This window comes from Schistocerca nitens, chromosome 9 (assembly GCF_023898315.1).
Source record: "Schistocerca nitens isolate TAMUIC-IGC-003100 chromosome 9, iqSchNite1.1, whole genome shotgun sequence".
Taxonomy (NCBI): domain Eukaryota; kingdom Metazoa; phylum Arthropoda; class Insecta; order Orthoptera; family Acrididae; genus Schistocerca; species Schistocerca nitens.
The window spans coordinates 208,095,915-208,168,003 of NC_064622.1; positions in this window are offsets into that span (position 1 = coordinate 208,095,915).

Consider the following 72,089-nt stretch of genomic DNA (forward strand, 5'->3'; position numbering starts at 1 on the left):
GGCGTGTTGCGACGTACCCGGTCATACTGCGAGAAGGCCGGGAAGGGCGGCGTGCGCGTGGAGGCGGCCGACCCCGCGGCGGCGCGCTGGTACAGGTACGGGTAGTAGGCCTGGTACACCACCTCCGGGCAGCTCATCGTCATCGGGCCGGGCGTCGCCGTTACGAGCGGGAGAGCGCGGGCATGGGCATGCCGGCCACGCAGCTACGCTACGCTACGCCACGCACTGGTGTCGGCGCCGAGCGCAGAACGCGCGTGTAAACAAATAGCCGAACAGCGGGCAAACGATCGGGCTGGCGGCCAGAGCCGGACTGGCGAGCGGCGCCGCGCCGCGCCCCTCCCGCCGTCGGCCACGCCCCCACCGAGCGGCGCCGCCTCGCGTCACGTGACGGCGGGGCACTGCCCACAGCGCCCCTCCGCCCCGCCCACCGGCAACCGGACTGCCCAATCGCGACGCGGCGCAGTCGCCGGAGTGGACCAATCGGAGAGCCGCCCGCGCGGCGATGAACTCTTGCCGCGGAAAGGGTTCAGAACAACTTCTCCTCCCTCCCTGCCGTCTCCTTCCTACTCTGGTAACTACTAACTAGGTGACCTCGGCTTTAAAATAAAGAGAGCGACCGATGCATTGTCAGTCCGCCGTTGGCATAATCTCCGCCGCCCCTTTCATCTGTCCATCCATTATTTACAGACCTCCGGACGGTACGCTTCGTTACATGATTTAGAGCTCATTTGTTCAATGGACGGAGCGTTTCTTTACCCTCGGCTATTTATGAGCCATTATCTTCTTCATGACGTATTAGTCTGCCTGCCTCGAGTCGGTGGAGAGATAATGCAAAAACGCATTCTCGTTTTTCGCTTATCCTCGTGTAAGTCGTTCCAGAGACTCTCCGCTAAGATCTACGCTGACGACTGCGGAGTGGCTTTGCTCGCCGCTGTATGCCCATTCCATTTAAGCCTTCGCAAGTTGTCAGCGACGGTCCTGCAAATGGATGTGATGCACTGTGTTCTATGGTTCTGCCGCCAATGCCTGTACTTGTACGATGCTTCCAAGCTGAGTAATTCACAATGAACCCTGCAGTTCCCTTGTGCATCTGTAGGCCATCCTTCAACAACTATTAGCGAATCCGGAAAGTAATGTCGTTTATGCCTGTGTCCATATTCGTTTGTCATTTAGCAGATCTTTGTGTACTTCAAAGTCGTGCCAAAGACATTTTAAAGACTAGTACATAATTAAGTCCTTTTCTTTCAATTTGCGGTTAGACTAAGTGGTCAGTCAAATATTAGAAGGGCATCGTATGCTTTTTGAGCTTCCCAACGGTAGTAACGCAACAGTTATTACCAAAACGTTCATTAGACATTCCTAAATTCAAAAGGTGGTTTCCAACGTCCAAATCCGGTAATTTATGCCTTTCCGACAACTTTACACAACGTCATTTCAAGGGCGGAAGTTTAAGCAAATCCGTGTCATTCACGGAGCCGCCAGACACTCTTAACTAACCTTGGCCGACCATCCGAGCACATCTGCAGCAGACTGGTAAAAACAAACACAGCTAACCGCGATACACCACATGTGATTTATTGCTTCCCGGTACAGTACAGAAGCGTTTTTTGATCGCCTGATCACTGGAGCTCAAAAATTGGCCCCCTACGATAATCCAAAACTCATAAAGACTCGACACCAAGTTGCTGCAACAAAGCCAGGTTTACTCCTCAAAAAGGCGCTTTTGCTTCTTTGGTGGAGTACTCGTGGGGTCGTTTATTTTGAATTGTTGGAACCTGGAACGCAGACCTTTGCTGTGAACGTTGGATGGAGCAAATCAGTCTTTAATTGAACAGACTGCCTAACGAGACTGCCTACACTACGCTTGTCCGTCCTCTTTTAGAATACTGCTGCGCGGTGTGGGATCCTTACCAGATAGGACTGACGGAGTACATCGAAAAAGTTGAAAGAAAGGCAGCACGTTTTGTATTATCGTGAAATATTGGAGAAAGTTTCACAGAAATGATACAGGATTTGGGCTGCAAATCATTAAAAGAAAGGCGTTTTTCGTAGCGACGGAATCTTCTCACGAAATTCCGATCACCAACTTTCTCCACCGAATGCAAAAATATTTTGTTGACACCGACCTACTTAGGCAGGAACGATCACCATGATGTAATAAGGGAAATCAGAGCTCGTACGGAAAGATATAGGTGTTCATTCTTTCTGCGCGCTATACGAGATTGGAATAATAGAGAATTGTCCAGCGATTGTCGACATGGAAGGCTTTATTTCGCAACACGATAACGGAAGACCGCAGTGCGCAAAAAAAAAAACTCTGGAACGAAATCAATTAACTGGAGTGGGAGGTATTGCCTCATCCACCGAACTCGCTCGATATCGGATTTCCATTTATCTCGACCGCCACAATATTTTCTAAGTGGCAAAATGAGAAAATGTGGATTATGTTCAAGAAACCATCTTCAGATATTTTTGCCCAAAAATCTATTGATTTTTATCGATCGGCCACTGAACATTTGCACACTCTATGGCAAAAGGTTGTTAATAACGACGGTGACTACATCACTGACGTAGTCTTAACTTATTAACAATTTATCTTTTCTCATTGAATGTATCTTTCCGGTCCGCCTAATATTTGATGTTCCTCAAGGGTCTTTTTGCCACCGGTATTGTTACCCCAATGGATGAACTTGTATTCAGCTCGTGAACGTGGTGTGCTGCCGTTGTGCGCAAGTATCTTCATCTGCTTGCATTTGAAGCTGCTTATTATAGTCGTGCCTACACCTCCCTCTACAATTATCACACCTCAAACTTACGTCAATTATTCCTTGATGCGCCAGACGGTGCTGTGAAGATCTTTTCTCCCCGACTCGATTCAGTGCCCCCTCGTCGGTTGTCCTGTCTACACATCTTCTCTGATACCACACTTTAAAAGCTGTTATAGGCCTACTCTTCTCGTCTGCACTCTTTATCTTTCACATTTCACATCCATATAAGGCAACTACTTCTGCAAAAGACTTCCTAATACTTGAATTTATGTTCTGTATCAATTTTTCCTTGTTATTCAAAATATGGTGATTTTTACATATTACTTTGTTGTTTGCAACCCAGCGAACGGTATATAATGGAGTCTGCATATTTTCGCAGAATAATAACCCCCACCCCCACTCTCATTACTTTAACTTCTCTGCTCAGGGCCCAACCTCTCTAATTCTAGCCGTCTCAGAAGTTGAGGACGACAACTCACTCCTGAGCGGTGGCGCTCAATTCGGAGATAAGCCGGTTCGAATCCCGGTGGTGAGATGAAATTTTCACTGCTGTTATTAGGCCGGCAAGGGGGAGGAAAGTTGGTAGCACAGAGTTCCCGATCACTAGACTTCCCGCCAATGTCCTGTATTAAATTCTGAATGTTTCTGCAACGTCTCATGAAGCGCGGATATCCCCGTTGAAAGTGATCCGTCCGTCAGAAGGCTGTCGCACCGTCAGATCGCGACGTCAAGGCCAACAGTTCTCATGGTGCTAATCGAGAGGGGCAGGCTGTGCGCCGACAACGTATTTCAGCCTCTCCCTTCTCTCATCATTATCTTCATCCTACCATATAAGCAGAAAACAACTCTACACTCGCATCCATTAAGACGCGTAATCACCGGAAAACGAAGGCCAACAAACGACAGAAGCTGGATTGGACGGAACGTTGGTCGCCAGTGCATTGGCGTTCGGCTTCTCAGCCACACCAAATGAAGGACTTGCAGCCAAGGTATTCGCGCAGGTGGCATCACAGTTGGCTCTGATAACTTGACGACGTTGGTCTCGTTCTGTTATTGTCTCAAAGCAATGATTTTAATTGTAGTTTCACCGGCCGAGATTATGAGGGAAGAAGAGCACTAAGTAGTCGTTGCACATGCAGCATCTATTTTACTGCAAGAAACTGATCATCAGAAAAATAAGAAGAAACGACTCTGATGGACGACCTCTTTTAAAAAGTATGGAGCAGCGCGATGGGCAAAATTAATGTCTCCCTTAAAGTTGAACTGGAATATGGGCTATATTTCTTTTGCGAATGAAAGCTAGCCTATATGTTTCGAATTGTTATTGAATCGTGTGGGCTCCAAAATTTCCAAAGGCAACACCTCGTTTAGGAGAGCTGTACCTGCAGCAGAAAGTTAGTACTCACTCCCAGTTCTGTTTGTTTCCCTTTGTTGTTCACGGTGAAGAGATGTCAGAGTATCGCTTTCCGTTTCACATCGTACACATCACACTCTAATAGCTGAGTTATTTCGCTCCAAGTGTCTAGACTTTTGATTTTATAATCGCTGTTCTTGAAGGCCCATAAACATTCCTGTTCACGATAAAAGTATCAGCTTTAATGCTCTCTTCATATTCCACTCTATACTCCAGTATTTTTAAACACAATAAGTACACACCCTTAGCGAGAGCAAGTATTTGCCGCAGGGGAAACAGCGACTGTTGAAATTACGTTGTCGGCCGATGTGGCCGAGCGGTTTTAGGCGCTTCAGTCCGGAACCGCGCGACTGCTACGGTCGCAGGTTCGAATCCTGCCTCGGGCATGGATGTGTGTGATGTCTTTAGGTTAGTTAGGTTTAGGTAGTTCTAAGCCTAGGGGACTGATGACCTCAGATGGTAAGTCCCATTGTGCTTAGAGCCGTTTGAACAATTTTTGAAATTACATTCTTGAGGACAGCCACAAGTCGAACTCGGTAAGTTGTATTGACAGGTTTCGCTCTTTAATTTAATAGCCAACTGCTGTACTGTAAACTGTAAATTCCAGAGTTTCTGATGATGCTATTGTTAAATTAAAAGAGCGAAACCGGTCAATAAAACATACTGAGTGCGACTTGTGGCTAACCTGAGAAACTTAAATACACACCCGTTCTAGACAAGAAATCACTGCAGAACCAACACACATTTGATGTGGCGTCCACACTGGGAGGAGGATTCCAAAGCAGACCAACCGCCAACGCTTTGATGTTACCGCCGGCAGTCCAAACCGCAACCTGCTTCATGGCTCCGATTCTCCGATTTGCCCCCCCCCTCTGCACACTAAGCAAATATCGGCCAGCGAAGCGCTTGGCTGTCGTTAGTTGACCTTTCGCCTAGTGTGAACGCGCCTTTACATGACTCAACTCTCAAATATATGCAAGGAAAGGGGTGGTAAGTACACCGGAAGAAAACCCTTTCCGAATATGCGGCTGAATTTACCCTTTGAGGCCTCTCAGCCAACAATGTCATACGACTCTACTCTTTTCTTTAATTCTGCACAATCATCACATTCTTGACATAAGTGTTGGAGTACGATGCATGTTTTGTTCCTCATCTTGGCGCACTGGTTGTCATAGAGACTCTATAGGACTTTCTTTTAGCCTATCCCAATGGCATTTGATGAGCACTTATCTGACGATCTCAAGCTGATTCACACTCTGATTAAAATTTACGGAAAAAGAACTTAAAAGGAAATAATGATCATAGCCATTCAAAATAAAATGTGTGTTGGAAATAAGTCTAGTATGCAAGCAATAGTACGCTAGCTTACCCATGATGCAGTAACTTTTACGTCGGAGATAACTAAAATAGTCTACTTCTGAACTACGCTTCAGAGAGCTGTATCAGAGAATATCTTGATATGGTCACGGATTCAGAAAAACCGCAACCTGCTTTTCTCGTGCAGTCAAAATTATCTTTAGATGGACGCTACACAGAAGAACAACTTGTAACCTGAATAAAGCTGCACTCGCCATGTTCTTCACAAATGCTTCAGTCATCCCACATAATTCGTGCCCAACCAGGCTCGGATCCAGAGCTCAGTTTTGTGGTGGTGTTGGCGGGGTGGCGGGGGAAGGAGGAGGTAAATTTTCGTATTCTCTTGACCCGCCCCTAATATAATATTTAATTATCTCACTTTTAACGTACCGCTGTCAGTCTATCTAGACTTTAATGATAGAGGAAAGCGCCCAAACCGGATCCCCCGTTTTATTTTTGATTAAAGAACACAAGATAGTAAAAAATTATTGTTTTAAAAACATGTAATATTAACGTTATGATGCTATGTGCCATTTGCATTTTATTCTTAGAAAAAAATTAAAGTTATTATAAAGAAAAATTATTTTCAAAACCTTTCAATTAGCAAGTTTGAAAAATAGCTGCCAAAATCGGAGCCCTTGTAAAAATATCAAAATAACGCTAAACAAAATTAGAATAAGGTATTTTCTCAGAGAAAATGTAAGCTAGTTTCAAAGTAAGTACAACATAACATCTTCCAGAAGGTTATAGAAATTCCCTGTGTTTGCGTTGCCGAGCCCAAGAGCCCTCCTATATGATGTTCCTGTAGTCATTATTTCTGACAGTTTAAAAAAAAAAAGACTAACCTAGTTTTTTCCAGCAATTTCGTCTTTGAAAGTATGTTCAATGTCATTTCTCTCTGACAACTGCCCATTCTTCACGAGTCGTTACTAGTAAGTTACTAGAAGCTTCCTTAGCAATACAGTACTAGGCCAGCTCTTGTCCAAGATCTTTGCTCAAAATTGTAGTGCTCCTTCTCGTTTTGCTGCTTCCTCAGGTGTTATGTACTTCATGCTTGACAGCCTCATAAGAGTTGTTTTTTGGAACATTAAACTGTTCTTCCAGCCCATCCTCTTTTTGTGAAGTGCATCAGTACTTTAGTCATTTCCTTGATCAAGCTTCCCCATTATCGACTTGGAATCTGGAAGAGAATTCCAAGCCAATAAAAATGTCTGCAAGCGCAGCTAGACTTTAAAACTGAACAAGTAAGAAGTCCAGTTTAAGCAACTGAAGGGGTCTAGTTTAAGCGACTATAGCCTTTATTTTGTTAACAACAGAAACTTTTAACCAAACATCTTAATGAAACGATTTGATCATAAACATTAATCTTAAAACTTACAATTCGAGAACACGCACAGGCTGAAAGACTTACCGGCCAATATCTAGGAGAAATAACGATAGTTCTAGTACAGTATAAAAACTTTATCCAATGTCAAAACTTGTAATGCGACCATATGCGTAACATGCACCCTGCTACAGAGTGTTGGAAGCCTAAACTACTATTTGCACTTAATCCCACCAGAGACCGAGTGAGGTGGAGCAGTGGTTAGCACACTGGACTCGCATTCTGGAGGATAACGGTTCAAACCCTCGTCCGACCATCCTGATTTAGGTTTCCGTGATGCCCTAAATCGCTTCAGACAAATCCTGGGATGGTTTCTTTGAAAGGGCACGGACGACTTCTTTCCCCATCCTTCCCTAATCCGATGAGACTGATGATCTCGCTGTTTGGACCCCTCCCCCCAAACCAACCAATCATTCCCACTAGAGTTCAAGAGAATACAAAGCAAAGAGACCGGGGGTCGGCTTTGGGGGAGGGGGGTGGGGGGTGGGTACCTACTTTGGGACTCTTTCTGCTAATACCAATAAAATTAATTTTTGTGATATAATATTTCTTTGAGTATGGACCGTCTCCGGTCCACGCTGCTTCAGTTGCACTTTTCTTTTTCCTTTTCCTTGCACCTGGACAGTCACTTTGGCTCGGCACTCCCGCATTCGCTTCCTGTTTTTAGTTTAGACTTTTGTTGAACTGAATGCGTTTGTGGGTATCCTCCAGTATCATCCCCACTTCAGGCATGTCTCCTTTTTTTTTAACCTATGTGTACCACGTCTCCTTCGTTTTCTTGTTCAGAAAGTAAAGTAAGATCCGTCTGCTCAACCTTGCAGGACTCATACGGGCCTTGTGGCCTTAGAAAACCATTCTCCTCCTCTGTGAACTTCTCTACATATGTATAGCTGACTACAGAATAATTCTACTGCCGCCAACGTAGATTTCGCGTAAGGACCATGAAGACAGAATAGAGAAATTAGAACTTGCACGGAAGCTTTTACTTTGCTCCATTTGCGAGCGAAATAGGAAAACTAAATGACTATTCGTGGTATGTGGTACCCTCTCCCATTCACCATAAGGTGGCTAACGTAGTGTGAATGTAAATGTAGTTAGAGTTCATGATTGTGTCGTCTTCTGAAGTCACTACTTCATTTGATCGGGTCTAGGATTTTCCTCAACATCAGTATTTCTCTTATTTGTAATTTCTGGATCAGACCTTCTCTGTTCACAGCAAGTATAAATTACACGTGGTCGTGTTGGAAGTCAGATATGGAAGCCGGAGAGATCTGTAGAGATTGAATAAGATTCCCTAACCGTTCTTTCCACCAACCTGTCGTCTTCTAAAGCTGTGTCTCCAGCGCAGAAGACAGCTTGTCGGTCGTGGGATCTTCTTCGGCGGAAGCTGCTACGCTGTGATCTCGAATTTGAACATGTGTTTTTGCTTCTTTTTTTGTGGGATGCCACTTGCCCAGGTTAGTCTCTGTATCTACAGAGGGAAAGATCTGTGGTACTGACAATGATGGTAGGCGACACCTCTCATTAATGCATCCTGTTTGTTTATATTTTAAATAATCACTTTTTACACTGTCTTCTGGAACACTTGACACAGTACGGTAACTTTTCTGACAACTTCCGATACAGAGTACGACGTGTCCGTCCGAAACATACACGCCCGGCTCTGAAGAACACCCGAAACAGAGTGACTGGCGCAGTCGAAGTGCATAGTCACCCGGGCGCGCCAAAGCGACCCCAAGGTGTCCGACGCACTTCCGTTGCAATATCATTACTCTTATGTTTCTCAAAACCAGTGAAATTTAATAAACAAAAACGGTAGACTCGTAGGGTAGCCATGAGAGATTGTCATACTAAAAACAGGGTTAAATACAATGAAAAGTATATAAATAATTAATAAGAGAAGTTAAGCGTTTTGGTCCCTAACACTCGAATGCGCCGACCAATCAGAAGCAAGTTCAGTAAAATGGTTCAAATGGCTCTGAGCACTATGCGACTTAACTTCTGAGGTCATTAGTCGCCTAGAACTTAGAACTAATTAAACCTAACTAACCTAAGGACATCACACACATCCATGCCCGAGGCAGGATTCGAACCTGCGACCGTAGCGGTCGCTCGGCTCCAGACTGTAGCGCCTAGAACCGCACGGCCACTCCGGCCGGCTCAAGTTCAGTACAATTGGCGGACTCTCCCACGGGAATAGTAGATACTGTACCATCTGCTGCTTGTAACTCACTCCACTTTTGTACCATATGCTACTTCTAGCAAGATAAAATGCTTCCGGCAACAGCCAGGAATATCACAAAAACATTCTGCGACACTCAGGGTGCCCAAGGAGACATGGTCAGTATCCAGGAACATGACAGCAACGATAATTTGAAGCAAAAACTTCACATGGACAAATGCCCTATTCCGAGTGGTTTCTTAGATAGAAGACACTTGATGTACATTTATTTGTGGGACAGTGCTGCACACGTATGTGTCTTGCGCTCCCAGATTACTTGTAATTTTTGGAAAACTCGTCTGTTGAACACCTTGAGGACGTTTCTTTAGCCACACGGAGTGCAGTGTACTTCCAGATGACGGAGTCCCTCCACATTTTACCAGACTTATCTTATCGCCAGACCTTACGCCATTAGTCTTCTGTTTATGGATTTGGATGAAGTATGAAGTCTCAAACGAAAAGCGAATAAGCGAGATGAACTGGTTGGTCCCATCATGGACGCTGCTGCTCTCTATAGGGACCATGCAGATGCGCTCAGATAAGCAGCACAATATATTCTTCCCAGACTGCATAATGCATTGTGGTTGACAGTGGGAATATGGAACATATTTTGTGAACTGTACAACAGCTGTAATGTAAGGGTACGTTAATGCCTGGAGGCGTATGTACAGGGTTATTCTTAATGATGGACACACTACAAAAATTCGTATGTATTCAAGTACAAATCCAAAATGAACAAGCTTTATACCAAAGTAAAGAGGAAGTTTCAAAGTTTTTTCATAATGTCTGATATCATTTTAAAAAATATAATAATTTGTAATTATTTGTAATTAATTAGTTTTAATAATTATTTAATAGTTATAAATGTTATAAATGTTCAATGTGGGCATCGTTGGCTGCACAGCATACATCGACGCGATAACCAAACACGTTTCACACACGCGAAAGCGTGTCTGCTGTTACAGAGTGCACGGCAGCAGTGATCCGGTTCCGCAGACCGTGGCAGAGTGGTTGGTAGGGGCGGGACGTAAACAGCCTCCTTCACATAAACCCAGTCGCAGGGTGTGAGATCAGGAGATCTCGGTGGCCAGAAGTGCAGAGCCAGGTCCTCAAGTCCACTGCGACCGATCCAGCGCTGGGGAAGGGAGACATTCAAAAAGCCCCGTACATCACGGCGCCAATGGCCCGAAGCTTCGTCCTGCTGGAGAGTGAAGTTTCTGGGAATCTTCAATAACTTGAGGGAACAGCCGTTGTTCCAATATGTGTAGGTACACAGTTCTTTTCGCAAAAAAAACTTTGTACGGGATACGGCACAGAACACATTGGTCTTCGGTGAGTCTCTTCCGTGTTGCAGTGGTGAATGTGAGAACATAGTGTCTGTTGATTTTTCCACTAAGGTGGAAAGTCGCTTCATCGCTAAAAGTTACACGCTGTAGAAATGCGTCATCCTCCGTCTTTGCTAGCACATAACCACAAAATGCGAGACGCTTCTCTTTGTCATCGGGGTTGAGAGTCTGCACAAGTTGTAATCAGTATCGGTAGGGCTTGTACAGCAAACGCCGTCTCAGAACTTTCCATACCGTTGGTTGGGGTACTACAAGTTCTCCACTGGCTCTGTTGGTAGACTTACTGGCACTGCGCACAAAGCTCTCGTGAATCCGTCGGACATCATCTTCTGACGCACGCGGTCGGCCTGTTCTTTTTCCTTTGCACATACTCCCAGTCTGTTTAACTGCCTAAACCAACGGCTAATGCTTTTGCGAGTTGGTGGTTGAATACCGAATATGGTACGAAATGCCAACTTCACTGCAACTTGCGACTCAGTTTCCGCAGTTAGCACACTGGATTCGCATTCAGGAGGACGACGTTTCAATCCCACGTCCGGCCATCCTGATTTAGGTTTTCCGTGATTTCCCTATGTCACTTCAGGCAAATGCCGGGATGGTTCCTTTGAAAGGGCACGGCCGCTTTCCTTCCCCAATCCGAGCTACTGCTCCGTCTCTAATGACTTCGTTGACGACGGGACGTTAAACACTAATCTGCTCCTCCACCTCACGCTTCGCGAACTCAAGAACGCAGAAAACCTTGTGCTCCACAGTCGCCATCTCACTTACAACTGACAGTGAAACGGAATGACGACCCTATTGCCACGCGAACTCTACCGGCCGCTTCTGAAACCATCACCGTCCGCCCGCCGTCGCCTGCCAAAAACTTTGAAACTTCCTCTTTTCATTGGTATAAAGCTTGTCCATTTTGGATTAGTACTTGAATACATACGAATTTCTGAAAATGGGTGCACATTTAGAATAACCATGTTCTATAAATACGTATTTTCCAGCTGATACTTTGTAAAACACAAGTTATAATGTTACTGACTGTTGCACATGTAGAAATATGACAGTGTATTGAATAATATTGAAAATAAATAACAGTGCTCATAAAATATATTCTGTCTCGGAAGGCATTCGGGGTAGAGCACATGACCATACGAAGTTCTTTGCTTCGAATGATGATTCCCGTCATATCCCTGAATATTAACCATGCCTCCTGGGACACGCTATGTACGCCCACCGGTTGTGTTACTGTACAGTAATGTAATCTGGCATTAGTTGATACCGAATTCTTCCAGAAGACACTTTTCTAATAAAAAAATGTTCAAGTGTGTGTGAAATCTTATGGGACTTAACTGCTAAGGTCATCAGTCCCTAAGCTTACACACTACTTAACTTAAATTATCCTAAGGACAAACACACACACACACCCTTGCCCGAGGGAGGACTCGAACCTCCGCCGGGATCAGCCGCACAGCCCAATACTTTCCTAGATATTACGGTATATTGATAATTTTTATTTTATGGAGCGTCTGACAGCAACTGAATGAAACAGAATTTCATGCCATATGCGTTTCGCCTTTATTTTCTGCAAGGTATCTTCAGTGGCCTGGAATATGTACATATGTTTGCTATTTAGTTTATATTTTGGTCACTGTACCTATGGGTTATAAACAGTTCTGGAGTTTGCTTTTTGCTATCATGAAGAAATATTTTGGACTGTACTTACAGGTGTGGAATATGTGGGTAGAGGCGGCGACTGGATGCTATCGAGTACAGTGCATTTGCGCTAGGTGTTGGCAGCTGTACTACATTTACAAGCAATTTTAGAACACGGGAAGAGACGTATGCCATGGTTGCAGGGGTAGAAGTGACGTAAAAAATGGATATAACTGCGGAAAATACGTATAAATTCAGAGAAAATACACCGCAAGGAGGGAAATTGACGATGTACTTGTGTGTCTTCTTGTTGGTGCAGAAGAATTCTTGTACTTGGGAACGAGTATGCAACAGTAAGAGGAATACGAGAAAACGTTGACATGGAAGCATCGGGAAGCAGGGAAATCGTCATTTTTTTTCTTTTTTTTTCGTCGAGGTAGCACTCTACTGTAGGTCTGTTGAGGTACTAGTGATACACATGAGTTGAAAATGTTCAAATGTGTGTGAAATCTTATGGGACTTAACTACTAAGGTCATCAGTACCTAAGCTTACACACTACTTAACCTACAAACGCACACAACCATGCCCGAGGGAGGACTCGAACCTCCGCCGGGACCAGCCGCATACACATGAGTTGACTGCAGTCTTTGATGCTTTCCTGGAAAAACAGAGAACCATCTGCCTCTAAACTTACTTGCATCTGCTTTAAAGGATGACACAGACTGGATGGAGTGGTCAGTTGAGATGGAGTTATAACGAGGTATGATTTAATGGTAGAGTGATGATGCATTAAAGAGAGAGGAAAGGGAGAAGATGCTGCAGCTCATTTGATCATTTTCACCTGATGTTCTGTCAGGATGCATCAGTTGTATGACAAAGGCTGCGTTCAACTCGTATACAACTGCGTGTTCTGTGTGGGTCTTCGAGCAGTGTCTACTTGGAATCTTTAACAGTAAACCTCTCGGTCATCAGAGGACTTCATCTCATGCGTGATGAAACGTGACACATTCCTCTAAAAGAACGAAGATTTATGCGATGTACTCCATTTCGCTGTCGCATCTTGGGTATACAATCAAGACTTCAGTTTCATAACTAATGTGATTCTATGTTAGCAAGTTAGCGGTAGATGTTTGTGAGCCACTGCAATCCCTGTGTATACATTTGCTTCGCAGATGTCCTGTTTACAGAGTTAGTGGTGGCATGACGTGTAATTTCACATGTCAAACGCCGCTACTATGCGTTTATCTCTTTCCTTCTAAGAGGTATTCTCCGTCACTAACGATCGTTTTATATATATTATCATTAATGAACCGTGATCAGATGTGAACAGTGGACGCTATACATCTCTGGAAAGCAATATTGTGCACGTACAACACGGAATCGATATTTTAAGGAAGTAGTTTTTTCATTTTACGATTTGTTACCATAGTTTATTGTAGAGAAACCGGCAAGAACGATGTATGTCATGCGCTGGAAATATGTTTGTTACATTGGAAAATTAACAGCGTTACATTCCATATGATTAATAGGTCGGAAACTGGAGCGATCTAACATTATAGCCTATTATAAGTGCGGAATCTTGTAGCCTTAGGAGTGCGTGTGTTTATGCTCTCTTACCAATACCTTCCAGGTACTGATCCCAGACTCTAGAACAATACTTTGGAGTTGATAGCGTGGTTGATATACGTAAAAATGATTCGAATTTCATCTGTCTGGAGCTCCAACATGCACAAAAACCAGCCATTTCTTGTTCTTCTTAACTGTCTGATATTACATCACATCACTTTCAGATATGTTACAATTCCCCGATTAGGGGTGCTAACCACCTCGACAAGGGCGCATATGGAGAAATCTTGTATACTTGGATGGGCGAGGACTGGGCTAGCTCCATTCATTCACGAGAAGTGGAATGTAGCGGTCTACTTCTGGTCAGCTGCAGATTAAGTCGGTAACGGTGCTGCAGGGCACGCTGGTCAGACAGTGCAAGGGGGTCTTTCAGTCTCTAATTTTATCCTAAGACTGCGAGAATGCTCTGTGACTCCCATCCACATAGAGATAGATCGTAAATTATGCGCTATGCTCGAGGTGCTAGAAATATTTCGAGCGATATCTGGTATTGTTCGAGAATTAACAATGAATGAACGTACTGAACAGTCATCTACTTACATTCGCAATGACACTCGCAAAATATAGAAGGGGCGGTTTAGCTATGATAATGAAATTGGGAAACATGCTGTCGCATCATTGGTCGCTGTTGAAATAACTGTAAAGTTGCTAAAATTGTTTGCACTATCAACTATGATGCTTATTATTACAGTACGTCGACGGTGTCTTTTCTAGGCCATCCATCCACTGGTACGCTGTTGGTTACCACATAATGACTGACTGATATCGCTTGTCTGAGTTGGAGAAATGGTTTTGGTGGAGGGGCAACACCTTCTAGGGATAGCTAACACCGAAACAGTGATTGCGTACATGACTGCAATATGAGGAATCAATTGAAATGGAACGCAGAGCTATCAACTATTCCATCACTGTGAAGGATGAGTTTAAAAATAGAGGTCGTCAATTGCCTTCGGACTGCAGTTTGGAAACTCTCCACAACGCCACAAAACTCTTTCAGCTTCCTTATGTTGTAACTGCCTTTTATTTAAAATCATCCAGTTTGTGTCGTATGTTATGGTAGCAGCAGTAACAACATGACTTATACCGTGTGACATCTAGTTTTCTGTGGGAAGCAATAGATCAGAACGTGTTAACGTCAGTTTAGAACCTGACACAGACCTCGAAGTCGTATCGGAAAATGGCAGTGTACAGAGTGTTTTACAGCAGAAAAAAGCAATGTTTGAAACAACGACACAGGGTCATAGGGAGGGTCTCTTCGACTTACAGTATAGTTTGTGGGATATGGTCATTCTCCTACAGTACAGGCGATGAAACTTTACACTGGTCCGTGCAATGGATCAATACCTGTATATTTAATAGGATCGTCACATATGCTCGACGCCGCACGCAGACGGTATTTGTTTTCGGTATATTGGAGGAGAGAAATGCGATAAAAATATTATCGAGTTCTCTATAGGATGAAGTTAGTGGACCTTTTATAGTTCGTAATTTTTCTCTGTTGGATGGTACAGAATAACAAAGATAGCATGTTGGGATGATGGACGTGAATGGGCCCTGAGGGAGGCAGATCTGCTTTGGACAGCAGTACTTGTATGTAGTTTGGGGACGCATCACAATGCAGTAGCCAAATCCTCGTCCTTCCCCCAGTTCCCGTACTGTCTTTTGTACTACCTCGTGTTGCAGGAGCAAGCTTCATTTGGCACTGACCGTACCCATCATACACTGTTGGCGGAGCTATGAAAACATGTTCCCATTTCCACAGAATGGTCAAAACGTGGTCCTGTCACTCTGTTTCTACACAGGTTGCAGAAGGTGGTAGATGCAGCTCTCTGCGACTTCTGCTCAGTTCCTACTTAGGTTGGAACGATCATTAAAGGACTTCTACACAGGACGCATCACAGACATGTGGCTGATTGGAAAGACTTGAGTCTAATCCCAGACTTGATTCTATCGGCGAGTGTAAAACTAGACACCCAAAAAGCTAGTTTATATTTCTTACGACCTCAATCAGCACACCATCTACTGTTTGTAATCCATCTCAATCAACTATCACCTATAACCCAGGCGATGTATCATTGAACCTCTGACATGGCATCGAGAAAGAATGTGTTACAAATACTGGAGAAATATCTAGCGGCGGAGTGAGGGAGTTGCAAATACCGGCTTCATACCATGTTCCTTAGCCGAATCACTTTCTAAATTCAGTAATTTTAATATGAGGTTGCTCCATCGACGATGTGTAACCGCACTGCTGGTTTGATAATACAGACTCCGGCGATCACTGTCTATATTCAGTGTCACGGAATTTGTCTGGAAAAAAACCACTTCATTCAGAGGTAATGCCATACCTCGATTTAAAAAACAAGTATAGCTTTTAAAATGGGTACTTGTATGCACCTGCAGAATCAAGACCGCTTGTGACGGTAATATGGTCGTTTCGATCATGTTTTTTAACATCTGGCGGTTTGTAAAACGATTATGCCTCTCTTTCTAAGACACAGTGGTACTACTCGCAAGAAAAACTTATGAGATATGTCCATCCATCACTGGTTTTCGGTCAGTATTAATTCGTATTGCAGGCAATCAGTTATTGACCAAGTATTATACTTAGTAGTAGGGGATGTGTGATAGGTTCGCCTTAAGCATCAGGCTTGTAAAGAATGTGTTTGTGTTCTCACATGTGCAAAGGAAATGACTATGTCCAGTTGTAAGGAAGGTATGGATTTGACGTGTAATACTGTGACAGCAAAGGGAAGAGTATGTCAAGTCATAAGAATGGTACAGATATTTCTATTTCCAGAGCCACAGACGTCAGCAGGGTGTAATTCCGATACTTTGCTCATTGTCGAATGTCGTCCAATTGAGACCGCGTTCGTAATATTTAATTGTAAGCACAGTGATAAAATATGTATGTGGCCGGTTTCTCTAGGACGATTCTGTCTACGCATGCTGGGCGTGCAGCGCCAGTGACCTGTGGCGGGAATGATTTATGTTTCTGGCTAATAGTAGGAGCTGTCTGCATGGAGAGGTCTGCTGGGATGAAGGAATGTAGCTGGCTTAACCGTGTCGTCCTCTAGACGGCCGAATAGCGAACTAATACTTAGTATGTGTTGGATAGCTTTCGTGACCGCATGGAAATTTGAGAAGATTCAATATGGACGTGTTTGGATTACCTGACGCGTGACGTCAGATAGTGGAGTGAGGTGCTGACAACTAATGGTACAGCGAGTAAAGCTTTCATTAGAAATTGTGCCAACTTATTAGCCCTGTAATCTGACTGGTTGTCATGATATAAGATGGATGGATTACCCCCGGGTCAGCGCGCCAAAGCTCACATTTTCATATATATTTATCTTCAGTAAAGTGTAAGTCAGGTTTTGTCGACAATCGTAGGGGAAAATCGCTCAGTAATAAGCTACCACCCACTCAGACAAATTTACAATTTAAAATCAATTTTCAAGAAAATCTGAATAACAAATACAGCCGAATCAGTTCGTGTGTCAAGGGCTCCGACCAAAGTGATTCAAACTGCCCACTTCGATCTTAGTCGAAGGATCGTGCAGAACACTTGCTAGCTGCGCACCAAACAGTCATTAAGGAGGGGCCGAAGAGTACAATCAAATGGATGCTGATGCTTGAAAGAAATCGCGACCCTGCGAGCAAAATGGAGAGTAATTATTAGAGAGTAATGTGACATATCGTTCTGCGATGTTGTCTCATTCTCTGCCTCTATCCGAACAGCGGCAAACCATCCTGTCTCTTCCCATAATTATTCACCTTTTATAATTATTCAGTTAAATAATGAAACCAGGAAGTAGTAGATTACATGGTAACGGATATGAGATTAACCATTAGAAAGATTTATTTGCATACAGTGGTTGATGAAACCGATTTTCATCTTTCAGTGAACACTCCAAATAACTTGCTGCTGGTAACTTTTCCTTCTGAACCTAAAAGCGAGTCGTGAGCTTCGTGAGCAATGGGGAAGGGCTAACTGTACGGCTCAGAGCGGCTTGTGTCCCTTTGGGAATCGAGGCTCGGAGAGCTGGCCAGTGACCGAACTGGTCCAGGCACTGTGCATTGTGAACCGCGGCCACAGAACAGACTTCGCTTCTGGGAACGAAGTTGGTCGTCTGTGGTGTGTCGACTTTGCCCCTGTGGTAAGATCTGCCGACTGTGGGTATTCTTCCGAAAATAGCCAAAACAGAGTAAGATTGGGGGAAGTTCCGGGAGCATCAGGAACTAGCCTCTCGCAGACTAGGCTAGCTATTTGGCAGAAGGCACAGATTACTCAACGGCTCTGTGATGTCAAATGAAGGTTGAAAATTGTTTAACAGACGATGGGCTATCGCAGCTTTTGGGAGGGAAAGGAGTGGCAAGGCAGCTTTGAACAAGGAAGAATTCCAGGGCGCAAGACAGGGAAGGTCTACACGAGAAGTGCAACTAGGCAAACTGTACATGACTCGGTCGGTGCAGTGTGGTCCTCTTCCATCGACAGTCCTCAGTAGAAGATCATAGCAAGTTCTGTACTAGTTCACAGCCTGTCACCTTGAGTCTGCTCAACTCACACGGCAACATGACTGGAGCATCGGCGTGTTAGGAAGTCAGATATTAGTGTCCCATCAGCGGTTAGGGTGTACGCTTGCTGTTCATCAGCTGACAGTCAGATCCACAGCTCATTTAACACTTCGTCTAACCAACGATCAGCCACTGTAGGCAACTAAAAGGCGAGACAACTGCTCAGTGCTACGTTAAACAAACGATCAGCTAATTCCATCGTCCTCCTGTGCTTTGCCACGCAAAAGCTTCTGGTGAAACTTTTTATTCAGCATTTTAAAGCAACATTTCTAAATTATTAATAATCTGTGGTTAGTTAAGATCCCACAATTTTGCTTTTATGGCAATAAACCAGTTAGTTAAAACATCCATATGGCATTTATTCCATTAGCGAATAATTCCGTTATCATTTGCAATAAATTCAGTAGTAAAATTGTGACTCTCGCCTTGAGTTTCAGTGTTACGGCAGCGATCTTCTTTGCATTTCAAATCTGTTCTGCATATCTTTCCAGCAATGGATTTTAAGATTGTGTCTGGGTTAGGACAAGCACTCACACAAACGGAGTTTCGCATTTTTCGTCATTATTTTGTGGGTGTACTGGACAGGTGTCTCTCGGAGGAAAGCGTCGAGTTTTTCTCACTAGGGAGGTGTGCTCCTGCTGTAGTCTCAGTTCCTGTTTATCGGCAGTAGGTATGACTGAGTGTCATTAGGAGGGGCAAGTATTCCTAGGGAGTTGGGCAGTTTTCGCGGAAGCTGGGCTGCAGCCTGCTCCGTGCTCTTGTTGGCAGAACCGGCGCCTGCTCTCGCTCAGGAAGCTTTGCTGTCACTGCCGTACCCATACAATAATGGGGCATGACATTTTTGTCCTTTGTGTACGTACTTCAAAGGATAGGACACTGTGGCGCTGTCCGACGAGCATGGGAAAGTCAGTTGATTTCGCTACAAAATTTTGGTATATCCAATCGAGCACTCTGACCCCACTATCGAGCTTGTCGCAAAGAGGCCGACCAGTCAAAGAGACGTCTCTCCAGACGAGTTTGTTAATGTGCCTTTTGTACTCCAGGAATGGGAAGTTAACTGCTGCATTCTCCTGTGTCTTCTGAAAAATAAGTGGCATTCGTCACATTGGCAACAACGTCGAGTTGTCCCCTTGTCTTCTTTTCGAAGTGAGCATTTCAGGCTTTTGAACCAAGATTCCGGGCGATTTGTCTCCCGGCCACCGTCTGGTGCTGATTTTTGGGAAAATGTTGCAATTGCGGTTCTGAGCAGCTCGCTACGTACACACTCTGCCACACAACTTCTGTGACCTCCTTTTGTCTCGGTTGATTTCGTGAGCGATGCAGATGAGGAGATCATGCTGCGGTTTTTGTGTACAATCTTTCATGTAAGGGCATGCCACCCCACGGTGTAGCGTGATTTTGTAATTTCGTCTGAGCTTTTAGTGAACTTATGTGAATAATGGCATCCATTAAGAGGAAATAAATGCCTGTTACTCTCAGTCTTGACTTACATTTCAAGATCCCTTACTTTCCTACAACTTTTCCATGGTTAGACGACCCACAAATAATAAATATAACCTATTGGTTTCCTAACATGTCGATATCACTGAAGGTATTTCCGTTGTGCAGAGGGGCCAAAATCAACGAACAGTTACTTAAAAAAAAATTGAGAAGGGAACGAGCACTGTGCACGACCGTCTTCTGTGATAATAGATTTGTTTATTGATCAGAGAGGTGGTTCAGGTTTCAGCTTGGTCTGTAACTTGGCTTTAAGTACAAGGATTGTATTTGTGAATTATATGGATTGGGCAATCAGTTACGTTACTTGCTTGTAGACATCCGTTTGTTACGGTACAATATCCGTGATAAGTTTACGGTTTTGTCTGATGACGTTGCTATTATCCTGATAAATTTCTGTCGCTGTGAATGCAAGAAGTACGTATAGACACGTTTCCATACGTAATGGATTAGGAACGGGACACAGACAAAAGATCAAACAGGTGAGACTTTATTATTAACATATTACATAGTTTGTTCAACATGAGCAGTGGATACGTCGACTAGATGCAGTACAGTTTCAGATTTGCACTTGGTGTCCAAAACTGGAACTAATTTTTTCCGGCGCAAAGTGGTGCTGCATTAACGCATATCTACTAACTTTCGTTGCCATACGATAATCACAGCACAGAATGGAGCCTGTGACGTCCCTTCCCTCCTCCTTCACTCGTCGGGAGGAGACGCGACTCGTAATGATGTTCGTCCCCCTCAGTATGACGTGGAACAGCACCTCTAACTCTCATAAAACACAGCTCCTCGCGTAATTAAGAAATATTCTATTGTTCGTCCGTAACAGTCTTATCTGTTTGTGTTAACTGATCAATTGTTTATCTTTTATCTTATGCCCGGTTAGTTTCGTTGAGCAGTGAAATCTTGGTTCTTAATCCTATCATTACGGTCGTTTTTCACATCATCCTTAGCGAGGATTAATAATTGCTGTTCGTAATTCCGTTTCTATGCCGTTGCTACGTCAACGGTCCAACGTAACTGCAATGTTGAAGTAACGTCCTTGTAACACGCCGTAATGCTGATTTTTATATTATTCACCTTTCACTGTCTGTTATTCCTGTCTTCACACAGTCACTTAAAATGTTTAAAAGACTCAATCACTAATATGAGCAGATGTAATGTTATTCCTTGAATCATATAGGCGACACATCTGATTTATCTCTTGATTAATAGTTTATTAATCTTTTTGTAATTGATTGTTTGTCCCTATCACGCACACACACCGATATGTCATTCGAGATTAACTTCTCATCAATCCAGCAATCGTGACGTTGACAACAACTTTTGATTGAACGGCGTACTGGTTTTCCCTCATGACTTTGTATTACTGAGTCCTACTCCAGACTACGAATAGTTTTCGTGTCACTGATCCATTACTATCAATTTCGCAACTGTTCTTCAGTCCGAAGGCTAAGTCCAGTAAATCAGTATCATTCAATTAAAATCACCGTCGTGTTGATCACGGTAAAGATTACTTTATTCAGTCGAATGACTGAGTATGGCTTTAGTCTCTCTCTCTCCCGAACTATCGAACTTTCACAAATGAAACAATCTAATAGCGGTTGTATCCAGAAGACTATCGCAATAGTACTCTAGAGCAACTCAAGAGCAACTAACTAAACGTTTCCATATCCGAGTTGTATTGTAGGTGCATTGAATTTCCTTTTCGATACGGCTACAACTCTCTTCCATGGTAAATGTTATCTTTGACCGAATTACCTCCTTAGATTTAACCTTCGTTTACATGAATTTAAATTTATTCTATAGATGTTTAAAAGATAATGCATGACAACCCTTTCCTTTTTTCTCCTCTTTTGTAGGTTACTCTCAGTATTTAAGTGTTATAGTTGTTAATCCTAACATTATCAGTGTAATTAAATTTTTATCGCCAATAGTTGTTGTCACTGTGAAGATGACTCACTTCCCTACTTTAAGTTTTCACAAAGTTTGTTAATTGGTGTTTTCTGTCCTTGGGGAGTTACAAGCACCATGAGTAGGTGCACTTTAATCGTAACTACCTGATACCGCTACGGAGTGCGAAGACACCGGCGCACATTGGCATTCAAAAAAATGTTCCAGCGCTCCATGCGCGAATAGAATGGAAAGAAACGCCAAAACGTGGTGCAATAGGAAGTGCCCTCTGCCGTGGACTACACAGTGGTTTGCAGAGTTTCGTAGTCACGTTGATGTAGACGTAGACTGCGGCTCAACGCCAAGCCAGCACGGTGTCGACAGCGTGGGAACTCCGGAAATTCTGTTCTCAGATGAGAGACGATTCAGACTGTGCCGCCGTAAACGGTCGCATCACAACGAAACGCCACGTCTCGAGCTTACCAATGATTCCTCGTGCGTCAAATTCTCGGAGCAGCTGACACGGCAGCGTAAAGACAGCGCCGACACAGCGCGCCGAAGCACGTCGGCGGCAACAGCCAGATGACAGGAAAACATCACTGCGGTGTTTGGGCTGTGGGAACTTACAAGAGCACCGTGCGAACTTCCCCTCACCTATTATACTGACAGGATGTGTAGGGCACGACAAGGACTCCAACACAGCTAAACAGGAAGACGCAACTCTCAACAGTTTTCCAGGAAATCGAGTTCGAGCATTGTAGGTGTGTTTATAATCGATATATAAAAGGCTACGTCATGACTGACTGACTGACTCACCATCGCCCAGCCCAAACCTCTAAGGACAGAAACAAGAAATCTGGAGCGGTTGTGGATCTTACACTTTAGGCGCTGTTTAAGAAGTGATTTGTCAAAATTCGAACCCTAGAGGAGGTGAAATAGAGGAAGATTTTTTTTAAATGTCGCCATTAACACATTGACTGCCACGTAAGCCAATGTTGGCTCACAGTTACACGGGTTGTGACGCCACGTGAGCCATATTTCGTTCGCATATACATTGTACTGTGGACCGCGTGATCCATAACTGGCTCACATGCCGAGTTGTGTTTAGAGGCCTCGTGAGCCTCATAGGGCTCACAGATAATGCGTCTCAACTATGGGTTTAAAAGTGGTGGTTCCACTGAACATTCTCATGTTCGTAGCACTCAATATTTTTGCAGTTGGTAGGCATGGTGATTCCTAACTGCAACCGTCAGAAATACATATAAACATAACGATGGTATGGTACCAGTAAAACGTAAAAATGGCGTTGAAGTTTTGAAACCCAAAGCAGTCATGCACTACAGTGCCACCAAGTCATTTATTGGTGTATCCGATCAGATGAGCTCGTACTCAACGACACTTTGGCGTACGGTTATATGGTACAGAAAGATCGTTTTTGAAATCCTTTTTGAAATGTAAATGCTGAAGTGCTGTACAACTTGGCAAACAAAGGATCCAAGTCTCGCATAAAAATAATTCCTTTCAGAGAGCGCTTCACTCTACTGCTATTGAATGGCAAAGATCCACAATCACGAGCAACACTACAACAGTTCCACGGAGATAACAGCCATCGCCTTCTGACAGTAGAGGCACCACAGTAGAGCAGTCGAAGATGTTCGGGCTGTTATAAGCGTCTGCGAAGAACAGAAGAAAGAAAGGACGCTGCTAAGAAAGTGAAGAAGGTGTGCACTAAATGCAATAAATATGACAGTTTTATGTGTGACACTCACAATGCTGTGCTGAAGAAGTAGAAGTAGATTGAAATTTATTGTCAGAACAAGTAAAAAATTATAAATAATACAGTATTATATGTAGCTAATAAATCAAATAAACTAAGAGTTTGAATCATTTCTTGAAAAACAATCTTTTTATACTTATTGTGGTTTTAAATTATGTGAGCAACATGTGGCTTATGTGGCCACAGATTATAATTGTGTTAAATTGTTGTTGTTGGGCCACGTGAACCATATATGGCTCACGCCTGTTTTCAGTCCAGATCAGTCATAAATTGATATTTTATCATGTAACTTAATTCTACACGTTCAAAAGAAGACATCTGATGCAAAAAATCAATTTGGCTTCAGAAGTAATATTAGTGATTTCAATAAGGGATAGGAATGCGTGGTCCAAATTTCATCACGGTAGTCAATGTGTTAAGGTAGTTTCGAAGCCAGACCTGCGAAAACAGATATTTGGTTAGTCAGAAAATAAAAAAAATATGTGTATCAGCATTTGTAGAAAGGCAACCACTAATCAGGTAAAGTAATGGGTGAACGTTCTTCTTAAGTAAATAATAACCAAAAAACTACTAAATTATTAGTAAGGCTACATCCATGTCTATTAGAACTTCACTTCTCGTTTCGAAACTAAAAAAAAACTTGTTTCGGTGTTTCTGCAAATTCAACACCTAAGGGAGTGCAATAGGGGATGAAAATTTTTAAGAAAATATTTCTTTACATTAAACACTTTTAAAACTAAATTTATGAAAATTGTTATTTCTCTTCGCGGTTAGATATAAATAAATGTTTGTTAGGGATAGAAAATTACTATAGAGATATCTCCACAAGAACGCAAAAGGTATGATTAACAAAATCTTTGGACTCCAGGAACCAGAATCGCTTTTTGGTTAGAGGAATATTCGGAATAGACATGCTCATATGGCCTCAGTTAGCGTGAAATGCTTATAAGGTGTTGCAATATGTGAATAACACAAAAATTCAAGTCTATGCGAGCCAAGCAGAAGGCGCTAAAGTTATTCTTTGTATGATTGTTAGTAACCAAAAAGACCGCAGTCGAACGAATAAGCCACGTTTTACTTGATGATCTTGCAGCTGTCGAATTTTTTTTTCCGAAATATGTTCGCTGAATTGCGAGCGAATTCTGTACCCAATTCAGCATATGCTAAAGGAATCGCACTTAAGCGAATATACTCCGAATCAAAAGAGCGAATAAGCTCTTAGTTCCATTGGGCAAGGTCGCTGGATCGATTCTCTCTCTCTCCCGGTACATTTTTTCATTCCCAAGCAATTACAAAAAAAAAAACAATTATTATGATTGTGCAAATGATAAAATTTGATTCTGGATGCTCTCTCGTTAGACTGACGATAGCAATCTTGTGATCCAGCAGAACATAATCGCTGTCCACTTTCGCCTGCGTCTCTTGAGGTTCGTAATCGTCTGATGAAGATGACACTACTTCTTCAGTTCCTGCAAAAAGACCTTTTCTTTTACAACGAGCTGTTTCTCTGATAGCGTTTCGAAAACACTGCAAAATATTTATTCTCCAGTATCCATATGGTCTTGTGTTATTGCAGCAAAAGGATTCGAAGTGATGAGATTGTTTTGGAGAAAGAGTTTTTTGGAGAAAGAGCTGTTCGCTACACACAACTGCCACTTTCAATAGCACTTTTGAAAATCCTCTGTAAAAGCGATCCAGCTTCACAAACAGGTCGCCTTTCTGTTGCTGAAGAAGTACTGTACACAACAACACATTTACTCATAAAATCGCCGCGCTGGGTAGCCGCGCGGTCTAGGGAGCCTTGTCACGGTCCGAGCGGCTCCCCCCGTCGGAGTTTAGAGTCTTCTCTCGGGCATGGGTGTCTGTGTTGTCCTTAGTGTAAGTTAGTTTAAGTTGGATTAAGTAGTGTCTAAGCATAGGGACCAATGACCTCAGCAGTTTGGTCCCGTAGGATCTTAACATAAATTTCCAAAATTTTTACTCATAAAATCAGATGTCTTGGAGCGCTGGAAAGCAAATATCTCGGGAGCTAACATACAATGAAGTATCGGGTGGTTTTATGAATGCTGTTCCCTTTTTTCCTCCACCAACAGAAAGCCGTTTGTGCACATACAGCTGTTTCCGGTGGCTCAAAACTAGCACCAAGAATATCTGAAAATGGGTTCATACGGTGAGTCAAATCCATAATAAATCTGTTGTTAGAATTACGTGGCATTGAAAAAAATGCACAAACGTCGGCAGGGAAAATCAATCAGCAGACCTCGCCATATTAGACTAAACGCTGAGTCGCTCTGTTATGTACTCCTTGAATATAGGAATAAGGTTATAACCACGCCGAAAATGTTCAAACTAGATCTTCTCGAAAACGGTTGAGAATTGTGTCCTCCTATTTACATTTGTTGGCATCCTATTCGTGCCCTGCACATCATGTCAATATGAACCAAATCGGTGAGGGAAAGTTGTTAATGCTGTAACTTAAATCTAACAAGGGGACCGCGCCTACCCGTCACCGTCGTATTCATCCACATTTATGATGTATGCTGGTCTTGGCCACAAATGACACTGACAGAAGTGGGAACTCCAGGTGACCAAGCGTTTAGAAAACATAGCATTTTTGGGGCGGCTCGGATGAGGCATGAGCCATTTATACTGATGAGCCTAAACATTATGACCATCTGCTTAATAGCTTGTTTGTCCATCTTTGGAACGAAATACATCACTGATTCTGCGTATCAGGGATCCGACAGTTTATCGGTACAGTATGTGGCATTAGACATCTAAGCGCGCGTCATATAATTCGCGTAAATAACGGGCCGCTGATTTGCGTACGCGGTAATAGCGCACGAGAGGGACGCATATGGTTCCGTAGGACTTACATCAGGCGAATTTAGTCACCGAGACATCAACGTGAGTTCATTATAACACTCATCAAATCACTGTAGCACGGTTCTGGCTCCGATACACGGACAATTATACTGCTGAAAGATGACGTCTCCAGAGGGGAAGAAATCAAGTATGAAGGGATGCAGGTGGTTCGCAGCTGTCAGCGTATCTTCCATTACTACCACAAGTCCCACACAAGCGCAGGAGAATGTCTTCCACAGAATTGTACTGCTCCCACCATCCTGCGTCGGTGGTGCATTACATATTTCGACCCACCGTTCACTACGATTACAGCGTTTTTGGAGACAATAATCGACCTAGTGCAGCAGAAGTGTGATTCACACGAAGAGCCGACACGTTTCCATTGATCGACGGTGGTGTGGTCTGCTGTGCAGTTCCATGTTCAAGAATATACGATGAACCGTGTCTCCGAAACACTTGCGCGTGCTCTTTCGGCAGAGATGCCACAGATCACCACGTTCTGTGACGAGTCGTGAATGTCCAGCCATTTAGTGCCTAGTTGTTGTTTCGCTGTCTTTCTACCACTTCCGGTAGATGCTCCGACAGTACTAAGCGAACATTCGACAAGCTTCACCCTTCGAGACACTCGTTCGCAGGTTATGGGTAATAATTTTTGTGTTAGCAGAAGAGCCAACACCGTGTTACGAGTGGAGGCCGAAATGCAAGCGTTTTAGCCCACGCAGGCTGGCGTGAGGAGGGAAGAACTATACTGACGTGAGGTCTGGAACATGACAAGGAATGAGAATTCAGAAATCGGACGTAATTAGTTTGATACTTAACTTTAATCCATTAATGATGAACGTCGCTCTTGACGGTACATGATTCACAATATTATCTGTTCAGAATGCATTCTTGAAGATAGTAATTATATTAACTGAATATGGCGCCTTGCTAGGTCGTAGCAAATGACGTAACTGGATGCTATGCTAAACTGTCGTCTCTGCAAATGAGAGCGTATGTAGACAGTGAACCATCGCTAGCAAAGTCGGCTGTACAACTGGGGCGAGTGCTAGGGAGTCTCTCTAGACTAGACCCGCCGTGTGGCGGCGCTCTGTCTGCAATCACTGATAGTGTTGACACGCGGGTCCGACGTATACTAATGGACCGCGGCCGATTTAAAGGCTACCACCTAGCAAGTGTGGTGTCCATCTTTCAACACAGTAGCGCATCTGTTCATTATGCACGGCCTGTGGCGGAGTGATTACAAGACGATAACATCCCTGTAATGGACTGGCATGCACAGAGTCCTGACCTGAATCCTATAGAACACGTTTGTGATGTTTTGGAACGCCGACTTCGTGCCATGCCTCACCGACCGACATCGATACCTCTCCTTATTGCAGCACTCCGCGAAGAATGAGCTGGCATTCCCCAAGAAACCTTCTAGCACCTGACTGAACGTATGCGTGTGAGAGTGGAAGCTGCCATGAAGGCTAAGGGTGGGCCAACACCATACTGAATTCCAGCATTACCGATGGAGGGCCCCACGAAATTTTAAGTCATTTTCAGCCAGGTGTCCGGATACTTTTGGTCGCATAGTGTTGGTGAAATCGAGCATTTTCATCCATAAAAATGATTAAGATTTGGTTAGAAGAACATCCGCAACTAAGCTTCATAACAGAGTCATTCACCAATTTACAGTTGGCACGGTTACTTACCTGACTGTATCCTAGAAATGATTTCTAGGTCGAATGCACCATGTCAAGCCGCACATGGGGAGGAATTACAGTCCATAACAATTCTGACCGGTGAGTCTACAGTGTTCAAAGATCTGGACGTTAGTACGCTCCCTGCAACGTTATGCCACCCTGTACCTTACAACATGCCCCACCAAAACGATGATGTTCGACAATAGTGGACTTACCCTGATCTGACGAAGGATGGGAACGGGTAACGCACTCAGACATTGTCGAACATGAACGTTTTGGTGGGCCAGGTGTTGTCATTCGGGCAGGCATAATGTTACATGGGCGTAGTAGCCTCCAAATCTTTGAGAACTGGTACTCACAGGCCAACGTTATTGTGACACTGTACTCCCTTCACATGTGCGTCTTGTCAGGGGCGCATTTGGTTCTGACCTCACTTTATGGACGAAAATGTGCAGCCGCATCGGACAGCGCTGATGGGAGAGCTCTGGAATGAGAAAATATTGACGAATGGACTGCTAGCTGTAGCCCGCTTACCTACTTCCGGTATCGGAGCAATAGCGCGCGCGACGCCTAGTAAAACTAGATGCGCCGCATCGCGAGAAGGCCAAGTCCGCTCTCTTAAGGTAGCAAACCGCCTAGCGCGTAACCATGCGCTAATTGCCTACGTAACTGAATGATTTTTTTTTTTCAGAGGTAAGGAATTAGGATAGCCGACAAGGAATTTATATTTATTGTCTACGACCACCAACAATCGTTATTTCACAATTGTTATTGCCTACCTTATTCCATATAAACAGGTACTCGTCAGCGTTCAGTTTCTTCTTTCTTCTTGTAGACAATACAAAGGGCTTATCTGGAACCAAAGTACCATATGGGACCTTAGCAAGTATTCCTCAAGTCTCTGTTACACTCCATGTCTTCCAAGAAAGAATATTCGCGTCAGGGAAAGCTTCAAGGCCACCGTAGTTGCGTGGTTCCCCCATACAACAGCCGAGGTCATCCATGTACTGCCTCCAAAGACAGTAGTAACATCACAGGTGAACTGCAGTCTAAGTCCACGAAAGGCATTTGGACTTCCAAGATGCTGCTTATTGAACTCAAAAATGGTTCAAATGGCTCTGAGCACTATGGGACTCAACTGCTGTGGTTATCAGTCCCCTAGAACTTAGAACTACTTAAACCTAACTAACCTAAGGCCATCACACACATCCATGCCCGAGGCAGGATTCGAACCTGCGACCGTAGCAGTCCCACGGTTCCGGACTGCGCGCCTAGAACCGCGAGACCACCGCGGCCGGCGCTTATTGAACTGGCCGGCAAGGTCATGTCTATTGCTTTCAAAGCCTTGTACACAGGCACGATGCCCCACCAACGGAAACGATAATCACATGGTTCAAATGGTTCAAATGGCTCTGAGCACTATGGGACTTAACATCTAAGGTAATCAGTCCCCTAGAAGTTAGAACTACTTAAACCTAACTAACCTAAGGACATCACACAACACCCAGTCATCACGAGGCAGAGAAAATCCCTGACCCCGCGGGGAATCGAACCCGGGAACCCGGGCGTGGGAAGCGAGAACGCTACCGCACGACCACGAGCTGCGGACAGATAATCACATCACCTAGGCATTGCAGAGGTACGTTAACACAAGCGAAATTACAGCCTGTCTAGCACTTGAATGATGCATTGGCGAGACCTACTGCAGTGCGACCACATGCATGACAACCATCCGGCAGTTGTCATCCGCGCTGGTGGAGGAATGGGAAGTCCTGGCACAAGAGCTCGTTACCAACCTTGTGGCCGGCATGGTAGAACGTTCCAGAGCATTCACTGGCGTCCATTTTACACACCCTTTTAAGTACCATGTTCCACCTTTTGTACTGTACAGGAGACCACCCTAAATCGCAGTGACTCCAGTGTAATTATTGTCCTCGAATAAAAGTGTCATTTCCATTCGTCTCCTTGCGTATTTCATTCAATTACCTTCTGTATTGCACTGCAGTAATTCTTTCCACGTATGGTCCAAGTTTTATCGGGTTATGTTACTTGGCAGTGACACCATAAGAAAGTTGCTTTGTCCTTAAAGTTATAGATGCACCTGATAATGGGCCATGCATGAAACTGGTAGTGCTGAATAAAACACGATTTTTAAAATACTGCCTGGTAGAATGACTTCTTCCCTCAAATGATGGTTAGTCAATTATTTCCATGTTTTATGGATCATTTGTACGACTAATCGTAATGATGTGGAACAAGCCATCTATATCTACATTACAAATTCCTACGTTAATATGGCTATATCCTCTTGCTGCAAGAGTTCTTCCTCCTCCTTCGCATTTAGGTGAAATTTCGCGTTTTCATCCATAAAAATGAATAAGATTTGGGTAGAAGGACATTCGCAACTGAGCTTCATAATAGAGTCATTCAACAATTTACAATTGTCACTGTTACGTATCTGACTCTACCCTAAAAGTGCACCCATGTAAAGCCGCACATGAGGACGAAGTACAGTGCCACAACAACGTTGATTGATGAGTGTACTGTGTTCAAAGATTTGGACGTTAGTACCGCACTGAATTTGTACTGAAGTCAGATTGTACTAATACTCGGGTGACTTGATATTATTAGTATCCCGGCGGGGTCAGGGATTTTCTCTGCCTCGTGATGGCTGGGTGTTGTGTGCTGTCCTTAGGTTAGTTAGGTTTAAGTAGTTCTAAGTTCTAGGGGACTTACGACCACAGCATTTGAGTCCCATAGTGCTCAGAGCCATTTGAACCATTTTTTTTTATTATTAGTAACAACAGACACTTCAGCTTGTTCTACTGAGAAAGTCATCACTACAATTGAAGGAGTTGGCTACCAATGAATCCTTTAGGCGCGTCTTAAACAGAACTTTTCACTCGTTTAGTAAATTTCGTGCGGTAGTTTTCAGCTGACGTTTTTTTATTGTTTCTAGTGAAATTCTTCTTCTCCTTCTTCTTCTTCTTCTTCTTCTTCTTCTTACACTTGCGCCTTTGTCCCGCAATGTCGACAGGGTCGGCGTTGTTACAACGGATTTGGCATGGTTAGCTTGAAGGGGTGGCCGGATGCCCTTCCTGCCGCCACCCCGTAACCTCCAGGACAGAATCAGTGTACCCCAACTGTCTGCGTCTAGTGTAAATCATGAAATAGTGCGAACGTGTTTAAAATGTCTGCGAGTCGTGTAACTGGGGCGGAACGTGGGGATCAGCGCGGTATTCACCTAGGGGGATGTGGAAAACCGCCTAAAAACCACATCCAGGCTGGCCAGCACACCGGCCCTCGTCGTTAACCCGAAGGGCGGATTCTACCCGGGCCCGGCGTGCCTACCCAAGTCCAGGAAGCAGCACATTAGTGCTCTCGGCTAACCTGGCGGCTTTTATATTGTTTCTAGTGAAATATTTCAGTAAACTTTTCATTCACTGTTTTAACTTCGTTGAGTGTTCCCATGGCCATTTGAATTTTTGTTTATCTAATAAATTGTGTGACGTTTTGTTGGTATTGGTATTAGTTGTGGTTTAGTGGTATTAATAGAAGTTGTTGGTTACTTAGTAGAGAGAGAATTTCGAGACTATTATTGTTAGTCCTTTAAATAGCTCTACTGGTGTAATTGAACTTAGGCAACATAGATGATAAATTTTTTTCAGTAACTGTAAATTTTACCATGAGTGAGAAGTGTGGTTGTGAGTAGTGGGTTACGGTGTGGGATTTGTTCGAACTATTTTCATTGGAGGGAATGTAGTGGAGAAGACAATGTGCAGTCTAGCGAGATCCTCTCCTGGGAATGCCGAAACTGCAGTAGAAATAAGTTGATAGAGAAGCAGGGGCGTAAGATCTGTGCCCTTCAGGTGCAGTTACAATACGCAAAGGAGGAACTAGATAGGCTAAGGAGGGTGAAGGGTGTTGGGGAATGGGAACTGGCAGTTAGCAAGAAGTTAGCTAGGAGGAGGAGGTATTCAGACTGTTGTACTTTGCGCATATGCAATAGATTTGACCAACTGTCAGAGTTGAGTCGAGAGGAGGCTCTTCTAGCTGTACTTGTAGGAAACATGCAGCAGTCCTCAGCAGTTAGAAGGCCTAAGTCAGTTGCAAAGTCTAACAGAAAGAAGAAGGTTCTGCTGCTAGATAGTTCGCACGGTGGAGCTCTGGGCCAGCACTTTTAGGAAGTGTTGGGAAGTGAGTACCAAGTCACCAGCGTTGTGAAGCCTAGTACAAAGTTGGCTCAGGTGACTGACAGCGCGGGGGGAGTTACGTAGGAATTTTACGTAAGAGGATCAGGTAGAGATTTTTGGGTGGAGCAGGGAATAGTCTTGATAGGGACGGGGAATATGATGTAGCTGGTGACCTGGTGAAGAAAGCTACTCAAACTGGTGGCACTAATGTGCATTTCGTGCATCTGTTTCAGTGTCATGATCGGCCTCATCTTCATGTAGCTGTTAGGCATGTTAACATGGGGCTAGAGAAGCCACTGGTGGCAGAGAGCATGGGTCACACTGCAGTGCTGCCAGCTGAGTCTGTCAGTAGTTCGGGTAACACTAGGCATGTCCTGCAGCTCAGCAGGAAGGGGAGGGTGGCAAAACTATGGAAACACCTTTAGAGAAGGTCAGATATCCGAGTACGGTAGAGAAGGAATTAGCATATTTCATCAAAATATAAGAGGTTTTATAGTTAAAGTTAGTGAACTTCTTATAGATGTTGACTCTGACGTTATTGATATATCAGAGTACCGCTTAAATAATTTGACAATTCAGAGGCTTCCTTTACCAGGATGCATATTAGCTGCCTGTTTTTCAAGGAGTTTCTTGCAGAGTGGCCATGTACGTAAAAAGCAGTATTCCGTTTGAGTCCATAGACGTATCACGGCACTGCACAGAACAGATATTCGAACGTTGTGTAGGGGCAGTTGAATTTAGTGAAACTAAACTTTTAATTTTTGTTGTTTAAAGGTCCCCTAGCTCTGACTTCAGAGCATTTCAGCTCAAGCTGTAACACCTATTTTGTATCTATACTGATATTTCATTGACATTTTGTATTATTGCTTATGTATAATGTTGTATATGTCATGGAAATTCTTTGACTATGTATACTTGTTTCAGTTACGTGAAGTTTTGAACGATATTGTTTAAATTATGCTTGTGAATTTAAATAACTACTGATATGATTGTTATGTAATGTACTATAAATAACTTGATGCATAATTAGGGAACTTAGCGTTAAATGTAAGATGCGGGGAAACCCCGCAGCTACGGAAGTAGCCTGGCGGAGTGGAGAAGGTGTGGTAGGAGCGCAAGTGGCAACTCGTCCTTTGTGAGAGTAAGGAGACTGGGCTGAGCAGTGCTGTGGTTAACACCTCGTTAGCAGCAGCAATGGATCACAGTGGCTCATATTCCCGGAGTTTTGAAGCCAGAAGAGCTTAAGGGCAGTATTTATGGGCCTCGGATGCTGGATTTGGTGATACCATTATCATGGTATGCTTTTTGGCCCTATAAAAATATTATTTCGACGCCAAGAAGATCAGTAATAGCGCGAGGCCGACAGTACTGCCATGACTGCATCGCCACCCGGTTAATAGCCACACTAAATTGTTTTGTTTTTCCTATCCTTGCGAATTTCATTCCGAGTGTCCTAATTTTTATGTGAAAGTGGCTGAACTTGAATTTAACGTTGTGTTGGCATTTGCACAGCCAATTATAATTCTGAGTAGGTCAAAATACTGCTTATGAAAGCTCATTTGTTATTTAAAGGGTTATGGGTTTGTAGTGCTTTACTTAACTAATAATTAATGATAAGAATACTTACCTTTTCTCATACATATGGGTGTAGTTTTGTTAATGATCATGGTTCTTCTAACCATGACAGTTTAAGGGTCCTCATGTACCAGCCTAGTTATTTAATGAAGCAATGCAAAGGCTCCTTCAGAGCCAGCGTAGTTAAACTTGCATTATGTTTAGTTGATTCAAACCGAGTTTAAGAAAGAACTGTTAACTGTTTTATCTATTCTAATGCAAGTTGGTTAATGCGCAGGCATAGAGACCCTGTAGTAGGCAATGGGGTTATAGATTATGATCATTAGTAGACCCCCTCCACATTCATTTCAAGCTTTTCCCTGTTCAGTATTGCTACTAGTTTCATGTGTGTCGGTGTTTGGTTTTATAAACTGTTGCACCTAGTTCATTTAAGATACGTTTTGTTGAGAGACATATGTTGCTGTTTACTATCTCATTGGCCATTTGTTTATCTGACTTACTAGTTAGTAGCACATTATCTGCAAGGTTAGGTTACTGTGTTGTAGCGTGAACAGATAAAAGGGAAGAGTTTAGTGCGTACGTCAAGTAAGGTTACGTTAGCCTTAGCACTGCCTTCAGCTTTATCCTTTGCTTGACACAAGAAAGCCTAAATAGGCTGGCGACCTGTTGTAATATGTAATGTTACAACTTGCTTTTGTTCTGGGAGAACGTCTGCTCCTGACCGACCGTTTACTATTGCATATACTCTGCTGGAGTATTTCGGAAACGAATCCCAGTTTGATTGTTCTGTTTCCATTAGGTTATCTCACTGTCACAACTTTCAAAAATTCCTCCTAGAGGTATAGCTTAGTATCGATTGCCGTTTGAAGGTGGTCGGTGGTATCGTTACAAACCGCCCTAGAGCGGTCTTGTTTCACTTTAGAGAAAGTATCAAAAATTAATCATAGATGGTGACTTCAGTATTAATTTGGTATATGATTGTGTAAGAAAAAGGATGTTGGTAGATCTCCTAAACTCATACGATCTGATGCAGACTGTGTTTTTTCCAACTAGGGTGCAGGGCAACAATAGCACAGCCACAGATCATATTTTTATTCATTCTTCATTACTAGATGGGCATTCTCTTAGTAAAAGGGTGAATGGCCTTGCAGATCATGATGCACTAATTTGACACTAAAAGGCTTTTGTACTCAAAGAAATGTCACATTTAATTACTGACTTTGTAGAAAAGGTAATCTAATGGCAATAGAGAGTTTTTTAAGCCTCGTTAAGGAACAGGGTTGGCAGGATGTTTATAATGCCGATAACATAGATGAGAGACATAATGCTTTACGTAACACATCTCTCCTACTCTTTGAGAGTTGCTTGCCATTAGAAGGTTCTAAACGGGGTACTAGAGAGGCAGACTAGTGGGAATTATATCAAAATGTTAGCAGTAGTCTCAATCACGCTACAGTGGCTCATTACAATCATTATTGTAAGGTGCTTAATAATGTTATTAGGAAGGCAAAGAGTATATGTTACGCAAATAGAACAACTAATTCACAGGATAAAATTAAAACCGTATGGTCAGCTGTGAAGGAAGTGTCTGGTCAGCAGCTCAAGGTCGACGACATAAAGTCAGTTCGTAGTCAAAATATTTCTGTTACTGATAAGTAAGATAATTATATGTACAGTATTTAACAATCATTTTCTGAGCATTGCTAATGAATTGAATAAAAGCTTAGTTTCTACAGAGAATTATGTAACTCTCTTGGAAAATGCCTTTCTAAGACTGATGTCTGAAATACACCTGTGTGATACTGACAAGGGGGAGATGAGTCAACAATTAAATCACTGTCGACTACGGACTCTGATGCATATGATGGAGTGCATAGCAGAATATTGAAGTATTGTGCTGCACATATTAGCCCTGTACTTAGCCATATTTGTAATTTTCCCTTTAAGGATGGTCGGTTTCCTGAGCTATTAGAGTATTCAGTAGTAAAACCGTTTTATAAAAAGTGAGAAATGGATAATGTAGACAGTTTTAGAGCCATTTCTACGCCATCAGTGTTTGTTAAAGTTATTGAAAAGGCTGTGTGTGTAAGTATAATTGATCATTTTATATTACATAATTTGCTATCAAATGTGCAGTTCGGCTTTAGATGTCGTTTAACAACTGAAAATTCTATATTCTCTTTTCTCTGTGAGGTAATGGAAGGATTAAACAAAAGGTTTTGTACGCTACGCATATTTTTCGATTTAAGTAAGGCATTTGATTGTGTTGATCACAAAATATTACAGGAGTATACCATTACAGAATACGGGGAGTACCTCACAATTGGTTCACCTCTTACTTTAACAACAGACAGCAAAAGGTCATTACTCAGTGTTGAGAATGGTCGTGATGTGGGGTACAGTCAAGTGGTGGGTGCCCCAGGTATCAGTGTTGGGGCCACTCCTGTCTCTCATTGATTTAATTGATATGCCTCTGGGATTATGGGTAATTCTAAAATATTTCTGTTTGCTGATGACACTAGCTTGGTTGTAAACGAAGTTGTGTGCAACATTGGCTCTGTTTCAAATAGTGCAGTTTATGACATAAGTTCGTGGCTTGTAGAAAATAAACTAACGTTAAATCACAGTAAGATTCAGTTTTTACAGTTTATAACACACAATTAAACAAAACCTGACGTTTTAATTTCACAGAATGGGCATATGATTAGTGAAACTGAACAGTTCAAATTTCTAGGTGTTCAGACAGATAGTAAACTGTCGTGGAATGCCGATATTTAGGATATTGTTCAAAGACTTAATGCTCCTATTTTTACTATTCGAAAGGTATCTGAAGTAAGTGATCTTTCGAGATGAAAATTAGTCTACTTTGCTTATTTTCATTCGTTTATGTCGTATGGTATTATATTTTGAGGTGACTCTTCCCATTCTAAAAAGATAATTTTGGCTCAGAAACGGGAAGTTCGGACAATAAGTGGTGTAAGTTCACTAACCTCTTGTCGGCCCCTGTTCACTAGTCTGGGTATTTTGACATTGGCCTCTCAATATATATATTCTTTACTGTCGTTTCTTGGTCTTATTCGCAAGAATTAGCGGCTTTCACTGAGTTAATACTCGGGCAGAAATCCAATCTGCATTTGGATCGCACTTCCTTAACTCTTGTGCAGAAACGTGTGCAGCATACTGCTGCATCCATCTTCAATAAGCTACCACTAGAATTCAAAAGTCTTAGCAGTAATACACGCAATTTCAAATCGAATCTGAAGAGTTTCCTCATAGGTCACTCCTATTCTGTTTAGGAGTTCCTTGAAAAATTTAGCTGATTCTCATGTTACATCGTTGATTGATTTTACCTAAACGTATGGCTTGAAGTTTTTAGGTTCATAAACATTTTACTTTATCTGTTATTACTTTTATGTTGTAATTTCATGTATTGACACGTTCCATGAGATTCGATTCTCAATTTGGTTCTACGGAACTAGACGTGTAAATAAAATAAAATAATACAGTTGCTGGCAAGTTTTTGAAAACATGTTTTCCTGAATAATGGACACGTTTGTGGACCAAAGTAAGTGACTTCAAATCTTTGTTAAGATCATTCTTCCTTATAGTTTTAATTCCATGAACCGAACTGTCGGTCTGAAAAAAGGTATGTATTTTTAATGACAAATTTCATAAAGGAATAAATGTATTGGGAAGCCTCTTTAAGAAAAACTATCGTCATGTTGTGCTGGTAATTCAGTTCTTCGACGATAGAAATCCACTCCTTGGTCACGAAGTCATTGTAGAAGCGCTGCTTGAATGTCCTCATCGCAATAAAATGTCTTTCCCTTGTTGGGAAGTTGGAAATTGCAAGGTGCAAGATATGGACTTCGCGATCTGAACCGTCCACGACTGTAGGCCTTGATCAAATTATTGGCACTATTTCACTAGGGGCTGGACGCGACATTACATTTAGTCCATAAAACACTAGAATTTCTCGGTGAATTTATGTGAAATTTAGACTTTTTGGTCACAAGAATTGTACTGTCCCGCGCATTTCAACTGAAGTTGCCGCGCCATTTCAGTCACACAGTGCTACTACTGGACTTTATCTGTGTCCCCAGACTGTCATCAGTGGACAGATCAGGCAGTCTCATAGTACTATTCTCAGTCTGAAAATTCGCCTCCGCGAGTCCTACCGTAATGCGGATGATTGATTGTATTTAACGTTCATGTCTTCAATCATCACCTCACTATTACAGTTAGAACTTGTAGGGAAGCGACCTGGCACCTGGACATCTTCTGGGTGAGTTTCAATGAACATATAGAAATATGTTCATCAGTATCTTATAAAGAGTGCAGAATCGGAAAAATGGCTTTCAATGAATTTAGGCTATCTGTAATTGCATATGTGCATATAACAGAGTGATCATAAGTGCTGCAGCACGTTTGGACGCAAGTTTACAGGCACACAAACTTCGCAATGCTTGGCACATTAAAGCCTTGCATAAAATGCACTGAGGAACTCTTCTGAGGCTCACTAGGTACTGCATTAGCTAGGTCAGTTAGTTTCATTGATTTACATGCAGGAGTACTTGGACGTACAGAATATGAAGTGCGACTCTGCATACTGGTTCCCTACTGGAGACCTGTATAAGACATTATAGACCGCAAACACAGGATAGGGAACAAGGACATACGAAAAAAATGCTTAGACAACGACAGGCAATAAATCTGAATACCATTAAGTGGAATTATTCAGCAACTTCCAAATATTAAGTAAGAAACAGAAGAGCAATTTGAAATAGGCATGGTGTGTTAGATCTATCGAACATACCTATACACCCTTAAATAGAAACAAGATAATAAAAAAACTGCCCAGTCATATTAATGTGACCGCCTGTCAAAAGCCTGATAACCACTTTTGCAGCGTAGACCGCTGCGAGATGTCCAGGAAGAGAGGTATTAAGATTCTGGAAGGTACCGACTCCACTGTCGTGGCCAGCAAGTTTCTCGGTCGTGGATCCATGGCCGATCGAGTTGGTCCCGCAGATTTTCTAGTGGGTTTACATTCGGGGAATTTGGTGGCCAGGGGAGTACGGTGAACTCATCCCGGTTGCCTTCGAACCACTCACGCACACTGAGAGCCGCGTGACACGTTTCTTTGTCCTCGTGCCTAGGAAAAACATACTGCAAGTAGGGGTAGAAATGGTCCCCAAGGATAGATTAAGACTTGTATTGATCCATTGTGCCTTCCAGAATGATGAGATCATCCAGGAATTCCGCGAAAACATTCCCCAGACCATAACGCTCCCTCCTTGCTCGCTTTACGATCTTCCACGCCGAACACGCCAACGACCATATGTCCTATGGAGCAGAAAACGTGATTCGTCAGAAAAGTCCACCTGTTCCCAATCAGCAGACGTCCGGTTGCGGTCCTGGTGTGCAAATTCCATCCTCCGTCGCCTACGAACAGCAGTCTGCGTGGGTCAATGAATGAGGCGCCTGACGCGGAGTCCCATACGCAGCAACGCTCGGTGAACAGTCGTTGAGGAGATACTGTTGGTAGCCCCTTTGTTCATCTGTGTGGTCAGTTGCTCGCCCGTACACTTCTCCGCAGACGTCGTTTATCCCCGCCATCAATGGCACATGGTGCACCACAGTTTTTTGAGTTATCAGTTTCGGAAATGCTTTCACCCTTGGCCCAAAAGACAAAGATGCTGCCCTTTCGTAAGTCGGAGAAATCGCTCGGTTTTGACTGCACTGTTTGCCACCTCTCCCGACACGCACGATATACCCTCCACATGTCATTGTGAGTGTTTATTGCACGTTGACGTCGAGCATAGCCGATGGTCACACTAATGTGTGAATAAGTTTCGTGCTACACACACCAGAGCAGGGAACACGACGCCCAATGCTACATACCATTTTCGGATCGCGCCTTTTTCTCGTTACCGTGGGTACCGCGCACGACACGGAAAAAGGTTTTCTCCACATTTGGGGTAATAGGCCAGTATTTGCCTAGTCCCCCAGATCGCAGGGTAACTGTAGGTCCTAAAACTTATCGCAGGAAGCAGCACCTTTGAGAAGCGCCATTTGCAGGAACTGCAAATGTCCGCTGGAGGTGCGTACGCTCTGCTCCTGATTCTGACTTTAAATAATTTTATGGAGCAATAAGGTCTTGCGGAATTGATCAGTCGACCGCCAGCCAAGTGAGTTGCAGAAATCGTTTGTCCTCTTGGCCAGAGGTGGTATTTCTATAGTGCACTTCAGAAATTGGGAGAAGGTGATCGTTCATGATCAAAAAAGTCATTCGTTGCAGTGCGGTAAACTGAGAGATTCCGACAGCGCGTTCCCGTGAGCGAGAGTGGTTTTCCAGATAAACGTTCCAGGTTTCGAGGTGGGTGTCACAGTTTAGAGAGCATGCACGCTATCAGGAGGCAGAGACCACAATTCACGTTTTGGAGCCACGTAGCTTGGCAGAGTTTTCATTAAAGCCAATTAATTATGTTCTTTTCTGTGGTAACCTGAGTGTTGTGTTCTCTCATGGCTTTGAACTGATTCGTGTTTCGTTACTGTGAATCTTCTCGTTGGACGTTGCTACAAGCCAATTGGAGGCGGTGTACGAACTATTAGTGTCTGGAATGCTACAGGGCTTTGATTATTGATATGGGAGTGCTGAGACGTTTTACTCGTCTCACGGGTGAAAGCCAAGCGACCATTATTTCAAATGATTCTACGTGTATAGCAGTGCAACGAATTAATCCGGGTGCGCCAATAAACTTATGAATCAGTACGTCCCGCAATTTGTCTCGATTCAAATGGTTCAAATGGCTCTGAGCACTATGGGACTTAACTTCTGAGGTCATCAGTCCCCTAGAACTTAGAACTACTTAAACCTAACTAACCTAAGGACATCACACACATCCATGCCCGAGGCAGGATTCGAACCTGTGGCCGTAGCGGTCGCGCGGCTCCAGACTGTAGCGCCTAGAACCGCTCGGCCACTCCGGCCGGCATTTGTCTCGAGCGCAATACATTGCCAAGAATGTATAGATTCTGCCCGCAACCGCGAGTGTTGTTTTTTTGTCGCCACGGAAGCTCCGAGGCACGGCCGAACGGAATGCTTCACAGTAACAAATCGATGCGCAAAATTCTGGAGAACTTGTACACGATGTTTTCATGCCTTATTGAAAGGATGCACTGGGAAATACTCGCTGAGGAAAAAGAATGCGCCCCGCAGGAGTTATGCAAATTGGTCATCAATTGATATTCACACTGCAGCGCAGTTTGACGGTGTTGCTGGCAACGTGGGTTATGTCGATACCAAGGCATAAAGTTTTTGCTAATTTCTTTCCCTGTAATCAGTTGGACAGTAACTATACCTCGCAGACAGGCACGTGAACAATATACGCGGATGTCAGCATTTGAGACAAGACATGAACTTGGGCTCAAAGAAGCCAGTTGCAGTAATCGGCGAATCGCTCAACATTTGAATAGGAGCGGTGCCACTATTCGACGAAGAACCACGGCCGGAAACAGCGTCAAGAAGGAAGAGGTCGATCCAGAGAGACGATAGAACGGGAGAACCGAGTAACTGTCAGAGAGGTACTCAGTGCCCCGGATTCACCGTTACCATCGATCCGACGTGCAACTGGTGCTTCAGTGACCCCAGGGATCATTAACAGACGGCTCGAGGCGCTCCTGTGCCAGCCGCCATTGAACACTAAATAACAAGCTGGTATGCAGTGGTGCCGGCCTGGAGTCTCATTGACTGGAGTATAAATGTCTTCAGTGATGAGTCCCGTTTCGAACTGAGCCAGGGGTAACCAGCGAATACATGTCTGGAGATGCCCCAGACAGCAGTGGGACACCAATCTGATAGTCACCCGCCATACCAGGAGTGGTGGTTTGGGTTCGCAACAGGATCACTTTGGATGTCATCCGAGGCACCCTTACAAGCACAGCGGTACTCCGACGATATTCTACATCCCATTTCGTTGCCCTTCATGGCAAGCCATCTTGGGCTTGCATTTCAGCAAGATAATGCCCACCCTCACAAGGTTTGAGTTTCTACTGTTTGTCTTCATGCTTGCCAAAAACCTATCTTGACCACCGAGGTCGCCAGATCTCTCCACAATTGAGAACTTTGGAACATTGTGGTCATAGTCCTCAAACCATCTCGAGATTCTGACGATCTAAAGCGCCAATTGGACAGAGTTTGGGACGATATCCTCAGGAGGACATCCAACAACTATCAGTCAGTGTTAAGCTGAATAAATACTTGCATAACGGTCAGAGGTGGACCAATGCGTTATTGACTTACTCAATGTGTGAAGCTCATTCGCTTGAATAAATCATCCACTTTTTTCTGAAATTGTAAACATTCATTTGTCTGTACAAGTGCATGACATCTACCGATTTCCGTCCCATTCGGATAAATTCTGCATGGTGCGTCTGTTTTTTTGTCTTAGAGTGTACTATCTGAATTACCATCTAAACTGCAGATTTAAAAGACAAGTGAATTAATGCATGCGCCAGCCGCTGTGGCCGAGCGGTTCTAGGCGCTTCAGTCCGGAACCGCGCTGCTGCTACTGTCGCAGGTTCGAATCCTGCCTTGGGCGTGGATGTGTGTGATGTCCTTAGATTAGTTAGGTTTAAGTAGTTCTAAGTCTAGGGGACTGATGACCTCATATGTTAAGTCCCATAGTGCTTAGAGCAATTTGAATCTGAATTAATGGATGAACCAAGCAAATGTAACACGCTCAGGTGCCCTCGGTATTAAAGTATTGCCAGTGATCATCAACGAACAATACCTTCCCGAAGACTTACGCCCCAAAAAGCTTTTCTGGAAAGTATAAGTTGTGTGTTCAGAAGAAACCTAGGATGGCATATCTGTATCAGTATCCTATCGCCGCTCTGGGTACCGTTACACAGTGGAGTCGCCGCCCTACGCTCCGTGACGTAGTCCTCCTTTGTTCAGCAGCCACAGCGGCATCTCCTCCGTCCGTCGCCGACGGAATGCCATTGTCTGCGCTATTAATACCGCCGGCGCGACGTATCCTGACACACTAGCTGCACTGGCGATGCACCCTTCTCCTGGCAAGCGGTCCACAGATATGTTTCGTATGGGCTTTTTCTTTTGAGGCTTCAAACGGTAAAACATGAAGATATGAGCGTGCGTGGAAACATGGTTCTGTAACACAACGACCTGGTTATTGGAAGCAGAATTGCAAATACAAGAAAAATTGTACGTCTTTACATTTTTCCCACTTATTAGAAGTTTCATCTTTTTCCTTAGCTGAGTGGTACACATCTCTGTCGGTTACACACAGGAGGAGGATTAAATCATCGACACCTGTCAGGGTTATTTTGTTTGATGGGAGGACCGGAATTTGGCCGAATCAGATTTGAGGGGAGATTTTGTAATTGTTGTTGATACTACATCAACTACGTGGGCATGCTGTAATGTAAGGCCTCCGAATATTTTATTCTGTTCTCAATATCGATTGAGGTATTACATGTCATGCATATTACTCGGTCGCTGACGCAAGTTGTAACCCTCTGCTGCTTGACGGCTCGGAACTGTAGCGTGTATGGTTCAAATGGCTCTGAGCACTATGGGACTTAACATCTATGGTCATCAGTCCCCTAGAACTTAGAACTACTTAAACCTAACTAACCTAAGGACAGCACACAACACCCAGTCATCACGAGGCAGAGAATGTAGCGTGTACCTTGGCGGTGTGTAAAGTAGCTACGTCCGTGGATGAGAAACAATGTGCTGTAATCGAGTTTCTAATAGCAGAAAACGTGCCTCCAACTGAAAGCCAAAGAAGTATGAAAGCTGTGTACGATGATGATTGTATCGATATTAGTAATGCGCGATTTCGAGTTGCTTGTGTTCGTAATGAAGGAAACGGTGGTGTTACCCTCAGCGTTTGTCACAGAGCTCGGCAACCGACGAGATTCATCGCAATCGGGTTGATGAACTCATCAGAAAAGATCATTGCATTACTCGGTCACACCTTTCAGGTAAGCGTGTGGATGTCATCACTGCAACACAGCGGTACAGAAATCTGTGTCACGGCGGGTGCCTGGAACGCTCACTCCTGATATGGAAACAGAGGAGATCAGACAGCTGTCAACAATCTATTTTACGTTTGGAGTGTGGGGTGATGGGTTCCTTAACAAGACTGTGACAGTTGGTGAAAGCTGGGTTCACAGTTTTGGCAGCAAAAACAAGAGAGCATCAATAGAGTTCCTCCGTAAAGGGTAATCGACGCCATGAAAGCTGAAGACCTTACCATCAGCAGACAAAGTCATGCTCACAGGGTTCTGGGATGTTCAGGGTGTGATGCATTTGGAATTCGTTGCCTAAAGGCAGCCCATGAACCCTGCAAGTTAGTACGAGACCTTCAGCAGACTGAAAGCACGAATTCGAAGAGTTCGTTCACACATGGAGTACCCTCTCCCTTAGCGTGACAGTACCAGATCACGCACGAGCGTCGCGACATCTACAGCAATCCGACGCCTTGTATTCACTATCATCGATCATCGTCCATACATTACGGACCTGGCCTCATCCGATTTTCGTCTGTTTCCAAAACTTAAAGAATGCCTTCGAGGACTTCATTTTGATAGTGATGAATCTGTGCAAACAGGGGTGAGTTTGTAGCTCCGATAACAAAGTACTGAAAATATTGAAAATACTGAAGGTTAGCCATATGGTCTGAATGTGTGGCTATAAACATTGTTCACATTTCTAGTACCATGTCAGCCTTCAGCAGACGAAATATCTGCTGAATCAAAGGTGGCTGTGCGGTTCTAGGCGCTCCAGTCCGGAGCCGCGCTGCTGCTACGGTCGCAGGTTCGAATCCTGCCTCGGGTATGGATGTGTGTGATGTCCTTAGGTTAGTTAGGTTTAAGTAGTTCTAAGTTCTAGGGGACTGATGACCACAGCAGTTGAGTCCCATAGTGCTCAGAGCCATTTGAACCATTTTTTTGCTGAATCAAAGAGGGATGACAATATCGACATTCGTGAAACAGGAAATTCTTTGGGCACATACACGTGCAACTTTGTTAAGTTTGTAAGGGAATGGCACGAAAAACGCTATTTGTGTGAAACCACACTTTCCTTGGTCAACACGAAACAGAGGAGCTATTCCGGGCAGACTGCACCGAATCCTGTGGGGGTAACGAAACTTCCATTATTCTTATACTTGTTTCGCAAAAGGCCTTTAACCAATCCTATTATTTGTGGTAGTCGAAATTATAGCGTTATTCTGAGCATGTTAAGGGTACAGAATATGAATTAATTGTTTTCGAGAACATTAAACGTGCATAACGACCAATCGGTAATTCGACACGTGGAAGTTCTTGCTTCCCACATTATTTCTCTTTGTATTCTCTGATGCCCTTTCTCAATATCCTTTTATAATTTTTATAACTGTTGTAAGAGTTTGCGAGGCTTGCACTTTTGCTAACATCTAGTCACACATTGAGTGTCGTTAGTGTTTTGTTATGCGCATGCTTACTCTGTGATTGGAAGCTCCCACTGTTTTTACTATTTTTATCTCAATATAGATTTGTTTTAAATTGTTGTTACTTATTTTAAACACTCTCTGTGTAATCGTCCGTAATCCTCGACCCGGTGTACAAGGTAAGTTTGTCACTGCATGAGTCTACGTGCTGCGGGACAAGGGCACAGAGAGACTCTGTTCACAAATTGTTATTGATTGATTTCAAGGGTATGATCAGTAAGATGGATTGTTAATGCGCATTATTTATGGGTCTCACCCACTGGTAGGGGTAGTCTATTTTCAGTAAGACAGACTGCCAATTACAAGGGCTTTTGGAAATTAAGTTCCGATCGGTCGCAAAATGAAAAACAGTGTGAAAATCTTATTAAGTGCTGTACACATGTGCTGGGTAGTGTCTCTAGTATGCCGTCGATCGCGGTACTTCGCTCTTTTCAGTTCTGAACACACCGTGAGCACCTAAAGATGACTGGAAAGTACTGTCTACTGCCAAGTATGAGGGCCTCGTTAGAGATTTCGCTTGATGTCGTGCAGCCCATATAACGTAACTGTCACGCGTCTCGTTCTTCATGACGATTCTCGGCCGCACTCTGCAGGGGCCGTGGTGATGCTCCTGCAGCGTTTTCGATGGGAAGTGTTTGATCGCCCACAACACAGCCTATAGTTGGCTGCTCCCTAGTTTCATCTCTGCTCACATGAACCGCTGGCTGTGAAGACAATATTTTGCCACACACACCGAGCTGTACACGAGCGTACAGAATTAGCGTAAAGCGCGGGCGGCTGCCGTCTATGACGAAGGTACCGGAAAGCCGGTACAACGCAACGACAAAAGCCTTATGTCGGAGGGGCGAGTATATAGAGAAGTAGCTGTAAGCTGTAGCTAACTATTGCAAATAAAAAATTTTTGATTTTCACAGTGGTTTCAATTACGCAACCGATCGGAACTTACTTCCCGAATGGCCATCGCATAATATAAGTATGGGCAATCACACGAAACTTTCACAACTATTTCTGTTTTTAATTACATTATTTATTCTTCTTTATATCTACTTATCTACAGATGTGCCAATTTTTCTTGCAGCTGGCCGATTTCCGTTCCTGCCAGTGAGAACTTCTCCTGCAATTTACCACCACATCATCCATCATCATCCACTGCTGGATAAAGGCCTCATCTAAATTTTTACGAGCATAATGCTCTTCAGCTGTCCACATCCATGTTTCTCCTGCCTGTTTTCTAATTGCCTCCTCATCTTTCGTTACGTCGCCCGCCCATCTTAGCTCTTGCATTCACCGCGGAGCTTTCAAGGTCGACGTACAGCCGTTCGTCTGGCAACGTGCCCAGCCCTCTTCCACTTTAATTTTATTATTTTCTTAATTAGGTCATCCATTCCAGTCTGTTTTCCAAACCTATTCCGTTCCTGTCAGGCCTGGTAATTCCTAGTATCTTGTGATACCACATACAGCACAGGATGGCTGTAAAAGAATGGCCCAGTTACAAATTTTAATAGTATCTACTGTAAGCGCTGTGGAGTGTTGGTTCAAGGTCACAGTTAAAGAGACATTGAAACAGTTGGAGATAAGCTGACGCGCGAATACTGCTTTGTTGTTTGCCCTTTGCAGTGCCACATATGCAACCAAAATGGCGACTCCTGACAGTAAATCGTTTCGTGCTCTGCAGTTTGCTAAGAGTGAATCTGTAATTTCATTTCAACGTTAAAGTGTAACTGGTATCTCTCATCTGGGAAAAACATCCGCTGTTTGAAATGACTACAAGTGCGCGTAGAGGGAAAAGCACGAGACGACCAAAAGTGTCTGAAGAGGATGCTGACCATGTCAGAGCATCTTATCTTCGTAGAACCAAGCAGTCTGTTCGAAAAGCAAGTCTTGCACATCAGTGGCTAAAGACGACAGTGTGGGACCTTTAAAGAAGACGTTATCACATGCGTCCATACCGGTTACAGTTGGAGCATGCCTTAAAGCCAAATGACGGTGGTGTACGTTAAAACTTTGCAGCTGAGTGTTCCAGTGACAAGAGGACTGTTTCGATCGTGGGGTGTTCAGTGATGAGGTAACTTTTCATCTAAGTGTCAAAGTAAATCATTGGCATCTCTTTTCATGAAAATGGTTGAACGTCCGAGTTCCTGACCATTGGATTGGTCAGAACGGGAAGAATTGGATTATAGGTTGGATGTTGTGGCGTAGCGCCAGACATCGCGCCTTTAATAGTCTGATAATATCAGTTAGTTTCTAGTCGATATAAATCACGACTGTCTCGTGTCAGATGTGCCCCTTATTTCGATCCAGCAGATGGTAGTGGTTACGGCTCCAGCTGACAGATGACACTATCCTGCAGGCAATGAAATCCTAAGCAATAAACAACTTTTTTTCTGACTTGTATTTTACCTCAATTATCACTGATTTAACGTGTTTGAGTATTAGAGTGAATGAAGGTATAAATGTGTGGTAATATTATATGTGAGTAATTGCATGTCTGTCAACTGAGTAAATGATAACGCGAGAATTGTAGCTGGACAGAATGCGTGTGTCCTACGTGCAGGGGAATTTTGTAATGTATAATTTGCCAGTTTATGGTACTCAGGAAACGAGAAACATATTCAGATAATCCAGGTAAAGAGATAATTATTTTGGTATTTCTGGATTTTCTAAGGTTGTTCATTTAATAAACTGTTCCTAAAAGATGTTAATTTTTTTACTGGACCAAAGTAAAAGACGAGAGATACCATGGTTTACAACTACAAGCTGGCTGGGTATGACCTTTCTCCGCCAACCAGAACATAGTAGATTTGCGCATATTTTGCGTGCTACAGAACTGCTTTATTTAGTCTAGAGAGGATTCTCATATCAGCCATCATCACGATCGGACACATTTAAATGAACTCATAAAATATGTTTGACTTTGCGGGTTTGTGGCATTATAAAGATAGTGGAGAACCGTTTAGTGTTAACAGGCGAACGCTAAAACTGAGTGTGCACATTGTAGATTATCTTTGTGAACTGTGACTTTTCGACCAACTAAAATCCGCATAGCGTATTGTGCAAGTCGCGACGGAGGACTGCATTCAAAGTGACCGATTTGTGTAACATAGAGCAGGCAATTTTCTGATAATAGGTTAGGTGCATTCCATAAGCTGGCCATTAAGAGCTACTGGGTTTGTGTGTGAATGTTGGAACTGTAATTTATGATTAGATTCGAACTTGATAGAACATTTCATATCCAGAAAGTGAGAACGTATCGAATTTTTTATCCATAGTCTTTCTATCATTTGATAACTAGTCAAGCCTGGTACTAGAAAAACTTTTGATGCACCCTTTCAGATACGTTTATCGCAACTGGTTCTGCTACAGCTTGTCAAACTGAGGAACAACTGTTTTCTAACTGGACAGGCATGGGTGCAGAAGAAGATATCAGAGAAAGATGACTGGATATTTTTCTTAAAGCGATAACACTAACACCACTCCATGGAAATGCGTGCAATATACCTAAAGGTGTATACGGGGTGAAAAGTATTTAAACCGACAAACTCTGGAAGGTTGTAGGGGACATCAAAAGAAATATTTTTCCCTAATGTCATTTTTTCCTATGAGGAGTATTTAAACCGGTGGAGGCCGTATTACGCTCTTCAGTTGTTAGAGGCCGTATTACGCTCTTCAGTTGTAGGCAACTGCTGTCCACCAGTGTAGTATTGCATTGTCTCTGTTTACTAATGGAGCGATACACCTGGAGTGAGTACACTGATATGGTTGGTGCGTACTACGTAGCGCATCACAACGGACGAGCTGCACAGCGGGTTTATCAACAACAATATCCTAATCGCCGTATCCTGCATCATACGACCTTTGTTGCTGCGTACCAACGTCTGCAAATTACCTGGACAGGGACTCCGCCGCACGGTAAGAACGTTGCAATTTGAGGAAGCTGTCTTGCAGCATGTGGAGCGGGATCCTTCAATCAGCACTCGTGCAATTGCACGTAACATGGGGACGAATCAGACGAATGGAAAAACAATCCTTCGAGAGCAGTTGTTACGTCAATTTCACTTACAGCGTGTCCACAACCTGGAACCAGTTGATTATCAACCCAGAGCACAACTTTCGCAGTGGTACCTGGAACAGTGTGAAATGCATCCTACATTTCCATCCTCTGTGTTGTTTACCGATGAAGCAACGTTCGGCCGTGATGGAGTCTTCAACATGCACAATTCACATGTTTGGAGTGAGGATAACCCACATGCCACAGTTACTAGCGCTCATCAAGTACGGTTCTTCATTAATGTGTGTCTCGGTGTTGTTGGAGACTGTTAAACTGGGCCGTATCTGCTACCTAAGCCATTAAATGGCAGGCACTATTACAATTTTCTGGCCAGAACTTTGCCAGAATTGCTGGAAGACGTCCCGCTCCCTACAAGACAGCGCATGTGGTTCCAACATGACGGGGCGCCGGCACATTTCAGTCGTCGTGTGCGTCGATTCCTGGACCGACGGTTCCCAGAAACGTGGATTGACAGAGGTGGTCCGGTACCATGGCCTGCTCCATCCCCAGATATGTCCCTCTGGACTTTTTTTGGTTTAATTAATTTGTCGCCAGAGAAATCTTCCTCTACCGGATTAAATACTCCTCATAGGAAAAAATGACATTAGGGAAAAATATTTGTTTTGATGTCCCCTACAACCTCGCATAGTTTGTCGGTTTAAATACTTTTCATCCTTTAAATTGAACATTCGTAATAAAAGTTAGGTTACTTTACCTTCAATTTGACGTATGATTTGATGTAAATAGTCTAAACTGGACTGTTATAAAATAACATTGAAAGCGAGGCATTGTCTTATGGACACTGTGTATATCTGAGTATTAGTGTTTGATTCCCGTCATACGCGATGTTTAAGTTGCGCATACTGTGGCACGGGGGCCAGCTTGCGTGCTTCTGACGGACGGCTGGCAAGTATGGCGGCCACATCGAGCACCATGGCTGGGACGTGCGGTACTGTCTGATTTCAACGTTCTCTGGACATACGGTTAGATGCACCCGTAGCGAGCACAAAGGGATAGGTTGTACCGTACATGTTTGTGCACATGCAGTGCAGGAAAGCTCAAAGGTAGCGACCGATCGTCGTGTCATCCTCAGCCCCTAGGTATCACTGGATCAGAATGTGGATATGAAGGGACGTGTGGTCAGCATACTGTTCCCCCGGCGTTTTCAGTTTTCGTGGCCGGAGCCGCTGCTTCCCAATCAAGTAGCTCCCCAGTTAGCCTCACAAGGGCTGAGTGCACCCTGCTTGCCAAAAGCGCTCGGCAGACCCAGCCACCCATCCAAGTGCTAACCAAGCCCAACGCCACTTAACTTCGTTGATCTGATGGGAACCTCACTTTGGTGATCTGACGAACCGGTGTTACCACTGCAGCAAAACCGTTGGCACCCATGTTTGCAGTATCAATCAATACAAAGTGACTTACTTAATCATTTAGTAATTTGTATAGTTTTGCCTGCAGTCCTGAAAAGCTACATTAATTCTGGCTAAGGCAACACTTCCTGCAAGATAGAGGTGCCACATGTGTCTGCACAGTAATTATTCACATGATGTAGATCATAACCTGCTTTTGAAAACCGTAACAAAAATTTCCATTTGTTTAACAATATTCGTGGGCAAACTACAGGACGCAAAATCAAATGTGATACATCAATTTTGTTTAAATTTTTAGCGCACACTTAATGGAACATTCAGATTTATGAAAGGATTTTGTATACAAAGTAGGTAGAGAGACTGTTGGTAGCTTGAGATCATTAAATGAGACAGAGGTTAAGATTTTCCAGGGAAGGGGGCTACTGAGGGTATGAGAGGCCGGCGGCCATTTCGTTCAGTCCCACTGTTCTGTACGGCATTGGAGATGCAAGTCCTATAGCAGTCTGGGCGGTGGTTCTGTTGCGCAGTTTAGGGTGTGAAAGTTTCTGAATGACAGTTGTCGGACTAGTTTAAAATATTTTGTAAATAGTCAGTGGGGTCTTAAAGTAATCTGCCATCAGCCAGACTTTAACCCAGTTTGATAGTGAGGACTGATTTGTCTTCATCACTGATTGACGGTGATTAGGATTATTACACCATGTCTCAATCAGACTTGCATTCATTCATGTTAGAGTGAATTTAGTTTCCAAGAACGTACCTGCAAACACCACCTGTTCTTTCCAGCTACTTTATTTTTGTATATTGGAGGCTCAAGCCATCTTCAGTTCACTTAATTACTTTTCAGGGCTTCTTACCAGCCTACTTATTGCCATGTAATTTAAGAACAATAAAATTTGTTTATTAGACCTCAGTCATGTGGTATATTTAAATTTGCAGTACGTACGACAAACCTAAAGTTATTTTAAAATTAATTGGTATGGTACATCGGACAATTCCAGTACTTCATCTGTTCATTATTAAAGCGACAATAACTGTAAAAACAATCAACCATCTCAAAGAGAACCCAGTTACATTGTTGCAATCTAATCTCTACAGTGCCTGCTGCATAACCATCAGTTTTTGAATGGTCTTCGTATTAAAAGTCTATATCTCCCTGGCATAAATTAAAACTGATAATACATATTGATTGTTAGTTGTCCTTTTCAGACACATGTTAGGCGTATTTTTCAAAACAAGATTTGTTTTAACCAAGGCACGGCAGGGCACTTCTACTCTTCTGTACATTTATTTTGATGCCCACCCCTTTGTATTGCAGTTTTACTAAATACAAAAATTTGTTAACTGGGTGTACATTTTCATAGTTAGTAGGACAGTTTTGTTATGGAATTGAAGCACACTGTGCATTACCTTGGTTTTATTATAATTGATTGTAAGGCTACTTTAAAAAAAATGGTTCAAATGGCTCTGAGCACTATAGGACTCAACTGCTGAGGTCATAAGTCCCCTAGAACTTAGAACTATTAAACCTAACTAACCTAAGGACATCTCACACATCAATGCCCTAGGCAGGATTCGAACCTGCGACCGTAGCGGTCGCGCGGTTCCGGACTGTAGCGCCTAGAACAGCTTGGCCACTCCGGCCAGCTACTTTCATTCTTGAATCATTAACTTCTTCCATTCGCTGTTGAAGTTAACCTCTATTAAAGTCAAATAGTGCGATATCATGAGAAAAGTAAGGGCAGTTCTGATATATTCCATTAAGCCGTATTCCTTCTTGGTTATCCCAGTTTAAAGATCTGAAAACTCCCTTTAGGAATTCTAAGAATAATTTTGGTGGTAGGGGATCTCGTTGCCTAAATCCCTTTCCAGTTTCGAATTTTTCACTATTCCGATTACGTCTAATGGCTGTAGCACTGGTATATACATTTGTCGGTATACTAATGGAAGCTGAATCAACGCCTTGATCCTCATGGGCTGATAGCCAAATTTTTTTGGAACCGAGTCAGAAGCTTTCTCAAATCTATAACCACAGACAAAGTGCTAATTTATATTGACTGCACCGACCTTCAATTTCTTCCACAGTTTCCGAGTGATCCATTGCTCTACATTCACTTCAAAAGTCAGCTAGTTATTTTGCCAGGTTAAAATCCAATACTTCTGTGATAATTTTACCGGATGTCTGCATATACAGTGTGGTCCATTGATCGTGACCGGGCCAAATATCATACGAAATAAGCGTCAAACGAAAAAACTACAAGGAACGAAACTTGTGTAGCTTGAAGGGGGAAACCAGATGGCGCTATGGTTGGCCCGCTAGATGGCGCTGCCATAGGTCAAACGGATATCAGCTTCCCTTTTTTTTTAAACAGGAACCCCCATTTTTATTACATATTCGTTTAGTACGTAAAGAAATATTAATGTTTTAGTTGGACCACTTTGTTCGCTTTGTGATAGATGGCGCTGTAATAGTCACAAACATATGGCTCACAATTTTAGACGAGCAATTGGTAACAGGTAGTTTTTTTTTAAATTAAAATACAGAACTTAGGTACGTTTGAACATTTTATTTCAGTTGTTCCAATGTGATACATGTACCTTTGTGAACTTATCATTTCTGAGTTACAGCGTGATTACCTGTAAATACTACATTAATGCAATAAATGCTCAAAATGATGCCCGTCAACCTCAATGCAATTGGCAGTACGTGTAACGACATTCCTCTCAACAGTGAGGAGTTCGCTTTCCGTAATGTTCGCACATGCAATGACAATGCGCTGACGCATGTTGTCAGGCGTTGTCGGTAGATCACGATAACAAATATCCTTCAGCTTTCCCCACAGAAAAAAATCCGGGGATGTCAGATCCGGTGAACGTGCGGGCCATAGTATGGTGCTTCGACGACCAATCCACCTGTCATGAAATATGCTATTCAACACCGCTTCAACCGCACGCGAGCTATGTGCTGGACATCCATCATGTTGGAAGTACATCGCCATACTGTCATGCAGTGAAACATCTTGTAGTAACATCGGTAGAACATTACGTTGGAAATCAGCATACATTGCACCATTTAGATTGCCATCGATAAAATGGGGGCCAATTATCCTTCCTCCCATAATGCCGCGCCATATACATTAACCCGCCAACGTCACTGATGTTCCACTTGACGCAGCCATCGTGAATTTTACGTTGCCCAATAGTGCATATTATGCCGGTTTACGTTACCGCTGTTGGTGAATGACGCTTCGTCGCTAAATAGAACGCGTGCAAAATGTCTGTCATCGTCCCGTAATTTCTCTTGTGCCCAGTGGCACAACTGTACACGACGTTCAAAGTCGTCGCCATGCAATTCCTGGTGCATAGAAATATGGTACGGGTGCAATCGATGTTGATGTAGCATTCTCAACACCGACGTTTTTGAGATTCCCGATTCTCGCGCAAATTTGTCTGCTACTGATGTGCGGATTAGCCGCGACAGCAGCTAAAACACCTACTTGGGCATCATCATTTGTTGCAGGTCGTGGTTGACGTTTCACATGTGGCTGAACACTTCCTGTTTCCTTAAATAACGTAGCTATCCGGCGAACGGTCCGGACACTTGGATGGTGTCGTCCAGGATACCGAGCAGCATACATAGCACACGCCCGTTGGGCATTTTGATCACAATAACCATACATCAACACGATATAGACCTTTTCCGCAATTGGTAAATGGTACATTTTAACACAGGTAATGTATCACGAAGCAAATACCGTCCGCACTGTCGGAATGTTACGTGGTACCACGTACTTGTGCGTTTGTGACTATTACAGCGTCATGTATCACAAAGCGAACAAAGTGGTCCAACTAAGACATTCATATTTCTTTACGTACTACACGAATATGTAATAAAAAATGGGGGTTCCTATTTAAAAAAAGCGCAGTTGATATCCGTTTGACCTATGGCAGCGCCATTTAGTGGGCCATCCATAGCGCCATCTGGTTTTCCCCTTCAAACTAGACGAGTTTCGTTCTTTGTAGTTTTTTCGTTTGATGCTTATTTCGTGAGATATATGGCGCGGTCACTATCAATGCAGCACCCTATATATATATATATATATATAGAGAGAGAGAGAGAGAGAGAGAGAGAGAGAGAGATCCCAAGCCACTGTATAGTTCAATGCGGAGGGCACTTTGTATCAAGAATTCTATCAGCTGTTCTGCAACTTGGTGGAATTGTGTGTAGCGTAGCTGCATGTTACCAGTTCGAACTCCATCACCAGCATTATTTTTTAATTAGTTTTACCATTTCTGCAACGTTCTCGAAACTTCTTATGTTTATGACGTTCGCATATTCCGGAATATTTTGTGTTTGTGTGAAGAGCAGCGCTCTGGAGTTCACTTCTATTCTGGCTCTACGTTGGTGCTTTGAGTGTTGTACTTCACTGACGAAACTGTTTTAGAAACTGGACTTTATTGTAGTTATGATGTGCCGCTGTGGAGCCACAGGTACGTCCAAACATTTACATTATCGTAGCTCCAATTGGGCAACGCAAAAGCCGTCGTCGATGTGTGCAGGAGCCTAAAAACAAGCAGTATATCGTTCCTAAAGTTTGTATATGCAGGATACCAATGGATCTCAAAATAGCAATAAGTCAACTGCACACCAGACGTCCATCAGCATTATTTGGAGATGCGGAGACTAGACTCAGTGGCTGAAAGGATTAGCCGTAGTCGCTGAATGAGTTCGCATGATATTTTTGACAAGTGTGCTCTTTCACTTCGACAGCACAACCCAGCAGTGGTTGGAGAACAGCCAAGGGAATGCCCATAGCTCAACAAACTCCAGGCTGAACTGAAGAAAGTATCCAAGCTCTTATAGCAGAGGATGTCACAACAAAATAGGGATTCATCAAACGATGTCAGTACATCGAAAAAATGCAACAGATAAGAAGAGCTGTGAGTGATCCCCGAATGTTGCCTCTATGGCAATTGCTTAGACCACCATGACCTCACCAGCGTAGTGAGAGTAGAGACAGAGCATTTTATATCAACCATAACTGTCAGTCCGAGTAACCAAGAGAAAGTAAGCATGAATATCGACCCTATACGTCGGAAGGTAATACAGAAAGTTGAGGAAGAGGTTTGTCGACGTTTTCCACCAATCTCCGCCCCAGTCGAGCCCGTGAGAAAGAATGGTCTTCACCAGACCGAACTTATGCTAGGGCTGTAAAACAGCATCCAGTCATCGAAGGTAAGAACAAATCGTCCACTGCAGAAGAGATATTTGGACGATGGAGAACAATATGCCGTTATATTTTCACTGTGAGTGCCCCAGACACTTCGTCTGCTACAGCAGAGGAAGAAGACGAGGAAGCCGGCCGCGGTGGTCTAGCGGTTCTAGGCGCTCAGTCCGGAACCGCGCGACTGCTACGGTCGCAGGTTCGAATCCTGCCTCGGGCATGGTTGTGTGCGATGTCCTTAGGTTAGTTAGGTTTAAGTAGTTCTAAGTTCTAGGGGACTGATGACCACAGATGTTAAGTCCCATAGTGCTCAGAGCCATTAATAAGCGTCAAACGAAAAAACTACAATGAACGAAACTTGTGTAGCTTGAAGGGGGAAACCAGATGGCGCTATGGTTGGCCCGCTAGATGGCGCTGCCATAGGTCAAACGGATATCAGCTTCCCTTTTTTTTTAAACAGGAACCCCCATTTTTATTACATATTCGTTTAGTACGTAAAGAAATATTAATGTTTTAGTTGGACCACTTTGTTCGCTTTGTGATAGATGGCGCTGTAATAGTCACATGCGCTACCGACGACAACGGCGACGTGCAAGACAGACAATATACAAAACTATAGGAGACGTCGAAATGACAACATCCGCCGCTGACAAGAAGAAGAATACAATTAAATCTGTCGCCGCACACGCCCTTCTAGATGGACCAGCTGTATTCTGTGGATGTAGACTGAACTTCAGCATCGACATCAACGATACCTTTACGCATGGCAATGGATGGCTGACAGTGGCCATTGTACGAGGTGGAACAGGTGTTCCAAATGTGTCTGGACTGGAAAGTTTCGTCGACAGAGACATCATCGCATACAAGACCTACCATGTGACTGAAAATGCTAATAAAGATTTTGGGAAGTCTAATTATATGTCACCCTCACCCTTTTTCCTTTCTACACGTAGTAGACGTAAGATATCTGTAAATGAAACTGTATTTGTATGGTGTAAAGGTAAAGGTACCTGTGAATATGTTAAATTTGTAGGAGATTGTACAGTATATTTTCATAAATAAATTGAACTGTAGCGTAGCTTAAAACTAAACAACGTACATCTAGAATCAGTCGGCATAGAGGATGCAACAGCATGTTACGTCAGCTCTCTGAGCGCCTGACCTTTGACCCCGTCGATAAGGTGGCGCTACGTCATCTTGGCAGCGCGCCAGCCGTGAGCTCGACATTTTTTTGAAGACGAGGGAATCGTCGATAATCATAAAGCCACCAGGCATCAATCATCACAACAGTTCTATTCACGCCAGTCAACCGCAGACGATTATAGTCGATCTGTGGTATGAAACTTATCGCTGTACTCTGGACGAGGTCGTATCCCAAACCGCCGAAGCCGTTTCCCACCGTCATACAGATCGATGCAACAATATGTAGAAAGATTCTTCATCAAAATTGTATAACAATATTTGTAGCGTTTTCTTAATTTTACTTCAAATCTTAATTCTTCCATATATACTTAATACACAACACTGAACTTATTACAATGAATATTTAATACTAAGCGACTGCCCACTCCCACTGCCAGCCTCTGGCGCGCTGCTCCTACTACTCCTGAGCAACAATTGCCTACTACTGCGAGACCTAACATAATCTCTTCCTTACTCTTACTCTGCCTCAGCGATAGCTGCCTCGCAGTCTTCAATCACACGTAAGTCTATGTAATCGATACATCGCTTATGCTCTTGGATAATACGTTAAAATTTACAATTTTCATTATACGCCAAGATTCACAGGTCCGCTAGCGTTTTCTTAACACGGCCGTAGTCAATTTTATAGTCGTTACATCAATCAGGGGAGCAATGACTTCCAGTACAAATAAGACTCAATATCAACCTCAGTGGTCACTAACTCACTTGGCGGACTAGAATATATGACAACTAATTTCTGGCCCGAATGACAAGAAGACATTGAACAAGTTGCAATTAAAAGAAATTTTAAAACTCATCGAATATGGCATTCAGATAATTTCAAACAGAGGTACCAAAAGGTAAATTTAACACCTGAGACAGAGTCATGGAGAACCACAGGCAATCCCGTAGCGGCAGCAACACGGGAGCACATGTGTCCATCTCGTAACGAGTACCTTATCCCCAAAGAACAGAACAGACGGCAACAGAAAATGAACAGCACCCCAACAGCCACATCAGTAACTATATCACCTTAATCCAGCGTAAACCGACTGAGTTGATATAAGGACCACGTATTGCGGACCAAAACAACTCTACCGACCACCGGCCGCTTAGGCAAGTGTGCGCCCGTAAGCTCCTTAAACAGCTCACCGTACGTCACATGTGCCTCTTCTCTCTCTCTCTCTCTCCCTGACTACGATCGACTGCCTGCCCATGTGGTCAACAACCAGCTCCAAGGAACTACAGCCAAAGACTCAAGTAAAGGCGATCGAAGCGACACCCGGCGACTAGGAAGAGACGGATCGTGCCAGTAGACAAAGCTGTAAAAACATAGAACGAGCCGACACGGTTCAAATGGAAAATTGTGTAAGAGGAACTATGATCCAATGGGGTGGAAATGTTTGCTCGATATCCCAGCTCATCTGCAGCCAGCTATCCTGAAGAACTACCACGATGCTCAAACAACTGCTCACTTTGGATTCTTGAAGACTGTAGACAGAATCAGACCCAGGTGTCGCTGTCCAGATCTCTACCAATCTGTTAGGCACTAAGTGTTTCTCTATAAGGAATGCCAACGACAGAAACACCAGTTGCAGTTACCTTTGGGGCATCTGATACCAACTCCGCCTGAACCAACGCCTTTCCACCTAATCCAATTCGACCTCTTTGGGAGGTCCCCAAAGTCGACGAACAAGATTCGACGGATCTGCTCTACTCCACTTGTTATGCTGTCAGAAAAGCTGTGCCAACTGCAATAGCTCCTGAAAAGGCAAAGTTCCTTGTAGAAGGCATAATTTTGAAGTACACATAGTGATGATCTCTGATCGTGGAAAAGTTTTCCAATAGAGATTAATATCAGAGGTAATTTCACTTCTGACATCATCAGCAGGATGATAACAGGCAATCGTCCACAGACGAGTGGTCTCACAGAACGCTTTAATAAGAAGTTGGTAGATATGCTCTCGATGTACAGGGTAGTCATAATTAAACTTTCGCTATATGAGAGGGCTCCCACAAAAAACGAGTGATCGTCGGACAATGAAACTTTGTGGGAAGGTTTGTAAGGACATGTGGAAGAGAAGAAAGGAATAAATCACTGAAGGAAACACATTTTAATTTCCACATGAACGGGTAACATTTGTTAATTGCATACCATGTCTGCGTTCCATGGTAAAAGAGATGACTATTAGCTGCATCCACGACAGTCTGGATACCATTTCACAATTGCGAATTTTTCGAACGGTGGACCATGGAATATACAGGGTGGTTACAATTAAACTTCCGCTACTTGAGGAGACGCCCATGACAAACAAGTGATCGTAGGACAATGAAACTTTGTGGAAACATTTTGTAAGGACAAGCAGAAGAGAAATAACGAATAAACCACTGAAAGAGACGCATTTTAAATTACACATGAGAGGGTAACATTCGTTAATTGACTGCCCTGTTTACATTACAGGTTACAAACGTTGCTCAGTGTGATCATTTGCTTCCACAACAGCCTGGAACCGCGCTAGAGATTGTTCTACTGTTGCCCGAAACAATGGTAGACCAAACAATGGTAGACCATGGCATGTTCAACTGTCTTGACACAACTTGTGCACTGCATGAAGATCGCACATTGCGTCCAGAATTCTCAGTCATGGCAAAATAACTTCTTCAACAATTTGTGGCGCAGTTGGTTGTTGGCCTCTCCCAAGAGCAACTCCCAAATCACCAGTTAAATCGAAGTTCGGCTTATGTTCTTCAACCCCGATGCAGAAAGAAGACCTCTCTGTATCCCTTTAGTGCTTCGATACTCGAAACCACATTTACGAGTGAAACCCTGCTCACGTTGTCCAGGTGCATGTTGACTGTCTGCAACTGCAATGCACACTGATACCTGTGTTTTAGCCCTACACCGCCGTACCAGTACCGGCACCTAATGGCAAGACATGACACCAACACCACTAACAACGCAAATCCGGCAGCGCACAGTTCTGTGAAGTTGGGTACACATACGGTAAATAGTTCTCCGCCTACACTGGCTCAAGAAGCGAAAGTTTAATTATAATCTCCCTGTATGTTGATGTCGAATACAGAGACTGGGACAGAACACTGTCTGTCGTGACATTCGCATATAACACAGAGAAGTAAGACACTAGAGCTGCAGTCTGCATTGTTGTGGGATGTATCCAAGATGGTGGCGATGACGTTATCCAAGTTGGCGGCGCGTAGACTTGGCAACAGCGCATGACGTCATAAAGATGACGCCCATGACGTCCTCCAAGACAGCGGAAGTTTGAATTTTGGTGGGAAGAAATGTCACCTCCACTAACCGAAACCTCCTCCCCTGCTGGCCGGAGTGGCCAAGCGGTTCCAGGCGCTACAGTATGGAACCGCGCGACTGCTACAGTCGAAGGTTCGAATCCTGCCTCGGGCATGGATGTGTGTGATGTCCTTAGGTTAGTTAGCTTTAAGTAGTTCTAAGTTCTAGGGGACTGATGACCTCAGAATTTAAGTCCCATAGTGCTCAGAGCCATTTGAACCATTTTTGAACCTCCTCCCCTCCTCTCCCTCAGAAAAACGGTGGTAAGTTCAAATTCTAACAGGATAATGCAACATACCACTGTTATCTCTACTAACCTAAGAAAATCGCGGGAAGATAGGCCACTTGGCTACCTCCACTAATCTAAGTCACCCGACTGCCCCTTCGTCCTATGAACTCGCGCCAAGTTTTAATTTTGGGGGTAAACAAAGGTCAATTCGCGTATCTCTTCTAAGCTAAGAAAATGGCGCGAAAGAAAGGACACTTGTACCGTCAATCACCCAACCGCCACCACCTCCTCCTAAGGATTCGTCGGAAAAGGACTTGGACATAAGACTTTATTTAAACAATTCAGTGTAGTACAGCCATCACATACATGTATACTTAAAAATTTTCTGGACCGGATGGTTAGGTACAGGGGAAACTTAAACCTATTTCTTTTTATACGCCGAACATATAGGAGACCCGTGGTCTAGGGTTAGCGTCTTTGATTCATAATCAAAAACGTCTTCGGTCCCGGGTTCGATCCGCGCCACTGCCTAAATTTTGATAAATAATCAGCATTGGCGGCCGAAGACTTCCGGCATAAGAAGTCAGCCTCATTCTGCCAACGGCCTTGTCAAAGAGGGCGGAGGAGCGGATAGAGGTTCAGGGCACTCTCTTGTCCTAGGGGTGGGAAATTGCCCCTAAAGGCGGAAGAATCAGCAATGATCAACGACATGAGGATGCAGAAGGCAATGGAAACCACTGCATTAAAGACACGTAACGTATCCACAGGACATGTGGCCTGTAATTGAAGAAGTGTCATGATGATCTCTCCATTGGCAAAAGATTCCAGAAAAGTCCCTCATTCGGATCTCCGGGAGGGGCTGCCAAGGGGGAGGTTACCATGAGAAAAAGATTGAATAATCAACGAAAGGATAACGTTCTACGTGTCGGGGCGTGGAATGTCAGAAGCTTGAACGTGGTAGGGAAACTAGAAAATCTGAAAAGGGAAATGCAAAGGCTCAATCTAGATGTAGTAGGGGTCAGTGAAGTGAAGTGGAAGGAAGACAAGGATTTCTGGTCAGATGAGTATCGGGTAATATCAACAGCAGCAGAAAATGGTATAACAGGTGTAGGATTCGTTATGAATAGGAATGTAGGGCAGAGGGTGTGTTACTGTGAACAGTTCAGTGACCGGGTTGTTCTAATCAGAATCGACAGCAGACCAACACCGACAATGATAGTTCAGGTATACATGCCGACGTCGCAAGCTGAAGATGAACAGATAGTGAAAGTGTATGAGGATATTGAAAGGGTAATGCAGTATGTAAAGGGGGACGAAAATCTAATAGTCATGAGCGACTGGAATGCAGTTGTAGGGGAAGGAGTGGAAGAAAAGGTTACAGGAGAATATGGGCTTGGGACAAGGAATGAAAGAGGAGAAAGACTAATTGAGTTCTGTAACAAGTTTCAGCTACTAATAGCGAATACCAAGTTCAAGAATCACGAGAGGAGGAGGTATACTTGGAAAAGGCCGGGAGATACGGGAAGATTTCAATTAGATTACATCATGGTCAGACAGAGATTCCGAAATCAGATACTGGATTGTAAGGCGTACCCAGGAGCAGATATAGACTCAGATCACACTATAGTAGTGATGAAGAGTAGGCTGAAGTTCAAGACATTAGTCAGGAAGAATCAATACGCAAAGAAGTGCGATACGGAAGTACTAAGGAATGACGAGATACGTTTGAAGTTCTCTAACGCTATAGATACAGCAATAAGGAATAGCGCAGTAGGCAGTACAGTTGAAGAGGAATGGACATCTCTAAAAAGGGCCATCACAGAAGTTGGGAAAGAGAACATAGGTACAAAGAAGGTAGCTGCGAAGAAACCATGGGTAACAGAAGAAATACTTCAGTTGATTGATGAAAGGAGGAAGTACAAACATGTTCCGGGAAAATCAGGAATACAGAAATACAAGTCGCTGAGGAATGAAATAAATAGGAAGTGCAGGGAAGCTAAGACGAAATGGCTGCAGGAAAAATGTGAAGACATCGAAACAGATATGATTGTCGGAAGGACGGACTCAGCATACAGGAAAGTCAAAACAACCTTTGGTGACATTAAAAGCAACGGTGGTAACATTAAGAGTGCAACGGGAATTCCACTGTTAAATGCAGAGGAGAGAGCAGATAGGTGGAAAGAATACATTGAAAGCCTCTATGAGGGTGAAGATTTGTCTGATGTGATAGAAGAAGAAACAGGAGTCGATTTAGAAGAGATAAGGGATCCAGTATTAGAATCGGAATTTAAAAGAGCTTTGGAGGACTTCAAATAAGGCAGAAGGGATAGATAACATTCCATCAGAATTTCTAAAATCATTGGGGGAAGTGGCAACAAAACGACTATTCACGTTGGTGTGTAGAATATATGAGTCTGGCGACATACCATCTGACTTTCGGAAAACCATCATCCACACAATTCCGAATACGGCAAGAGCTGACAAGTGCGAGAATTATCGCACAATCAGCTTAACAGCTCATGCATCGAAGCTGCTTACAAGAATAATATACAGAAGAATGGAAAAGAAAATTGAGAATGCGCTAGGTGACGATCAGTTTGGCTTTAGGAAAAGTAAAGAGACGAGAGAGGCAGTTCTGACGTTACGGCTAATAATGGAAGCAAGGCTAAAGAAAAATCAAGACACTTTCATAGGATTTGTTGACCTGGAAAAAGCGTTCGACAATATAAAATGGTGCAAGCTGTTCGAGATTCTGAAAAAAGTAGGGGTAAGCTATAGGGAGAGACGGGTCATATACAATATGTACAACAACCAAGAGGGAATAATAAGAGTGGACGATCAAGAACGAAGTGCTCATATTAAGAAGGGTGTAAGACAAGGCTGTAGCCTTTCGCCCCTACTCTTCAATCTGTACATCGAGGAAGCAATGATGTAAATAAAAGAAAGGTTCAGGAGTGGAATTAAATTACAAGGTGATAGGATATCAATGATACGATTCGCTGATGACATTGCTATCCTGAGTGAAAGTGAAGAAGAATTAAATGATCTGCTGAACGGAATGAACAGTCTAATGAGTGCACAGTAGGGTTTGAGAGTAAATCGGAGAAAGACGAAGGTAATGAGAAGTAGTAGAAATGAGAACAGCGAGAAACTTAACATCAGGATTGATGGTCACGAAGTCAATGAAGTTAAGGAATTCTGCTACCTAGGCAGTAAAATAACCAGTGACGGACGGAGCAAGGAGGACATCAAAAGCAGACTTGCTATGGCAAAAAGGCATTTCTGGCCAAGAGAAGTCTACTAATATCAAATACCGGCCTTAATTTGAGGAAGAAATTTCTGAGGATGTACGTCTGGAGTACAGCATTATATGGTAGTGAAACATGGACTGTGGGAAAACCGGAAGAGAAGAGAATCGAAGCATTTGAGATGTGGTGCTATAGACGAATGTTGAAAATTAGGTGGACTGATAAGGTAAGGAATGAGGAGGTTCTACGCAGAATCGGAGAGGAAAGGAATATGTGGAAAACACTGATAAGGAGAAGGGACAGGATGATAGGACATCTGCTAAGACATGAGGGAATGACTTCCATGGTACTAGAGGGAGCTGTAGAGGGCAAAAACTGTAGAGGAAGACAGATATTGTAATACGTCAAGCAAATAATTGAGGACGTAGGTTGCAAGTGCTACTCTGAGATGAAGAGGTTAGCACAAGAAAGGAATTCGTGGCGGGCCGCATCAAACCAGTCAGTAGACTGATGACCAAAAAAAAAAAAACAGCCGTCCGGTGTGTTCACCATGAGGTCCAGACTCCAACTGACTTAGTACACATCGCCACCACCAGTGGGCGCTCTCATCTGTGATGTAATCCAAGATGGCAGCAACCAATGTGTTCAATACAAGGTCCGGCCTCCAACTGACTTAGTACACAGTAACGGCACCAGAGGGCGCTAAGGTGATGATGCAAGTACTGTTATCCAAGATGGTGGCACACAATGTGTTCACCAAGAGCTCCACACTCCAACTGACTTAGTACACAGTACTGGCACCAGAGGGAGCTGCTGTTCATGGTGTCATCTGATTACGCGACTAGCGTTCTTCAAGATGGCGGCATACATTATGCTCAAAACGAGGGCTAGTACATATTGACACCGCCAGAGAGCGCTACCGTGGACTTGGAATGAATTTTGGGGAATGCAACACCCACCTGGACTTGGAAGGAAATAGTTAAAGTCTCCAGCACGATCCTCAACCTAACGCCACGTCCCCTTACCAACCCATGTTCTCAGGCTAACATACACTAACATGCACAAACGTGTACTAAAGTGTACTAACGTGTACTAAAGTGTACTAACGTGCACAGCACATGACGTCATCCAAGATGGTGGGGGGGGGGGGGGGGGAATGGCGGGAAAATGACTCTGCCTATGATGGGCATAAGTTTTTATTTTGCAAGCAATGACTCCACCACGAGATCTAGACTCCAACTGACCCAGTACACATTACTGCCACCGGAGGGTACCGTCATCCCTCCTGTGACCTAATCCCAGATGGTAGTCTGCTTGGGGAAAAAGGCGCGAAAATGACTCAGGCTGTGCTGGGCTGTTGCAGAGAGTAAGGAAGGAGTGCACTCAGTTTATTTTGGAACATTCTATTTATAGATGGAGTATACTTATCAAACTGACGCAAAAATCTCGCCCTGATGTACTTGGGGTCACAATACACAGTCTGCAGACACGCAAACACCTCCTAATTTACCGAAATAATTTCAGTACAGACATGCAGACTTCTTCTAAATAATGCAGCTCAGTGATGTATAGACACACTCAGTACTCGTAAACTGTCCAAATAACGCATAGCACAGCCTACAGACCCGCTCGCAAAATAATGCAATCAACACACACAAGTACTGTCCGCCACCCCCTGTCCACTAAGAGCGCACAGGAGGTTAGCAGCAACCACTGCCAAGTGATGCGGGCATCAGCTGTCAAACCACATACAGATGCCCGTCAAGGTCCTGCACACATGAGGCCATGGCGCCCCTTTCGTATTTGACACCAGAGAAATTCATATCCAAATACGTGTTCAACTAGACACAGGTGCTGGCACGACCGACCAGGGACTCGCGTGCTGTCAGTCACGAGCCACCGCCGGACGCATGTAAAAGTTGCATCTATTTTCAGGTATACAGCCACTGTTATACTGACATCACAGAACTCCAAGGCGCAGATGACAGAATAGCACAAGCTGCTTCCCCCCTAACAGAACATGTGAGCTGCGTTCAGCTGTGCGTACCTGCACCGGCGTGACTGATGCCTCGCCGTGAAACTTCCGCATGGTGACTCGCAATCTAGAAGGTTCTCAATCTTATACTCATGTCACGTGACTATGTAAAAAACAAGAACTGAGTCGACCTCGTGGAAATTGTATAGTGTCCCAGAAATAGTTAACGTTCGCTTTCTTGATGTCTCAGCTTGTATGCACGAAAATTCTTGCCCTAGCAGAACCTGTTTACGAAAATAGCGTAGAATAACGTAAAATACACTCTCCCAGCGCTCCTAACGTTGTACCCACTCCATCACGTGTTACCCTTCCTGCTCTCAACATACACAACGGTTCTCACCGCTATATAGAGTCTCCTATATCCCAGCACAAAGGATGTGAATGAATCGAGCATTATGATTGGTTTTTATCGAATTTACCAGCCGAATTACTGTTGTCATCGGAATCGAAGCACCAACTTTTTCTTTCTTTCTGCAGACGGAACTTTCAGCGGTAAAATTATTTTGCACAGGTCACTAAAGTGCATTGACAGTTAAACCCATAAAGTTGTCTATAGATCATCAAATACAGATTACATTAGATTAGATTTACTTTCATTCCAATTGATCCGTAGTGAGGAGGTCCTCCAGGATGTGGAACATGTCAGAAAAACAACAATACATGACAAATATTTACAACTAAAACAAATAAGCTAATGTACCATTCCACAGGTCACAAGTGGAATGATCGTCATTTTTTAATGAACACTAAGAGTCATTTTACAAATACTAATGCACTGAATTTAAAATAAAAAAGTTTTTTATTTATTTATAAGGTAATACAACTACTGTAATACTTATTTACAATGAACACATTACTGCACTGAAATGGTGCAGAAGTTAGATTATACTAACACACACACACACACACACACACACACACACACACACACACACACAAATTTTCAATGAACACATTACTGCACTGAAATTGTGCAGAAGCTATGTTGTACTTATATACAAATCAGTTGGTTTTACTAAGAAATTCATCAATGGAGTAGAAGGAGTTGGCCACCAATAAATCCTTTAGGCCTCTCTTAAACTGAATTTCATTGGTTGTTAAGCTTTTTATGGCTGCTGGCATGTTATTGAAAATGTGTGTTCCTGAATAATGCACACCTCTTTGTACAAGACTAAGTGACTTTAAATCCTTGTGAAGATTATTCTTATTTCTAGTATTGATTCCATGAATTGAGCTGTTGGTTTGAAAAAGTGATATATTTTTAATGACAAATTTCATTAAGGAATAAATATATTGGGAAGCAGTAGTTAGTACCCTAGTTCCCTAAACAGGCTTCTGCAGGATGTTCTTGAGTTCACACCACATATAACCCTCACTGCACGTTTTTGTGCCCGGAAAACTTTAGCTTGGCTTGATGAATTACCCCAAAAAATAATCCGATATGACATTATGGAATGAAAGTAAGCATAGTATGCCAGCTTTTTCATTTTTATATCCCCTATGTCTGACAAAATTCGCATTGCAAACAGAGATTTGTTAAGACGCTTCAGCAGTTCTGTGGTGTGCTCCTCCCAGTTGAATTTATTATCAAGCTGTAATCCCACACATACCAGACTCACAAGGAGACTGGAAGCCAGGTACATATCTACCAGTGTAACTACAAATAAATATTACGATTGCTGCTACAGTCTCACACCGATCGATGTACAGGTAATGTCTCCTCTTGACGGCTGTGCTTCTGGAACGAATCTCAGTATCTATAGTGCACATAATTTTTCACGTAAAAAATCTCTCGCGGTTATTGATGTGCTGAATCTATACATACCTCACGATAGGACACACAGTCATCCTCTCCAGTCATGCCACAACATAAACCACAGCAACTATACAGTGCAATATATGCACATTTTAGACAACATAAGCCACAGTAACTTTACAATGCAATATATACACCTTTTTCACAAACAGTGCAGTTATCTTTTATATCTGTACAGCATCTGAAAAAATTATGGTATACCTACACTCACACTGGCTATATGTCATAATGCTCCTCAGTCCTAGGGAAGCACAGTCCGCCTCTTCTTTCTTTCTACAGACGAGACTTTCAGCGGCAATAAAATATTTTACACTGATCGCCATATTGCAGCAACAACTAAACCTCTCAAAGTGCCATAAAAATCGCCAAATACAGATAGACTCTTACTCTATTACACTGCTCTCCCACTGATGACAGCAGCTTGAATACTAGAACATAAGTATTTTCGAATGGTTTAAGTTAATATTATATCATTTTCGCGGTACTTCTCGATATCAAGCACACAGCAGTAGCCTCCCGATCGCTGACGCAACATAATTCCGATGATATAGACTGGAAATTATTTCTACAAACCCAAAACCTTGGCTAAGTGGAACGTCATCTAGACCACTGAGTAACTAGAAACAAACAGATGAAAAATGGTATTTCCACCAGCGAATACCGATCTCGCTGATGTAACAGATTCGAAATCATCCCTATAATTTACAAGCAAACTAAGGTCTTTCCCATGTCTAGAGAACAGCAAACGTGTCTTCCACATACCAGATGCACACACCACAATCGATCTATCAACTAAATAAAGGCGCGGAATGTGCAGAAGCAGTCAACCAAACAATTTACAGGGAGGGGGGGATGGAATAACGGTCCAGCGCAAACACATCTCCATACACAACCTTCTGAAATTTCCACTTGATCACGAAAGCCGCCCATTTTACGAATGCGGTCTCGATTGAACTTCATTCGACAATGAGCAAAGTGGCTCTGGAAATATAAACATCACTACCTTTCTTATGACTCGATATACTCTCCCCTTTGCTGTCTCAGTACTCCAAGTAAAATCCATACCCTCCTTACGACTTGACATAGTCATTTCCTTTACACAAACACATACTTTATAAACCTGATGCTCAAACTCGGACCTATCACGCATCCCCTACTAGCTGATTGCCTACGATACGAAATAATACTGAAACAAAATTAGCCATGGGTGGACATGTCTCATAAGTTTTTTTCTTGAGAGTCCTACCACCGTGTCCTAGAAAGAGATACGTAATCTACCAGTTGTTAAAAAAACTCGATCGCAACAACTACTGTATGTTACTGTCACAAGTGGTCTTGGTTCTACAGGTCAACACAAGTATCCATGTTAAAAGCTATACCCGCTTTACAAGTTTAAGTACAATATTACCTCTGAATGATGTGATTTTATCAGGACAAATACCATTACGGTGATCGTAGGAATGTCTATTATGAGACCAACATGAAGTCCATCATGCAACCTCGTGATAAAATTATTGCATTTTGAAAGTGATTCAAAACAATGGCTCTGAGCACTATGGGACTTAACGATCGACTCCAGACTGTAGCGCCTAGAACCGCACGGCCACTCCGGCCGGCGCTGGAAGACAAACAAGAAAAAATTCCACCTCTCGCATCCCTTAAAACCCCGCAGTGGCCACGCTCCGTACTCATGTGACTGACTTAAGGGTTGAGTTTACCCTGGTGTCCAAAATTAAGGCAACAAACTGCTAATTTCTCCGACCTGTGTCTAATTCACGATGTAATGATACAAATCTGTCAACAGATGTCGTTACAATCGTTTTCTGCACAGAAGATGGCATTCCGATCAACAGACATCCACGCCAGCAATGGCGTCAGGTAACCATCATGCATGGCAGTGTTTGCAGGGTAGTCCAGCATCCCCAATCGCTGTGTACAGACTCACAGACGGTGTGGTATGGACAGAGAAGACGCTTACAGACTTTCTGCTGTGGAGGGCCATAGGAAGAATGGAAGCAGGAGAGTCACAAACTGATGTGGCCCTAAGGCTTAATGTGAATCGTTCTGTTGTTTCTCGGATGAGTCGACTGTTTACGGAGACCGAAACTGTATCTTGGAGACCAGGACAACGCCGATCACGTATGACATCAGAAAGAGTGGACCATTATTTGGCTGTAATGGGACAACGGTACCACCTTACTACTGCACAGCAACTGGCATCTGACCGCACAGCATCCCCTGGACGTCAGCATCGAGGCAAACGGTGTACAGAGTTTCAGCAGAGTGACCTTTTTTGTTGGAGAACTTATAACGGTACATCCTCCCCGAGAACTGATATGAAATGTCCGATACCACATTTTTATTATATGCATCCGTATAGTTATTGGACAATTCAATGCTCCCTAAGGCCTTGTATGTGTGTCTTTATATGTATCATTCCGTCCTATTTGATAAAAAAAACTTGATATTCATTGCAAAAGCATGTGGAATGTTCTGGAAGGGCGTGCGTTGTCTTAATTATCGGTGGATTGTTGTCATTGATAAAATTATGTACATATACTAAATTAAGTAACTAATCAAGAAATTGAAGAACTAAGTCCTTAGCAATAAATAACTAGAGACTGCAGAGATGTTAGCATGAAAAATCAATGCTTCTAATTAACAAAATGGTAATCTAAAAATCCAGTAACAGAAGACCTCACTATCATGAGAAACAGCTTAAAAGTTATTTCCAAGCAATGTATTTTCATTTATTTATTTTATGTCTTCCTCTGTAATTAATATTCTTTGTAATTACATTTATAATTAACTCTCCAATTGTTTACATCTCATAGTTTTCCAATTTCCAGAATTTGAGGCCTTATTTGTGCATTTTATGTATGTTATTGGATTAAGTACGAGCTCTGTACTGCCATTGAATATTAGTAACCAAATCCAAACTGTAATCAATTACATTACTAAAATAACATGAGAGACAATATTGTAATTAAAGTTCAGAATGATTTTCTTATGGAACACTAAAGATATTACTATAAAAGATTATCATTGAATATTGTATTTTATACCTTATTCGGCTGTAACATCAGTTTCTTTACGTTTTGTAAATTTTAATTGTAACATCAAAATTGTACAAAATTAATAATGCTTTATTTTGGAAGTTACTGTTAAAATTATATATAAAGCGATACTGCGAGAGGTCAGTTTTGAAGTCAAAGAGATCAGTGAAACCTATCTGTGTTTTGTTTACATGACGAGTGTGCAGTTCGGATGCCAATTAATGTGACGAAATTTTGTGAAGCATGAAAATTTCGCATTCATTCATCAGTGGACTAGGTAGAAGAAACTTGAGTAACATTCAACACGAATCGTTACAAACTGATGTCTGCCTACGTCTGGCGTGTCTTCACAGAAAGGAACGTCTAGAGTGGAGCCGTCAAAATGCCACCTGGACTGCCGAATGGTGGGCCGATGTTATTTTCACAGATGAATTCTGATTTGCTCTAGAGAGTGATTCTCGGTGGATTCGCATTTGGGGGGCATGTGGAACACGATTTCGGGACCCAAACATTGTGGAAAGAAACCGATATCAAGGAAGATCCCTAATAGTGTGAGTAGGGATTATGTTGACCACTCGAACACCTCTTCATGAAATTGTATGGATGAATCAGCAACATTTAACTGCTGTCAGGTACCACGAAGAGACCTTGGGATCTCACACTGGGTTGTTGCAAAGTGCTGTGAGCTCAACCTTCATATTGATGGACGATAATGCTCGACCTCAGAGCACGAGTGGTTGATCATTTTCTTGGGAACGGAAGATACTGTATACATGGCGTGGTCTGCTCGCTCTCCCGATTTGAATCCCATAGATCATGTCTGGAATGCAGTAGGAAGACGGGTTGCATCACGTCAGCATCCACCAACCACTCTCCAAGACTTGTGAGCAGCCCTGCAGGAAGAATAGGCATTGTTGCTTCAAAAAGAGATTGATGAAATCATTCACAACTTGTCCCTTCATTTTCAGGCCTGGACAGGTGCAAGAGGTGGTCACACCCCATACTGAGTACATTAACCAGATGTCAGAATGTCTGTGCAAATCCGTTAAATTGAAGAAAAAAAAATACGAACATTTTTGTCTACCGTTATGCATGTTCCAGTTGATTACGTTATGTATTCTTTACATTGTTTGTACTTCTTCTCTGTTTGTATTGTTTTGCGGCAAAATGAAGGCAAACTTGCCAAATTTCCGTTTGTTGCTTTAATTTTGGACACCAG